Consider the following 60,948-nt stretch of genomic DNA (forward strand, 5'->3'; position numbering starts at 1 on the left):
CGAGCAGGCAACCGCAGCCGAGCCATCGCTCCCACGCTGCGCTCGGCTCCGGCGCCCCGGGAGCGCTGCAGCAAACTGGTGCAGCGTGGAAATCACGTTAGCAACAGCAATTCACACTGGCAAAGGCTTTGGTTTTAATATTTCCCCACCCCTCCTGCTCAAAATCCACGCAGCTTTCACCCCAGAACTGAACTCCTGTTCTGCTTCCTTGAGGAAATTCCACCTTGCTGCTAATTCCAAGCTGACCCAAGGGGTTTTTTTTAATTTTTCCCCACCCCTCCTGCTCAAAATCCACGCAGCTTTCACCCCAGAACTGAACTCCTGTTCTGCTTCCTTGAGGAAATTCCACCTTGCTGCTAATTCCAAGCTGACCCAAGGGGTTTTTTTTAATTTTCCCCCACCCCTCCTGCTCAAAATCCATGCAGTTTTATCCCAAAATTGAACTCCTGTTATGCTTTCCTTGAGGAAATTTCACCTTGCTGTTAATTCCAAGCTGACCCAAAGCTTTTTTTTCATATTTTTCCCCACCCCTCCTGCAAAAATCCACGCAGGTTTCACCCCAGAACTGAACTCCTGTTATGCTTCCTTGAGGAAATTCCACCTTGCTGTTAATTCCAAGCTGACCCAAGGCTTTTTTAAAAATTTTTCCTCACCCCTCCTGCTAAAAATCCACGCAGCTTTCACCCCAGAATCGAACTGGTGTTAGTTATTTCATGGGGCTGCTGCCCTTGAGGAAATTCCACCTTGCTGTTAATTCCAAGCTGACCCAAGGGGTTTTTTTTAAATTTTTCCCCACCCCTCCTGCTCAAAATCCACACAGTTTCATCCCAAAATTGAACTGCTGTTAGTTATTTCATGGGGCTGCTGCCCTTGAGGAAGTTCCACCTTGCCTTGCTGTTAATTCCAAGCTGACCCAAGGTTCTTTTTTCATATTTTTCCCCACCCCGCCTGCTCAAAATCCATGCAGTTTTATCCCAAAACTGAACTCCTGTTATGCTTCCTTGAGGAAATTCCACCTTGCTGTTAATTCCAAGCTGACCCAAGCCAAGCGTTGCTGCCCAGGTCACAGCTGGTCTGGAATCCAGCTGGAGATGCACAGAATATTCTGTAAAATATTCTGTAAAGCAATATTATTATTACAATTATTACTTATAATATATCATACATAATATATAAAATATACAATATTATATATAATCAATATATAATAATATATATTATTACATCATTATTATTGTTATTGTTATTATTATTATTACTACTACAATATTTTGTAAAACAGCACACAAAGAATGGCCAAAAATACTAGATACTAAAAAACAAACAGGATAAAAACCCCAAAGCACCTTTCCCAGAGATGAGCTAAACTGTTCTAAGGAGCGTTTACCAAAGTGAAGAGCTCAGGCTGCTCAAAGCCTGCATTTTCCAGCTGGAAGGATCCTGAGCCAGGGGCAGAGTTACAGACTGTACTGGAGAGCAATTTTGATCAAGTTCCTCCTGATGTTTCTGGCATTTGCAGCTCCAGGCGTGTCACGATTCTGTCTGTCACCCAGAGGACACATGGCACGTCCCCAGCTTGGAAAAGTCTTGTCTAAAAACCATTAAAAAGGGTGGAGAGGCCTCAGTGATCCCCTGGCTGTCACAGAACGGGAGCAGGGAGAATTCTGGAATTGTTCATGGATGGGTTTTAGTGCATAAAACTGAATATTCCTCTTTATGAAATATTCACTGCATTCATCTCCGGGGAATGATGGAGATCCCACAGTGGAACCTCCTGGAAATTTCAAAGAAATGGGGAATGTGGAGTTTTTCTGGAGGTTCTATCCAAAAGGAAGGCCAGAAAACAATCCTGGCCAAAGCCATGGGATCACAGGTGGATTTTGCCCCTTCAGTGGCCAGGACAGAGCTGATACCTGGGAAAGTCCAATGGGCATCAGGACACAAAGCTGTGTCTCATTGACCTTTACTACCAAAGCAGAAAAATACATTAAAAACCTCTTGTTTCTCCAGGATAAACCAGAACATAAAAAAACCATCACACAAAATGTAAAATCAAAAGCAGCACAGGTGAGCTGAGCCTTAATAAATGTGAGGAAAAGGTTTTTCCTTCTCCAGCTGCTGCAGTTCCTGAGCACTGACAGGGATGAGAAGTGGCTCAAGAAGCCCCTGCCCCAGGTTGTAAACAGCATTTCAACTTTTTAAATCCTCTCACAGCACAAAACCCCTCCTAAGCCCAGCTCCTTTTCCTCCAGGATGAGCACACCAATAATTACAAACACCCCACTCCACACCATCCTTTTGTGAAGGTTTTTTTTCCTCCTAAAAACCCGTGGAGGAAGGAAAAGGGATCACACAAAATTAAAAGCAGCACAGGTGAGCTGAGCATTACTAAACGTGAGGAAAAGGTTTTTCCTTCTCCAGCTGCTGCAGTTCCTGAGCACTGACAGGGATGAGAAGTGGCTCAAGAAGCCCCTGCCCCAGGTTGTAAACAGCATTTCAACTTTTTAAATCCTCTCACAGCACAAAAACCCCTCCCAAACCCAGCTCCTTTTCCTCCAGGATGAGCACACCAATAATTACAAACACCCCACCCCAAACCATCCTTTTGTGAAGGTTCTTTTCCCTCCTGAGACCCCATGGAGAAAAGGGATCCCACAAAATGTAAAATTAAAAGCAGCACAGGTGAGCTGAGCATTACTAAACGTGAGGAAAAGGTTTTTCCTTCTCCAGCTGCTGCAGCTCCTGAGCACCACCAGGGATGAGAAGTGGCTCAAGAAGCCCCTGCCCCACATGACTGAGGGTGAAATGTCCTCACAGTGTGTAAACAGTATTTCAACTCTTTAAATTTCCTCAAAAGGCCCCACTCTCCTCCTCTCACAGCTCTCCAGCAGCACAAAAACCCCTCCTAAACCCAGCTCCTTTTCCTCCAGGATGAGCACACCAATAATTACAAACACCCCACCCCAAACCATCCTTTTGTGAGGGTTTTTCCTTCCTTTTGTGAAGGTTTTTCCTTCCTTTTGTGAAGGTTTTTCCCCTCCTAAAAAACCCGTGGAGAAAGGAAAAGTGAAAAGGGAATGAAGCTGAGATCCTTTCCCTCCCAGCACCATGTGAGCAGGAGGAAAAAATAGTTGCTAGAGGCAGAGGGCAGCTCTGCTTTGTAATGAGGGAGCTAAAATAGAGCACTATTATTGTCTTGAGATCTTCTCCGACGCCTACGGGTGACCCTGGAGTTCAGCAGGAGCTGCCAGGCTTTGGCACAGAGCTCCCAAAAAACCTGAGCCTCCTCCCCTGCTGCTGCTCAGCTCTGCTGGAGGCCTGGCTCTGCACGAGTTTATCCAGAAAATTGGGATTTGGGATTTGTAATCCCCTCTGTGCGACGGCAGGGCCTGGAGGTTTGGATTTTCCTGGCAACGCGGCACCAAAAAATCCAAATATTCACCCTCTGGGAAGGAGTAAAGGCAGGATTAAGGGGTTTAGGCCTGGCCTAACCCCCTCCTTCAAGGTCTTCTAGCAGATTTCCTGTGCTTTGACTCAACAGCAAATAATCCCCAATAATCTTTCACCTCCATTTGTCGCAGCAGCCTCTGCTCAAGCATCTGCAGCATCTGATGATTTCTGCAGATGGGCTGAATAAAAAAAACAACAAAAAAAAAAAAATCCTTGTCAGGCCCCCAGACAGGAAGAAAAGCCCAGAGGAAAGGGAAGGATGTGCCAGGCACAGAGAAGAAGCATCCCCAGCACGGTGTCACAGGCAGGGGACAGCCCCAAAAAGGGCCCTGGAGACACAGAAAGGGCTCCCAGCCCCAAAATAAAAATTGGAATTAAGGCAGCAACAGATTTGGGGAAGCTCGTGGTGTAGGTGAGAAAATCAAGGTTTCAGTTCTAGGAAATTATTGGAAATTATAGGAAAATCCAGGGAAAAGTCCAGGGAAAATGTAGGAAAAAAATGCAGGGAAAAAAAAAAAACAGGGGGGAAAAAAAAGCAGGGAGAAAAAAAACAGGGAAAAAAAAACAGGGAAAAAAAAACAGGGAAAAAAAAAAACAGGGAAAAAAAAAAACAGGGAAAAAAAATCCAGGAGAAAAAAATCCAGGAAATTCCAGGAAAAAATCAGGAAATTGCAGGGAAAAATTCAAGAAATTCCAGGGAAAAATCCAGGAAATTCCAGGGAAAAAAATCAAGAAATTCCAGGGAAAAAATTCAGGAAATTCCAGGGGAAAAAAAATCAGGAAATTCCAGGGAAAAAAATCAGGAAATTGCAGGGAAAAAAATCAAGAAATTGCAGGGAAAAAATCAGGAAATTCCAGGGAAAAAAAAATCAGGAAATTCCAGGGAATAAAAATCAGGAAATTCCAGGGAAAAAAATCCCAGGAGAGCAGAGCTTGCTGTGATTGCCACTTCCCAAAGGTATTCCCAGGGATTTTTCTGGCACCTTGGGAAGGGCACGGTGTGTGAGCAGCAGGAATTCTGCAGCCAATGATTCTGTTGTGCAATTTTGCTGTGGACACAAGGCCCCGGTGCCTGTCCCAGGAAAACAAACAGAGGTGGGTGAAGGAGAATTTTGGAGGTCACAGGCCCAAGTCCACGGTGAAAAGCTCAAAACCTGAGCAGGATTTTGCCCTCTCTTTGTTCAATTAAAGAAATGAAGAATTGTTGATTAAATAATTGAATAAATAAATGGTTGCCCTATCCCTGACGTGGCTGATGAAGTGTCCAATTCAAATGGGTATCAAAATAAAAGCAAGCAACAGTTTTATCAGCAATATTCCATTCCTAACAAACCTTTCCTAAAAGCTTTTCCAGCTCCCAGGGCTGTGACTCACCTGAATTGGTACTTTGAGGGTTTTATCCATTTTAATTCATTTTAAAAAGAACCTATTGTCAAAAAAAAAACCAAAAATCCACAAATCTGCTGTCCAAACCTCCATTCCCTGATGTGGTGGGAAGCACAGCAGGAAATTGGGTCCTTTTCCAGAGCACACACAGGTGAAATGCCAGGTAAAAGCCTCTTAAATGTGTAAAATAAAGGAATTAAACAAAGAATTCTAACTAAACATCCGGAATTCTACACTCCCTTAAAAAATCCCAACCCCTGGCAGCTTTCCAAGTAGCAATCCAATCAAACCATCTCTAATAAATAACAAAAATCAAGGAAAAACAAGGAAAAAAACCACCCCAAACTCTATTAAATTCCTGTTTTCCCTTTGCTTCTGGCATTCCCTGCACAGTTGTTCCCAATCCAGGCAGGAAAATCAGATTATTGTGAAGGAGAAGCCGTGGTTATCAAGGCAGGAAGTTCCCTGGAAGGAAATGCTGAAGGATGTCCTCATGATAAGAGCTGCTCCAGAGTTTTCATTGCCTAATCCCACTCCAAGCCTCTCTTTTATTTTTTTTTTTAACTCAAAACAAATGTTGCAATCAATTTTGTCTCCCTGGCTCAAAATTTGGGCTGCTTGAGACGAAATTTAGGTGCTTTAGCAAAAATGTGAGGGGTTAGGAACCAACTGTTTCAGCTTTTAAGTGCTGAGAAAGAAATATTTCCTTTTTTTTTTTGTTTTTTTTTTTGTATTTTCCAGTTTTTCCTCAGTGTTTTCTGGCCTTTCTGAATTGGCCAAGATCAGGAACAAACCATGAAGGACAACAATGACATCAGGATTTCCATGGGACTCAGGGTGGCAGCAGATGAGCCCAAGCAGTTTTCTGGAGGTATTTGAATCCTGAGACAGAGACAAAAGGGCCCCTTTTTATTTCAAATTATCACACCTGATAAATTGATGATAAATTAATGGAAAACAGGGGGGAAAAGGGGATTTTAAAGCCCATTTTGTGACATTCCTGCAGCTGCTGCAATCCCTCTGCTCCTCCATCCCTGCCTGGGCATGACTGGCATCCCACCACTGATGATGAAATTATTAATTTCCCCGATTTTCCACACTTGGATCAGCATTATTCCTTCCCTAACTCTTTTATTTTTTTTAGGATCTAAGAGCCCAGGGAAGGTTTAGGACACGCAGAGGGGATGGGAAACTTCAAAACCAAAAAAGCCTTTGATGGGTTTGTGACCCTGCTGGGATTGTTCCCCAGCGAGCCATAAAAAAACCCTCAGATTTCCTGGAAGCTCCTAAGGAGATTGCACTCACTTCCTCCTCATCTGGGCCCCGTGTTTACCAACAGCAGATTCAATTAAATTGCCTTGCACAGGCACAATCCCTCTGCTGGAAGGAAAAACATCCCCAGTTCAGAGCAACAACAACACCCCCCCCCAAAAAAAAAAAATAAATCCCAATTTAAAATTCCTGCTGGATGGTGAAAAGGAAAAGTGATTGAAGCTGGAAAAGCTCCCCTGGAACAATGTTTATGGTACACTCAGCCCCGTTGTCATGGTGATGGAACAACTATTCCCTGCAAACAGGCACAGAGACCCTAAAAATAAACAGCCCAGCCGAAATCCCCGTGTCAGGCATGGGGAGAGAAATCCCAAATCCCAAGAAACCTTTCCTAAAAGCTTTCCCAGCTCCCGGGGCTGTGACTCACCTGAATTGTACTTTTAGGATTTTATCAATTTTAATTCATTTTTAGAAAGAGATTTTTTTTTTAGAAATTTTAGGAAGAAAATTTTTACTGCCAAAAAAAAAAAAAAAACCAACCCAAAAAATCCACAAACTTGCTGTCCAAAACACACACAGGTGAAATGCCAGGTAAAAGCCTCTTAAATGTGTGAAATAAAGGAATTAAATTCAAACTAGAGATGCAGAATTTTACACTTCCTTAGAGTGGAGCCTCCAAAGCAAACCCATGCCTCGCTCAGGAGCTGCTCCTTAAAAATCCAGACAGAATAGAAATTCAGCACTTAAAAATCAAGCACAGCTCTGGAGGTTGTCCAGCCCTGCTGGGGAATTTTTGGGGATGGAGAGGAAGGGAGGGAGCTGGAGGTGGAACACAGGTATGGGATGTGTGTGGATGAGAGAACACCAAATAAAAAGCAGGATTTGCAGGATTTGCATACTTTCTCCTCTGCCTCCCCTATTGATGTGGGCAGGAATCCACCCAGTTCAGACAGGGGAGTGAAAAAAAAAATAAAATAATAGTGGTGAGGAATTAAAAAATAAAAAAAACAGCAGCCATTGGAGCCAAATAAGCAAAGCCTGGATCCAAACAACAGCTGGACTCAGCCTGCACGGCCTGCACCCAAAAATCTCCTGCACCCAAAAATCCCCTGCGTCCCACCAAGGAACCCCAGGATCCAAACAAGCAATTCCTGCACCCAAAAATCTCCTGCACCCCACTAAGGAACCCCAGGATCCAAACAACCAATTTCTGGATCAAAAATCTCCTGCACCCAAGGGTTCCCTGCATTCCACCAAGGAACCCCTGGATCCAAACAAGCAATTCTTGGACCCAAAAATCTCCTGGATCTCACCAAGCAAGCCCTGGAGCCAAACAAACTCCAGGATTCCACTGAGCCATCCCTGCATCCAAAAGTCTCCTGCATCCCATCATCCAAATTCTGACTCTAAACAACCCCTGGACCCAAAAAAAACGATTCCTGGACCCAAAAATCTCCAGGATCCAAAAACCTCCTGGATCCCACCACCCAACCTCTGACTCAAAACAACCTCTAGACCCAAAAAAACAATTCGTGGACCCAAAAATTTCCAGGATCCCACCAACCAACCTCTGGATCCTAAAATCTCCTGGATCCCACCAACCAAACTCTGACTCAAAATAACCTCTAGACCCAAAAAGCCAATTCCTGGACCCAAAAATCTCCTGGATCTCAAAATCTCGAGGATTCTACCAACCAACCTCTGACTCCAAACAATCCCTGGACCCGAAGAAAACCCAATTCCTGCAGCCAAAAAACTCCTGGATCCCCCGAACCAACCTCTGGATCCTAAAATCTCCAGGATCTCATTACCCAACCTCTAACTCCCCTGGACCCCAAAAACCAATTCCTGCACCCAAAAATCTCCAGGATCCCACCAACCAAACTCTGACTGAAAACAACCCCTGGCCCCCAAAAATCCGATTCCTACACCCAAAAACCTCCCGGATGCCACCAAGCACCGCCAGGACGGAACGAAGCCGCTCCAGCCCGGATCCAAGCCCAGCCCCGGCTCCCCCCAGCCCAGCCCCGTCCCGGCCGCTCTCCGTGCCCGGTGCGGGTCCCGAGGGGCAGCGCCGGCGGCACCGCCCGCACCCCGCAGCCCGGTCCGCCGCTCCCCCCGAGCTCTCCGCCCCCGCTCACCGAGGAGGAGCCCCGCCGGTGCCCGGGTGCCGTCGGGTGCCGGTGCTGGGCGCGGCCCCCCCGCCGTCCCTCATGCCCGGCGCGGCCGCCGGGGCCGCATCCCGGGCGGGCGGGCGGAGCCGGGCGGGCAGCGCGGGGCGGCCGCCTTCCACACGGCCGGGGGCGCGCGCGCGGGACGGACCCTCCGCGGCCGCCGTAGCGCCGCTTCCGCCCACGGGCCCGCGGAGCTCGCGGGAGGCGGCCAATCGGAGCGCGGCAACGGGAGGGCGCGGGCCAATGGAAGGGCGCGCTGAGGGCGAGGGGCGGGGTTAGGGGCGGGGCCTGGGGCGCGGGCGGGACGCGCGGTCCCGGTGCCCGGACTGGGCCATGTGCGCGGGCCCGGCCCCGAACCGGCCTCGAACCGGGCCCGAATGGCCCCGAACCGGCCTCGAATCGGCTCCGAACCAGCCCCAAAGGGCCCCGAATGGCCCCGAACCGACCCCGAACCGGCCCCGAACCAGCCCCGAATGGCTCCGGAACCGGTCCCGAATGGCCCCGAAACGGCTCCAAACCAGCCCCGAATGGCCCCGAACCGGACTCGAATGGTCCCGACATTTTGTGACCATTTGGGTTCATCTTGTGACCATTTGGGTTCACGTTGGGTTCATTTTGTGACCATTTGGGTCCATCTTGGGCTCATGTTGTGACCATTTTGGGTTGTGCTGCCCAAGGTGGATCCATTGAGGCCTCTTAAATCCCTGTTTTATCCTTTAGCTCTGTCCAGTCTCTGTTCCAGCTCAGCCTTCCCAAGGCCTCAGGAGAGCTGTTGATGCTGGAGCTCATTTCAGCTGCTCCTGGAACGGTTTGGGGTCCCCAAAGACCCCCCAGTGCCACCCCAGCACCTTCCACCACCCCAGGCTGCTCCAGGGATCCAGGGGCAGCCACGGATTCTCTGGGAATTCCATCCCAGCCAGGAATTCCTTCTCAAAATCCCATCCTCTGCCACTGGGAAGCCATTCCCTGTGTCCTGGCACTCCAGGCCCTCGTCCAAAGCTCCTCTCCAACTCTCCTTTATCAGAACTTTCTGCACAAGAAAAGCAGGAAGGAGCTAAAAGCAAGGAAAGGCAGAGAATTTAGGATTTGATGAAGGACAGGGATTTCCCCCCAGAGCACATTGTCACAGGGAGAGAGGAAGTTTTCAGCCAGGCTAACCATTAGTTATTCATTTACAGAAGTTAATTTTCTTTTAAAACGCAGCAGAGTTAAAAGTTTTTTGTGTTTTTCCCAGCTCCACTTTCAAAAAAAACCCCAATCAAAATCCAACCCCCCCCAAACAAAAAAACGCAAACAAAAAAACCCCAAAAATAACAAAAAAAAATATAAAAAACAAACCCGAAGGGGACCAGGCAGGGAGGAGAGAGAAAGGAGGAAAAGAAACAAAAATTCCTCCAAAATCAGATTTCTCAGCTTTCAAAATAATTAAACCCCTCAGAAGTGAAAGCCTGGACATTTTCCCTTTTCTTTTTTTCCTGTGGAAAACATCAGGCAGTATTTCCACATTATCAGAGCTGCTTTTCCCTGGGGAATGCCCGAGCCAGGAACCCCCCCCAGGCTTTTCCCCGTGCCCACCCCTCTTTATCCTGGAGTCCCTTTTCCCCCAGCAAACCCCAGAACAAAGAGGGAAATGAAGCAAAACCCTCCCAGGCTCTTCCTGTCGAGTCACAGGTGGGAGCTTTGCCAGCATCTCCAGCTCAATCCCATTTTTTTGGGACAGCTCCAGCACCTGGCTGTGCTCAGCTCGCTCCCAAATCCAGCTGGTTCCTCCAGGAGCTCCCGTGGGGATGGAAAAATCTCCTTTGGGAAAAATCTCCACCAGTCCACATCCTCCCCTGGATTTGTCTCCACTCCCCACCAGCACCCCCTAAAATTTTGGCGCTCAGGGAAAAAATGCAGGACTGAACCCCCTAAAAAAAAAGCAGCACAGAGAGGGGCAGCGCCCAAAAATCAACCCCAAGCTGCTCCTAAAGCTGCATCACGGGGGTGGCTGCAGTGACAATCAACCTTTTTTTAATTTTAGGGGGATAAGAAATTTCCTACTTCGTGCAACTCCCATTTTGTTCTGCTCCCACTGCCGGGTGTTTGCAATTCAACGTGGGCTTGTTCCTATCTTAGACAGCATCAGCCAGGGGAAAAAATATAGGACAGACAAAAGGGATGGAATAAAAATCAAGCAGGGAACGAGGCAGGAAAAAAAAAGACAAAAAGCTCACGTGCAAAGAGATTTTAGGAAAGCGGCTCCCGTGTAAACAGCTCCCATTTTAACGGGGAAGAGGCAGCAGAAAAGGGAAAATAAACATATTTAATTGGGGATTTCTGGTGAATGTTAATCAGGTGGCAGCACTTGGAAAATGGATTTTGCAATTTCCGAGGCAAGGACAGAGTCGTGACGGGATACAGAGCCCCCAGTTCTAGGAAAACCCAGGACAGCCCAGGCAGGGGAAAGCAGAGAATTCCAAAACTCATCCCAACCCTCCCCACACGGCTCTTGGCTGGAGAGGGAGCCAGGAGGGAATGGGAAGCACAGGGAGAAGCCAGAACATTCTGCAGCAGCTGATCCCAGCCCGCCAGGGCCCCGCTCCAGCACGTGGAGCTGTGTCTTGGTTTGAACAGACAGGTCCTGCTCAGGAAGGCAGGAGCCTCCCCTGAAATGGAAAACGTAAAACCCTTCTCTCCTATTTGTTATAAATTTGAAATTAAAAGGCTCTCAGGCAAAGAGATGGGAGCAGGAATGACAGTTCTTTACTAGGGAAGAAAATAAAAATAAAATAAACAATGCAGTAAAACAAAAGAACCCTGCCAGAGTCAGAGCAGGCCCTGTCCCCTGTGTGTCAGGGGGTGGCACAGCCCCATCCCATGGGGGCTCAGCCCTCCTGCAGTGCCAGCTGTGGCTCTGCTGGAGCAGGGATCCTGCACAAGGGGGGAGTTTTCCTCTGCAGCTCCAGGGCTGCTGGAGATGGGCCTGGGCTCCCTCTGGCAATGCAGGGCAGCAGAAGCTGCTCCTCTGGCAATGCACTGGGCAAAGGCTGCTGTACTGTGCCAGCACCTCAGATTGTACCCAGGTAGGAATGCTTGGCTCCTCCCCTGGGCGGAGCATCTCCCCATGGGATGATGGGATTGGATCAGCCATGCAGGGACACTCACTGGCCATGGACAGAAGATAATTAATAATTAATGGCTCATTAACAGCAGATTTCCACCAGGAGCTGGCCCAGCTGGTGGCTGGAGGAGCTCTCAACTGTCCCTCTCTGATTGACCCTCTCAATTGTCCCTGTCTGATTTTCAGGTCCCATTCCCACAAAGGCCTTTCCCTGCTCCTCTAGGAAAACCCAAATTTTCCAAAACTCTCATTTTCTCCCCGCCTCTCAAGCGAAATTCTGCTGCTGAACCACTGTGAGCAGCAGAAACTCATCCAAGAACTGCATTTCCCCCCAGTAAAAACGAAACCTGGAAGGGAGGTTTAATCATTAATGAAAATCCAGTTCTGACTTTATAAGGGAAAAAAAAAAAAAGAAATAAAGATCCCTAATGCTGTGATCCACCTTAGGGCTGTATTTCCAAAGGGGGTTTAAAGCAGGATTTGCAGTGGCCCTTGGCTCATCCTGCAGGATGAGCAGCCAGCACGAGCTCCACGTGGGCAGCCCAGGGATGTCACTGCTGTCACTCGTGCTGCAGGGAGGGAGGGAGGGCTCTGCTGCTCCTGCTTTCCCCACAGCCCCAGCTGCAAATTTAGCAACAGCGCCTGAGCTCCTCTTTGTGCTCTCCCACGTCCTGCCCCGCTCCAGCTCCGGCTGCCTGCCTGGAGTTCTTCAAAAGCTCTGCTTAGCAACCTGGCAGCCCTGGCTGCAGCGCCGGGCAGCCGCTCCTGCCACCGCAAATCCGGCCACCCCAACTCCTGCCATCATCACCCCCTGCCATTCCTGCTCCTGCCACCCCAAATCCGGCCACCCCAAATCCTGCCATCACCCCCTGCCACCCCAACTCCTGCCATCCCCTCCTGCCATCCCAAATCCTGCCATCCCAACTCCTGCCATTCCTGCTTCTGCCATCACCCTTGCCATCCCCTCCTGCCATCCCAACTCCTGCCACTGCAAATCCTGCCACCCCAAATCCTGCCATCCCCTCCAGCCATCCCCTCCTGCCATCCCTGCTCCTGCCATCCCAAATGCTGCCATCCCGCCCCTGCCATCCCCTCCTGCCATTCCCACTCCTGCCATCCCAGTCCTGCCATTCCTGCTCCTGCCCTTCCCTTCCTGCCATCCTGCTCCTGCCATTCCCTCTCCTTTCCATTCCCACTCCTTCCCATTCCCCTCCTGCTATTCCCAGTTCTCCCATTCCCACTCCTGCCATTCCATTCTCCCTCCTTCCCATTCCCGCTCCTCCTATTCCCACTCCTTCCCATTCCCACTCCTTCCCATTCCCCTCCTGCCATTCCTCTCCTCCTATTCCCACTCTTCCCATTCCTGATCCTGCCATCCCGCCCCTGCCATTCCAGTCCTGCCATTCTCCTCCTGCCATTCTAACTCCTTCCCATTCCTGGTCCTTCCATCCCCACTCCTTCCCATGCCCACTCCTGCCATTGCTCTCCTCCCATTCCCACTCTTCCCATTCCTACTCCTGCCATTCCATTCCCACTCCCTCCCATTCCCCTCCTCCCATTCCCACTCTTCTCATTTCCCCTCCTGCCATCCCGGTCCTGCCATTCCCACTCTTCCCATTCCCCCTTCCTGCCTGCCACGGGGATCCCTGCAAATACCACAGAGAAGGGCCTTGGATTGAGGATGAACCCCAAACCTTCTCACCCCCGAAGCTGGGAGCTCTGCCAGCCCCGCAGTGCCTGCGGCGGGGAGCGGAGCGAGGCAGGACGGGGCAGGTCCGGGAGGAGCTGGGAGAGCGTCTGGAGCCAGGCAGAGCAGCAAAGGGGGCAGATAAAAGCACGAGACGGGCGTGAGTCAGGCTGGCACGGGGCCTGGGCACAGAGCAAACTGAGCCAGGCTGGGCACGGAGCCCCACGGCAAAGGGGGCATGGAGAGAACTGAGCCAGGCTGGGCACGGAGCCCCACGGCAAAGGGGGCACAGAGAGGACTGAGCCAGGCTGGGCACGGAGCCCCATGGCAAAGGGGGCATGGAGAGAACTGAGCCAGGCTGGGCATGGAGCCCCACGGCAAAGGGGGCACAGAGAACTGAGCCAGGCTGGGCACCTGGGCTGAGCCAGGCTGGCACACGGTGTGGGCACAGAGCCCCACAGCAAAGGGGGCACAGAGAGAACTGAGCCAGGCTGGGCACAAAGCCCCACGGCAAAGGGGGCACAGAGAACTGAGCCAGGCTGGCATACAGTGTGGGCACAGAGCCCCACAGCAAAGGGGGCACAGAGAACTGAGCCAGGCTGGGCACAAAGCCCCACGGCAAAGGGGGCACAGAGAGAACTGAGCCAGGCTGGCACCCAGGCCGGGCACAGAGCCTCATGGCAAAAGGGGCACGGAGCAACCTGAGGCAGGCAAAGCCTCTGGAACAACAGGCAGCCCCAAACAGGCTCAGGCAGAACTGGCTGCTGGTCCTGCAGCATCACCCCCAGCTGGGCTGTGCTCCTCCTGGCACCTGGCACAGCTGGCACAGCTGGCACAGCTGGGCACACCTCTCCAACCTCTGCTCTCCCAACCTGTCCAGCCTCTGCTGTCCCACCCTGCCCTCCACAGGGCATCGAGAAGAGCTGAGCTGATTTCGCGTTTTGGACACAACCCAACTCCCCTCCCCAGAGCAGCTCAAGGGCAGCACGTGGAGCTGTGCCCTGCCAGGGCATCGGGGCATCAGCAGGAGGGCACGAGCCCAGCCCGGCTCAGAGCCTGCAGGCACGAGAAACCAGCCTGAGACGGGCTGGCCCAGCCACGTGGAAAGGGCACCGGGCCCTGCCGCAGCTCCTGACGCTGAGCTGTGTTTGTGCAAGCGCCTCCTTCCCTCCCAGATGTTTGCAGAAGCTCGGGGAGTTGGCACCGCAGCCGGAGCTGGACTTTAATTAACCCCAAGGCAAACAGGAGGAGGACGTCAGCAGCCTGGAGCTGCCCTGCTCCCCTGGCAGGAACTCCCAGCTCCTCACCCGTCCGTGTGTCCCCTTGGAAATGTCCTTCTGGGGTGGCAAGGCCTTGGCTGGTGCTGCTTGCTGTTCTCCTGGTGGCTTTGAGGCTCCACAAAATCCATCTGCTGCCCCTCTCACCTTGTCAAGCACCCACGGTGGCCAGGGCCAGCCAGGTGGGAAACCATCAGCACAAAACAAAAAGCAGATTTAGGGACAAAACAACCAGGCTGGAAAGTGTCAATATCTGCTGCAGCCCCCACAGCTCAGACCCCCTTCTGTGGTGGTGCTCACAGGGGTCCCAGGACGAGGGAAGAGATGAGAATCTTGACTCCGTGTTTCAGAAGGCTGATTTATTATTTTATGATATATATTATATTAAAAGTAAATTATATATTAAAACTATACTAAAAGAATAGGAGAAAGGAGTTCATCAGAAGGCTTGAAAGGAAAGGAATGGAATGAAATGATAATAAAATCTTGTGACTGACCAGAGAGTCTGAGCCAGTTGGGCTGTGATTGGCCATTAATAAAAAACAACCCCATGAGACCAATCCCAGATGCACCTGTTGCATCCCACAGCAGCAGAGAACCATTGGTTACATTTTGTTCCTGAGGCCTCTCAGCTTCTCAGGAGAAAAGGTCCTAAGGAAAGGATTTTTCATAAAATGTGTTTGTGGCACCCATCCATCCCCGTTCCATCAGGGATGGAGGGACAGCACCCAGGGATGGGTCCCACTGCCAGAGCAAGGAGAGACGGGATTTGGGAAGGGATTCCTGGCTGTGAGGATGATGAGGGGCTGGGATGGAATCCCCCAAGAATCCCTGGCTGCCCCTGGATCCCTGGAAGTGTCCAAGGAGCACCCTGGGATAGTGAGAGGTGTCCCTGCCCATGGGACGAGCTCTAGGATCCCTCCCCACCCAAACCATTCTGGGATTCTGGAATTTTGAAACACCCAATTCTGGTTCACAGTGTGACCCCAACATTCCTACACACAGCCCAAATCCACACTGATTTCCATCATGTGTATTTCAAAGAGCAGGGCCAGAAACAACTTGGGAACATCATCACCCTTGAAAGGAGGCACAACAAAGTCTCCTGTCTGCTCAGGAGTCCTTTCCCCCTCCTCAGCAGCGGGTTCTGCTCTCTTTGCCCACCCTGGGCTGGCAGAGAGGAGCAGCAGGAATTAACTCCTGCTGTGTCTTGGTTTGAACAGACAGGTTCTGCTCAGGAAGGCAGGAGCCTCCCTAAAATGGGAAATGTAAACCTCCTTCCTCTGAATTGTTATAAATTTGAAATTAAGGGGGGCTCAGGCAAAGATGTGGGAGCACGAATAACAGTTCTTTATTAGGGAAGAAAATAAAAATAAAATAAACAATGCAGTAAAACAAAAGAACCCTGCCAGAGTCAGCCCATGCCCTGTCCCCTGTGTGTCAGGGGGTGGCACAGCCCCATCCCATGGGGGCTCAGCCCTCCTGCAGTGCCAGCTGTGGCTCTGCTGGAGCAGGGATCCTGCACAAGGGGGGAGTTTTCCTCTGCAGCTCCAGGGCTGCTGGAGATGGGCCTGGGCTCCCTCTGGCAATGCAGGGCAGCAGAAGCTGCTCCTCTGGGAATGCACTGGGCAAAGGCTGCTGGGCTGTCCCAAAGCTCAGATTGTACCCAGGTAGGAATGCTTGGCTCCTCCCCTGGGCGGAGCATCTCCCCATGGGATGATGGGATTGGATCAGCCCTGCAGGGACACTCAGTGGCCATGGACAGAAGATCATTAATAATGAATGGCTCATGAACAGCAGAGGATTGGTTGTGGAAGAGTTGAAGAGACCTGCCCAGTGAGCAGCAGATCCCTGCCGCCTGTGACAGGTGACAATGGGACACAAACGGTGCCTGGCAGTCAGGACGTGCCGGCCCTGCAGGGCTGGCCCCGGTGGATCCTCAGGTGCTTGCCCAGGTGGTCACTGCGGGCAAACTTCTTGTGGCAGGCCGAGCACTGGTAGGGCTTGAGCCCCGAGTGGGAGCGCTTGTGGCGGGAGAGCTCATCCGAGCGGGAGAACCTGCAGGAGGGGGAAGAGTGCGGATTCTATCACTGGCTCTCTGCAAATATGAAAAGGAATACTGGATGTGTTATGTTGGAAAGGGGTGCTGTATTAATTTGTAGTACTGTATTAATATTTTTAATTTTTTAGTTTTTAATTTCTTTATTTATATTTATTTTATTTATTATATATTTTATATTCATATTTTATATTTCTATGTAATTTATTTTTATATTAATAATTTATATATATTTATATATTGTTATCTATTTTATTTATTTCTATTTATTATTATATATCTATATATATTTTCTTTTTATATACTCATAATTTATTTATACATTCATATATATTTTCTTTGTTTATTTTTATATAAATTTCTTTGTAATTTATTTTTATACATTAATAATTCCTATATTTTTCATATATTTATTTTTAATTATTTATCTTTATATATTATATGCATAATTTATTTTTATACATTTATAATCTTGATATAATTTTATATATTTATTTATAGTCATTTATTTTGATATATTATATATTTATATATTTAGATACATCATTTATTTTTAGATATTTATAATCTTGATATAAGTTCATATATTTATTTATAGTCATTTATTTTGATATATTATATATTTATATATTTAGATACATCATTTATTTTTAGATATTTATAATCTTGATATAAGTTCATATATTTATTTATAGTCATTTATTTTGATATATTATATATTTATATATTTAGATGCATCATTTATTTTTAGATATTTATAATCTTGATGTAATTTCATATATTTATTTATAGTCATTTATTTTGATATATTATATATTTATATATATAATATAGATATAATTTATATACTTATATTTATATATAATATATATAATTTATATACATAATTTATTTTTAGATATTTATAATTTTTATATATTCAGATATTTATATTTTTATTTAATTTTAATATATTATATATTTATATATTTATATACATATTATATATAATTTCGATCTATTTATATATGTATTAATTTATTTGATCGATTTAATTTTTAAAATTTTAAATATTTTAATTTCCTGCTAAATATCGTTTTAGGCTGCCCTCTGTACCCCCGGGGCACGGGGGAGTGCCCCCTCCCTGCTGTTCAGGGTTCCCTCGGTGGCACTCGGAGGCACCAGAACCCCCCCGGAGCCCCTTGCTCACCTCCAGCCGCAGTCGGGCCAGGCACAGGTGTAGGGTTTCTCGCCCGTGTGCCGGCGGAAATGAGCCTTCAGGTGCGAGCTCTTGGAATAAACCTTCCCGCAGCCGGGGTGGGAGCAGCGGTGCGGGCGGAGCGGGGCAGGGGGACCCTGCTGGCCCCCGGGGGCAGCCTCTGGCCCCCGCACGTCCCCTGGCCCCGCCGGCAGAGGGGCGATCCTGACGTATTTCTGCTCCGGGATGGAGCCAGGGGGCTGCAGCTGAGGGAGGACGGGCAGGTTTGGGCTCTGCAGGCTGATCAGCAGCTGGGCCACACTGACACCCCCAGGGTGTGCTGGAGGGGGGATGCTGTCCATGGGGAGAGGATGGAGCTGCAGGACAACGGGGATGCTGCCAGCAGCCAGAGCCTGGTCACCAGTAACCACCACAGGGTCACCAGTAACCACCACAGGGTCACCAGCAGCCAGCACATGGTCACCAGGAGCTACCAAATGGTCACCAGCAGCCACCACCTGGTCACCAGTAACCATCACCTGGTCACCAGCAGCCACCACCTGGTCACCAGTAACCACCACAGGGTCACCAGCAGCCACTGCCTGGTCACCAGCAGCCACCACAGGGTCACCAGCTGTCCCCACAGCGTTTGGGCCATGTCCTGCTCCTCCCTCCTGTGCTCTGGGGATGGGCTGTGTCCCGGAGCCGAGCTCAGCTTTGCTCTCCCCGTTCCACCCTGCTGGGTGAGGCTCTCCTGCCTCACCCCTGGGGAGCTCTGCCTTCTCCCTGAGGAACTCCTCGATCTCCTCCAGCGTGGGGATGAAGTCCTGCGAGGGGCTGAAGTCCGGCAGCCTGAGCCTCGCCTCGCTGAGCTGGGCTTTGGGGGGCCCCTCTGGGTGTCCCCGTGTCCTGTCACCGCCGTGTCCTGGCAGAAGGGACGGTGGCATCCTGCACTGCAGGGCGCTGGCCAGGCTCTCGAGCGGGGAAGGGCTGGGCAGGGAGGGCAGCAGGTCCTGGCAGCTCACAGAGACCATTTGGTGCCTCCCCACACGCAGCTCTTGGCTCAGGAGCTGCTGGGAGAGCTCAGCTGGGCAAGTCTTGGTTCATCTGCAAGGGAACAGCACCGAGGTTATTTCTGAGAGGAACAGCAGGTTTGTCCTTCCAAACGAGCTGTGGGGCTGCTGGTGGATAAAAACCAGCGCTGAGAGATAAAAGAAACAACGGGAAGGATTCCACTGATTGGTGAATGGAAAAACATATTTGATTTTACAAATAAACTTTAGGTTTGCTGATAAACTAAATTAGACATTGAGAGATGAAAGAAGCAATGGGGAGGGAAAAACCCCTAAATTCTGTAAGAATTAAAAATGAAAAGGGAGGGTTGTACATTAGAGGGAAGTCTCTGGTATCAGGTATTTTGGGAAGTCTGAACCTCTCAAGTACCTCAGAAATGGGGAAAGAGAGAAGGGAAATGTGGCTGGGAAATTGGGATAAAAGGAGGCTGTGTCCTCCAAAAATTCAAGAGACCCCAGGGCAATGCCCCATGGCCTCTCCCTTTATTCTAATAAAGCCAAAAAAGGACTCCTCTGTCTCCTTTTTGGACACAAACCTCTGGTGTTTGTGGATTCATTTTCCTAACATTTCCAAAGGAGAAAACAAACACGCAAACCTCAACCTTTTAACAAAGCTGGGCTGTGCACCGAAAAGAAAACAGCAGAACCTGGCAGGGCCTTTGTTTTTGAAGAGTCTGACCGAGTTCCTCCAGCAAAGAGGCAGAGTCCCCCCAGGAGCAAACTTCTCTGGGGAGTTTCTGGAGGTGCAAACACACAAAGAAACCCTTCACCCCTCCCTGTGCCACCCACGCCAGAGGGCAGCTCTGCGCCAGGCCTGGCTCCTGATTAGCCAGGAGTTAATTGTGAGCTGTTAATTGAGAGGCTGCTGAGGCTTCTCCAGGCTGCAGGTGTGGGTAGGAGCACGCCCTGACACGGACGGGGCTGGCTCGGAGCTGCCCACCTGCACAGGTAACCCCGAGGCAGCTCCGAGCGCTGGGGATGCTCAGCCGTGCCCGCGGGCACCGCGGTGCCCAGACGTGCCCCAGCTCTGCCCAGGCAGCTCTGCCAGCCTCGGGCACGGCTCAGAGAGCGCCTCAGCCTGGCTGCAGCAAAGCAGGGCCTAAACAAAGGGAATTCTTTGATTCTCGCTCCAAACAGAGCCAGAATTGCTTGTTAAAGCCACTCTGGAGGGGTTCCCAGACTCCTCCTGATGGTGCCCTTGGCATGTCTGCTGCACTCACAATTTTTTCCTTTTCCTTTTCCCTTTCCCCTTTCCTTTCCTCCCCAGGGCCCCTGAGGACACAAACCCCACGTTTGCAAACATCTGAGACAGAGCTCAGCATGTCCAGGTGGGAGCTGTGTGCACTCAGGAGGTCCCTGGTGACTGTCACAGAGCCCCCAGGCCCCGCTGGGGCTCAGGGGCTGGAGGGAGGTACCCAAGGACCCCCAGAGCATCCACACACTGTCCCTGTCCCGCTCCGGAGCACCAAACCACCCAGGGCACAGGGATCTGTTCATATTTAATGCAGATTTGGAGTTTCCAGGGGAAAGAAAACCTTTGTCCAAATCCCTCAAAAGAACTTTTTCCATGAGGTTTCTGTGGAGCTGCAAACCAGTCGGGCCAGTCCTTGTTATCAGCGCTCCTCGGGGTCCTGAGAGCTGCCAGAGGGAATTCTGGAGCCCTCTGGGTGCCATAGAAATGCTCTTTTCCCTAGGAAATTCCCCCACGTGGTGCCAAACCTGCCAGGAACAAGAAGCTGGGGCACTCCCAGTGTGTCCAGCGCAGCTCTGCACCAAGTCACAGTGAGCAGGGACTGTCACTGTCACACGGAGCTAAGGAGGTGTTCAGGCCAGTCTCAGCCTCCAGGCTTCGCATTTTCATCACAGCCCAAATCTGTGCCCTGAACAACCTCTTCCAGGCAGCTCCACTGCAGTTTTAGGATCTTTTGTCTTTTCTTCTCCATCTCCTCTTTTTGCAGGGAAAGCCTCCCCACTCTGGCTACCAAAGGCTCCTGTTTACCTCTCCCAGAGTATCCCAAAACCTGATTTTCCAAGCAGTTCCTGCAGAGCAGTTTGGGGATCTCCATCCCTCCAGCATGCCCCCAGGACAGCTGAATTCAACTCAGGGAGCACAACCCTGTGCTGAGCTGACAGCGGGAATGGAGCATGGCCAGAGGGCAGGAAGGTGCAGAGATTGAGCTGCTGGTTCAGGACTGGGGAGGTCTGAGCAGGGCAGCCCTGGGCAGGTTCTTGGAGCGCTCTGCTCCTGGGTTTCCTGTCCCATTTGGGGCACTTCTCCTGACCCATCTCTAGGTTCTTTTCCTGTCCCATCCCAGCAGGGATGCCCAGGTTCTCCTGTCCCATCCCAGCAGGAATGCCCAGGTTCTCCTGTCCCATCTCTCCAGGAATGCCCAGGTTCTCCTGTCCCGTCCCTCCAGGGATGTCCAGGCTGTTCTCCTGAGGTTGTTCTCCTGACCCACCCCTCCAAGGTTGCCCCAGCTGGCAGAGCAGCGCTGTGGGGCAAGGTGGCACATTCCGTGCCCACAGGTACCTGGCACAGGTGTCACTGCCGTGTCAATCCACTTTGCAAAATGCCACCAGCGCTGTCACCCACCCCAAAGCCACCGCAAGGAAACGATCCCTGGCTGCAAGGGCAGCACCATTCCCGAGCCCCCCTTTGCGTTTGTGTCCCCGCAGTTTTTCCAAGCCCCAGAGCCCCGGGTTGTGCAGGGGAGCAGCACACGAGCAGCCCGGGCACACGGAGAGCGGCACTCGCCCAAGGTCAGGCACCGAGCAGCGGGAGCTGGGAACGCCAACAAACACCTGGAACCCCCGGGAGCCCCCGGCACCGAGCAGAACGGGGGCTCGCCGAGCCTTTGGGGACAAACCCCGCGGTCCCGGCCGGTGCCGATCCCTCGGTGTAAAGCGATCCCAAGGACGAGCGGGGCTCCGGCTCCACCGCAGCCCCCAGCCCCGGCGGGCACTGCGAGCCCGGGGCTGCCGGAACGGGACACTCCGAGCCCGGGGCTGCCGGAACGGGACAGTCCGAGCCCGGGGCTGCCGGAACGGGGCACTGCGAGCCCGGGGCTGCCGGAGCCGGGCACACCGAGCCCGGGGCTGCCGGAACGGGACACTCCGAGCCCGGGGCTGCCGGAGCCGGGCACACCGAGCTCGGGGCTGCCGGAACGGGACACTCCGAGCCCGGGGCTGCCGGAACGGGACACTCCGAGCCCGGGGCTGCCGGAGCCGGGCGCTCCGAGCCCGGGGCTGCCGGAGCCGGGCGCTCCGAGCCCGGGGCTGCCGGAGCCGGGCGCTCCGAGCCCGGGGCTGCCGGTCACACTGCCCTGTCCTGCCCGGTGTCCCGAGCAGCGCTGGCAGCGGCGCCCCCGCGTCCCCCGCGCCCCTTACCCCGCTCCGCCGCCCGCGGCTCCCGCGGCTCCGCCGGGGGCGGCTCCGGGACCGCCCCGCCCCGCCGAGGGCTCGGCCGCGGCCGCCGATGCCATTGGCACGGGAGCAGGGACCGGGAGGGGCACCGGGATGGCCCGGGAGGGGCATGGGAAGGCTCGGGAGGGGGACCAGGACGGCCCGGGAGGGGGCACGGGATGGGCACCGGGATGGGGCACGGGAGGGGCACCGGGATGGGGCACAAGATGGGCACCGGGAGGGTCCCATCCTGTCCCACAGGATGAGCCGGTCCCCGCTGGAGCAGCTCCCGCAGGGGATCCCCCCACCCCGCCATCCGCTCCCCGCGCTGCTCGGTGGCCCTGGGAGCGATCCAGGGAGCTCCAGCGCCCCGGGAAAAGGAGGAGAGACCCTGCAGGGAGAGGGAGCCGCTGGAATCCGGGGGGATCCAGGTGTGTGGGGGGGTTTGAACCCAGGGGGATCCAAAGTGGGGATTTTAAATCTAGGGGGATCCAGGTGTGAGGGGGAGGTTTGAACCCACGTGGATCCAGGTGTGTGGCAGGATTTAAATCCAGGTGGGTCCATGGTGGGGATTTTAGATCCACGTGGATCCAGGTGTGCAGATTTTGGGCAGGGCTGTAGCGCTCGGATGCTGCAAGGAGTGAGGCGTGTCCTTGTCGTGGCTTTGGGCTGAGCCCCACCGAGTTCCTCTGCTCCGGGAGATTTTGGGACTGAACAAAAACACCTGGGCCAGGGGGAGGCTTCAAATTTACAGAAACCAAAACAAAATGGGAAAAACAACCTGAAGGTGCACAGAAAGGGTGACCCGGGTGCTGCTGCGTGTGTCACTGACCCTGTGCCACAGCCTCGCAGTGCTCAACATTATTGCTGATAACACATCAGATAAGCACTGATAATAATTAATAATACTCATTTATGGCCTTGCAGGGCTTGGGAAGGTCTCAGAATCCTCAGGTACTCCCGGCTGCCAGGGTTCAGACACGGAGGGCTTTGATTTACACCGTGTCACAAAATTCCTGGGGACAGCAGCCGGGAGCGGCTCCTGCTCGGGGTTTGTGGCACAGCTGAGTGGGATCGGAGCTTTTTGGGGGAAAGAGGAGTGGCTGTGCAGCTCCACGGTGACACCCGGGGACACCAGTGCCACTCGGAGCCGCTCAGCGCGACCTGGAGCCCTCCTGGCCATGCCCATTATGCTGATTTCCCTGCCCATGTCCCCGCCCATAAAACATTAACCCCGCCCCCGCCTCGTGGCCACGCCCATGTCCCCACCCCATCATCTACCCCACCCTCAAACCGCCCCTTTGTGTCTGGCCACGCCCTAACCCGACCCATGACTCCTCCCCATTTAAAGCCCCGCTCTCGACCCCGCCCATTCACTGACCCCGCCCTCTGACCTTGCTCCCGCCTGTCCCCATCCCAAAAGTGGCACCCAGGCCACGCCCCGCGGCCACGCCCAGGCTCTCAAACCCTCCCCTCATTCATTGGCCACACCCCAGCCATGTCCATTATCCTCTGGCCACGCCCCCAGACCGCCAGTCATTCATTGGCTACGCCCACCACAGCCTGACATTCGTTGACCATGCCCACACATCAGATGTCATTCCCGTGGCCACGCCCATTCGCTGTCAGTCATTCCCCGGCCACGCCCATTCGCTGTCAGTCATTCCCCGGCCACGCCCATTCGCTGTCAGTCATTCCCCGGCCACGCCCATACGCTGTCAGTCATTTCCCCGGCCACGCCCATTCGCTGTCAGTCATTTCCCCGGCCACGCCCATTCGCTGTCAGTCATTTCCCCGGCCACGCCCACTCGCTGTCAGTCATTTCCCCGGTCACGCCCATTCACTGTCAGTCATTTCCCCGGCCACGCCCACGCGTCCTCCCGCGCGCTCGTGGCGCCCCCTCGTGGCCAGGTCACGCATTTTTCCCTTTTTCCACACCTTTTTATTCCCCCCCCCCCTTTTTTCCATAAAAATTTATAATAAAAGCCATAAAAGCCTTCCTCTCGCGCCGTATACAAAATATTCACTCTACCAAATAAATAAACCACAACGTCTCACGGGCAGGATGTGACCTCAAAAAGGAAAACCAGCATCCATCCATCCATCCCCCCAGTCCTTCCCTACCCTAGGGAATTTACACAAGTGATCCCTCCTCCACCTTCCAAGTTCACCTGTGAGGAAGAGAAAAGCTCCTGCTCGCCAGCTCTGAGCAGCTCGTACCCAAACCTGTGGCCAGACAGGACCAAATCCTGAAGAAATTCTGTGGTCACACAGGGAATATCAGGAACAGCAGTAAGGGATGCTCTTACCCAGACCAGAACATCCATTGCTGCTCTTACATGTGATCCTGACACAGAAAGTTTCTTAGAAGAAGCCAAAAAAAGCCAATTTTGTGAAGATCTCCTCATCCTCCTGCTCCCTCACCCTGATTTCCCATTATTAGCCCCGGCTCTGCCCCTCTCTTTATCTCTGCTTTATCACCTGGGGGTTTGAAATGAAGAATTTGAGCCCTTTCCCCCAAACCCCTTCACCTGAAATGAAGAATTTGAGGCCTTTGCCACCAAACCCTTTCACCTGAAATGAAGAATTTGAGCCATTTGCCACCAAACCACTTCACCTGAAATGAAGAATTTGAGCCCTTTACCCCAAACCCCTTCACCTGAAATGAAGAATTTGAGTCCTTTGCCACCAAACCCTTTCACCAGAAATGAAGAATTTGAGTCCTTTCCCACCAAACCACCTGAAATGAAGAATTTGAGCCCTTTCCCATCACCTGAAATGAAGAATTTGAGCCCTTTCTCACCACCTGAAGCTCAGTGTGGAAGCACTTTAGGCACTTAAATCATCAAAAGCATTTGAGCATCAGGGCAGCCTCTGTGCAGGGAAATTTCCTCACATTCACATGAGGAATATTCCAAATAAAGGGGTTTTCAGCCTTGGCTCAGAGGGGCAATTTATTCCAGGACCCCCCCAGCTCTGGCAATAGGATTTTGTCCCAAATCCTTCCTGCTGCAGCCTGCAGTGGACAGAGCTCAGGGTAGGGAGTCCAGACCCCAAAAGTGTTTCTGGAAGTGGTTAAGGCAGAGCCAAGTCTGTCCCAGAAGAGCTGCGAGTCAGCGCTGTGGGAAAGGGCGGCTGGCAGCCTTTAATTGAGACAAAAATGAAACCCACAAACGCTGACCCCTGACGGGAAAGGGACGATCCCAAAGCTTTGAGGGCCCGGCTCAGACAGCAGGGGAGTCACCCAGCCAAGGAACAGGCTGACAAAACTCGGCCAAAATAGCAACACTGCACCCTCCAGCCCAACCTCACAAGCGCCTCTGGCTGCCCACACACCTCCACAAAACAAAAAATAATCCCAGACAGCTCGTTTGGGGCAGGCAGAGCTGGAGTTTGTGAGCTCCCAGCACCAATCCAGCCTTCCCTCCCGACTTGGGGTCATTCCTGACTTGGGTCAGCTCCTCCTGGAGGGGCAGGAAGCTGCCAGCAGCAGATTTGTCCCAGCTGGGCCACTGGGGACAGGGAATGGCTCTGGCCAGGGGGAATCGGGCTCTGCTGCCAGCAGAAGGGACTTGGGGATGGGAGCCAGAACAGCCTGGGCAGCCCTGCAGGGATGGGACAGGAAAAGAACCTCAGGAGAACAAGCTGGGCATCCCTGGGGAGGTGGGACAGGAAAAGAACCTCAGGAGAACAAGCTGGGCATCCCTGGGGAGGTGGGACAGGAAAAGAACCTGGAGATGGGTGAGGAAAACAGCCTGGACATCCCTGGAGAGATGGGACAGGAAAAGAACCACAGGAGAAAAACCTGGGCATCCCTGGGGAGGTGGGACAGGAGAACCTGGACATCCCCAGAGGGATGGGAGCCAGACGTCCCTGGAGAAATGGGTCAGGTAAAGAACCTGGAGATGGGTCAGGAAATCAACCTGGCCAGCCCTGGAGAGATGGGAGCCAGAACAAGCTGGACAGCCTCAGGAGAACAGCCTGGACATCCTGGGGAGATGGGACAGGAGAAGAACCTGGAGATGGGTCAGGAGAACAGCCTGGACATCCCTGGAGAGATGGGACAGGAAAAGAACCTCAGGAGAAAAACCTGGGCATCCCTGGGGAGATGGGACAGGAAAAGAACCTGGAGATCAGGAAAAACAGCCTGGACATCCCTGGAGGGATGGGTCATGAAAAGAACCTAGAAATCCCTGGAAGGATGGGAGCCAGAACAAACTGGGCAACCCTGGAGGGATGGGTAGGGAGAACAGCCTGGGCATCCCTGGAGAGATGTGACAGGAGAACCTGGGCATTCCTGGAGAAATGGGAGCCAGACCATCCCTGGACAGCCCTGGAGGGACAGGAAAAGAACCTGGGCATCCCTGGAGGGATGGGTCAGGAGAACAGCCTGGGCATCCTTGGAGGGACCTTTGGGCCCTGGTCAGGGCAGCAGAGGAGCTTTGCCTCCCTCTGGCAAGAGCTTTGCTCTGCCTCTGTGGGATTAGGGATTCCTGACTTGGAATAAAAGACATTTTATACAGCCCAAGGAGCCACGGGCAGTGAGCAGCTCCAGGTGTGAGTTTGACTCATCAGGAGAGCTCCTCCTGCCCTGCCTCACTGGGCCAGGGCTGAGAACCCCTCTGGGGACTGATTTCCTTGGTGTGTGGCAGCTCCTTTCAGGGGCCACACGTGGAAGAGGCACAAGAGCCTGGATCCATGAGGGGAGAGAGCAAATGCAGGCACTGAGGTGAGACTGAGAACTGTGTGAAGAAAGGTAAAAACAATCATTAAAAAAAAAAAAAAAGTTCTCTCTGTCTGATGCAAGCCAGTACACAGGTAAAGGTTATGTCACCTTTTGGAACTGGTCCTAATGGGATGTTCCTTGTTTTTCCCAAAACAAGGCACAGGAACTTTTCTCCTGGATGGTTTTTCATGGAGGTGGGGAGGGCAGGAATGTCTGGGTACACATGGGCTCCTCCTCAGCCAAACCTTGGCCTCCACACTGCTTTTTTTACCCCCCAGGAAATCTCCTCCCAGTGCCCCAATTGCTGAAACATTGCTCAAGAAATGGGGTAAAACTACAACAAACAGGGGGTGGAGAGGGAAGGAAAAGGAAAGAGAGGAAATGGGAGGAAAAAGAAAGAGGAGAGGAGAGGAGAGGAGAGGAGAGGAGAGGAGAGGAGAGGAGAGGAGAGGAGAGGAGAGGAGAGGAGAGGAGAGGAGAGGAGAGGAGAGGAGAGGAGAGGAGAGGAGAGGAGAGGAGAGGAGAGGAGAGGAGAGGAGAGGAGAGGAGAGGAGAGGAGAGGAGAGGAGAGGAGAGGAGAGGAGAGGAGAGGAGAGGAGAGGAGAGGAGAGGAGAGGAAAGGAAAGGAAAGGAAAGGAAAGGAAAGGAAAGGAAAGGAAAGGAAAGGAAAGGAAAGGAAAGGAAAGGAAAGGAAAGGAAAGGAAAGGAAAGGAAAGGAAAGGAAAGGAAAGGAAAGGAAAGGAAAGGAAAGGAAAGGAAAGGAAAGGAAAGGAAAGGAAAGGAAAGGAAAGGAGGAAAGAGAAAAGGAAAAAGCCAGTGGTTGATCCCCTCCCTGTGCTGCTCCTGCTCAGGAACAAGACCCGTTATCACCAGAGGAAAACCCCAGTTCCCCTTCCCCCTGCAGGACCCCTTTGGTGCTGCTATGCCGTGCTTCCCTCTGCTAAAGGCACCTTTGGAAAGCACTTCAGGCCCTGAGCACAACGCCCCAAAGCCTCTTATTTACACCTGAGATGAACCCCAGAGCTGGCAGCACCAGCGTGGGGACAGCCGGTGCCACACGAGCGGCCCTGTGGGCATACACAGTGTCCTGTCACCCTGGGACACGCACACAGGGCTGTTTGTGCCACCCACGTGGCTGTCCTGCTGTCACACGGGGTGCCTGGCCATGTCACCCTTGTCAAAGACAACTTTGGTAGCGAAGTAGATGGCGACCAGGCCGAGGGCAGCAGCTGACACCATGTAGGCAGTGACAGACTGGGTGAGCTGCACGATGGAGCCCATGAAGAGCGAGGGCACCACCTGGGACAGCAGGAAGGCGCTGTCCAGGATGGCCAGGTCCAGGCAGATCCCTCGGCCAGGAGCCCCCAGCTCCGGCTCCCCCACCATGATCCGCAGGGAGACGTCGCAGGAGGAGCTGACACACAGAGCAGAGCTGGGCACGGCCTGAGGGGAGGCTGGGGATGAGGAGGAGGACGGGGAGGAAGAGGAGAAGAGGCTCCCAGCGTGGCCATTCTGGTAAGACAGCTTCTGGCTGGAGAGCAGCCCCTTGGAGAAGGAGGGTTTCTTGTCCAGCAGAGCGGAGTCCTCCTCCTCTTTCCTCTTGTATTTATGGAGAAAAACCTGTGGGAGGCAGAGAGGTGAGTGAGGAAGGAGTTTGGACTCTGGGAGATGAGTGAGGAAGGAGCTGGGACTCACAGGTGAGTGAGGAAGGAGCTGGGAGTGTGAGAGATCAGTGAGGAAGGAGCTGGGACTCTGGGAAGAGAGTGAGGAAAGAGTTTGGACTCAGAGGTCAGTGAGGAAGGAGTTGGGAGTGTGAGAGGCGAGTGAGAGAGGAGTTTGGACTCTGGGAGCTGAGTGAGGAAGGATTTGGGACTCAGAGGTGAGTGAGGAAGAGCTGGGACTCTGGGAGGTGAGTGAGGAAGATTTGGGACTCAGAGGTCAGTGAGGAAGGAGCTAAGAGTCTGGGAGGTGAGGGAGGAAGGAGCTGGGACTCTGGGAGCTGAGTGAGGAAGGAGCTGGGACTCAAAGCTGAGTGAGGAAGGAGCTGGGAGTCTGGGAGATGAGTGAAAAAGGAGTTGGGACTCTTGGGACTCTGGGAGGTGAGTAAGGAAGGAGTTTGGACCCTCAGAGGTGAGCGAGGAAGGATTTGGGACTCTGAGAGTGAGAAAGGAGCTGTGAGTCTGAGAGCTGAGTGAGGAAGAGCTGTGAGTCTGAGAGCTGAGTGAGGAAGAGCTGGGTGTCTGGGAGGTGAGTGAGGAAGAGCTGGGTGTCTGGGAGGTGAGTGAGGAAGAGCTGGGTGTCTGGGAGGTGAGTGAGGAAGGAGCTGGCACGCCAAGGGAACCTTGTTTTTGTGCAGGAGAGCAAAGCCAGAGCTCTGTGTGTGCTCAGGGCAGTGCCAGCCCGAGCCTGGCCCACGTGAGAAGGGCTCTGGGAGCCCCGGGCTGGCTCTGCCCCACTGGCACAGGACCCAGAGCAGCCCTGACTCACAGGCCTGGGCTGTGCTCAGCCTCTGGGGCTCAGCAGCCAGCCCGGGGACATTCTGTGCTTTTGTCACCTCCTCACTGGGTGCCACTGGATGTTTTTGGAGTTGGTGCTGAGATCAGCTGGGGCAGGGCAGGAGTGAAGGGCCGGGGATATCAGACACCCCGGAGAGTGCAAACAGGAATAAAACAGGAATAAAACAGGAATAAAACAGGAATAAACCAGGAATGTTTGGGGTTTGTGGGGTGGGTGACTGGGAACCCAAACCCAGAGCCCAGCACGAGCAGCCACTTCTCATCTGGGATGCTTCAAAGTGCCACCAGCTGGGACACAGCAGCCCTGGGAACTCAGGGAAGGGCTCTTTTCTCAGCTCTGCACCAAACCTCAACCAAGCTGCTCCATCTGCCTGCCCAGACCCTCCTCACTCCAGCCAGGAAAAGAAAAGGGGCCAGAGGGAACCGAAATCTTTCCCTTCTCACCCTTTTTTCGCTCGCTCTGCTCAAGCTGTGAGGTCTCTGCAGAGTTCCCACAGAGAATCTGCTCACACCAAGGGCAGGAGGGACCAGAGCCAGCTGTGCCCTCCCTGCCTTTCCCTGCCAAGCCTTTGGGAGTGTGGCCTTCCCCCTGCCAGCCCGTGGAGTTTGGGTTTCATTCCATTGATAAAACATCCACGGGAGATCCCAGCCAAGCTGCAGCTCCTGCCAAGCTGAGCATTCCCTCACCCCCTCCATTCTGACAGCACTCCTGGTGCCAGCTGGGATTAAGCTCCAAGAAGAAGAAACCTCGTGAAACTTGTGACACACAACTCCTTCCACAGCACAGCCAACCATGCCTTGGATGAACAGAGCCTGCTCTCAAACCACAAATTAATTCTACATTTGACAGCACAAGAGGAACTCCCATTAATAATCCAGTGTGCAGCTCAGGAACCTCCTAGGACTTCTCCACAAGGATAACATCTGTGGGACAGGGTTTGTGTGTCACAAGTTTCACGAGGTTTCTTCTTCTTGGAGCTTAGGGAATAGGAAGAGCTTGGGTTTTCATTTTACTGATCCTGGTGCTGTGGATGAAAACTGGAAAGCTGTGAGGGCTGAAAATCCTTGGGTTTTGTAGCCTCTCAGGCTGGCAGAGCTGCAGGATTCACAGAGGGGACAACTAAACCAGACCAATTCCCCTAAAACACAGGAAAAACCAGAAAATCTGCAGGGCCAGGCAGCCCTGGAGCAGATCCTCACCTGTTTGTCGTGGTGGTAGAGGGATGCCAGCGTGTAGGGCAGGATCTGGAGGGCAGAGAAGGTGAATCCAGTCAGGGCAGCAGAGATGGTGACCACGGTGACGCTGTGGGACAGGCACATGACACAGGCTGCCCCGGGGAAGAACACCACGCTGGCCAGGTACACCGCCCGCGTGCCAAAGCGCTTCACCAGCCTGTCCATGATTGTCGAGAAGAAGATGGAGGTGGTGCACTGCAGGAAGAGCCCCAGGCTGCCCATCCGGACACCTGAGGGGACAGGGGATGGACACTGCCCTGGCTGCCCCCGATTCACACAGCCAGGCTTGCTGCCCTCTGTCCCAAACCCCCAAAACAGCCTTCTCTTGTCCCAAACCCCAAAAACAGCCTTCTCTCGGTCCCAAACCCCCAAAACAGCCTTCTCTCGGTCCCAAACCCCCAAAACAGCCTTCTCTTGGTCCCAAACCCCAAAAACAGCCTTCTCTCGGTCCCAAACCCCAAAAACAGTCTTCTCTTGTCCCAAACCCCCAAAACAGTCTTCTCTCAGACCCAAACCCCCAAAACAGCCTTCTCTTGGTCCCAAACCCCAAAAACAGTCTTCTCTTGTCCCAAACCCCCAAAACAGTCTTCTCTCAGACCCAAACCCCCAAAACAGCCTTCTCTTGTCCCAAACCCCCAAAACAGCCTTCTCTCGGTCCCAAACCCCAAAAACATCCTTCTTTTGGTCCCAAATCCCAAAAACATCCTTCTTTTGGTCCCAAACCCCAAAAAATCCTTCTTTCAGTCTCAAATCCCAAAAACATCCTTTCCTCTGTCTCAAACCCCAAAAACGTCCTTCTCTTGGACCCAAATCTCAAAATATTCTTTCTTCTCTATCAGTCCTTAACCCCAAAACACCCTTCCCTCTCCATCAGCCCTTAACCCCAAAAACATTGTTCCCTGTCAGTCCCAAAGCCCAAAACATCCTTCCCTCTGTCCCAAATCCCAAAAACATCCTTCTCTTGGTCCCAAATCCCAAAATATTCTTCCTTCTCTATCACTCCTTAACCCCAAAACTATCCTTCACTATCAATCCCAAACTCCAGAGACATCCCTCCCTCTGTCCCAAACCTCAAAACATCCTTTCCTCTCCATCAGTCCCAAACCCCAGAAACATCCTTCCCTGTCAGTCCCAAACTCCAATTCTGTCAGTCTTTAACTCCAAAAACATCCCTCCCTCTCCATCAGTCCCAAAGTCCAGAAACCTCAAAACCTCCTTCATTCTCCCCAGAACATCCCTCCCTCTGTCCCAAACCCCAAAGGGTGCCTCTGTCCCAAACTCCCAAGGAGACAGCGAGGCCCAGAGAGCTCAGCCAGCCTGGGCTGGCTCAGGGGACAGAGCAGCATCACCCAGGACATGCCAGGATTGCAGCAGCCACCCCCAGAGCCCCCTCCTTCCCTCCTGGGCACCCCTGGTGTGAAAAATGCATGTATTTTATGATTGGCTTTTCACAAATATTCAAATGAATATTATATGTGTTGTGTTAGAAAGTAATGCTGTATTGATTCTCTGAAGTAGTGTGGTAAATATTGTTTTAGGTTATAAAAAATGTTAAAATAGAAACTGTGCTGTGTAAGATACATTTTTAAAAGAAAGGACTCGCAGTGAGACAGGAGCCACGGGACACCTGAATCTTTCAGAGAAAGAGAATTTATTGCTCCATTATCAGGAGAAACGAACTTCTTCCTGCCTCAAGGTGCTGTTAGGATTCAGAGGAAGAAGCTGACACTGCCCAGACAGAATCCTGTGTTTGAATGGAATTTATGCATCATGGATGAGGTGTATGAATATGCAACAGGCTGTTGCTTTTAAGGGTTAATCCTCTTTTAAGGTGGGGCCTTTTTCGGGCTCGTGCTGCCCAGAAAAAGGTACCTGGACATCTGTAACTCTTTGTATTTATTGTCTCATATTGTCCTAATTCAATTTATCCAAATTGTTATTACTCTAATTGCATCGCTATTTTTTTTCTAACCATTTTATTACTATTAAACTTTTAAAAGTTTAAAAACAAGTGACTGGCGTTTTTCACACCTGGGACCCCAAATGCCACCCCTGCCTTTGGCACCCCTGTTTGTCCCTTCGTCCCGCTCTGGCCCCAGGAGCTGTCACCTGCAGCTGACCCAGGATCCGCTGTTATCTGATGCCAGGGGCAGCAGCGGAACAAAGGCGAGGAGGGATTGTGCCGGAGCCAAGGTAAAGTACAGAACGTGCCCCAAACTGATGCATCCGGTGGCAATCCGGACCTTACCCCCTTGACAAAGATCGCTCAGATTTCAGGGAATTAAAGCCATTAACCCTTTGGAGCAGGGATCATTACTCAACACGTGTTTCTATGACAGCCAGCACAATGGAGGGCTGAGCTGCTGGCAGCTAAACAGTGCAAGTGTTAAGTAATAATTAAGCTGCCTCGAAGTTAAACAGACACCCAGCACAAAGGGGCAGTGTGCTGCAGGGCCCTGCGAGTGCAAAACTGCAGGAAGGTGCCTCCAGAATAAAATATTTGGATTAAGGAGACCAAAGGAGTGGTTAGGAAGGGATTGAAGGCTCTGGCACAACGCAGCAGGAAAAAATGGGACAGCAGGTGACACCTGGGGACAGGTGAGGGCTGCTGGAGCAGCGTCCCAGCCTGGGAGGTGGCAGCTGCAGGATTGTGAGCAGCTCCAAGGCACAGGGGAGCTGCTGGAGGGCGGCTGGAGGTGGGAATCTCCCAGCAGAATGGAGGGAAGGAGCAGCAAATCCACCCCAGTGCTACAGAGCACCCCTGAAGTAAAGACATTAAAGAATGAAAACACCCTGCTCTGCAAAGATGGGAGCACCCAGAACACCCTGCTCTGCAAGGATGGGAGCACCCAGAACACCCAAAACACCCTGCTCTGCAAGGATGGGAGCACCCAGAACACCCAAAACACCCTGCTCTGCAAGGATGGGAGCACCCAGAACACCCTGCTCTGCAAGGATAGGAGCACCCAGAACACCCTGCTCTGCAAGGATAGGAGCACCCAAACACCCTGCTCTGCAAGGATGGGAGCACCCAAAACACCCAAAACTCCCTGCTCTGCAAGGATGGGAGCACCCAGAACACCCAAAACACCCTGCTCTGCAAGGATGGGAGTGCCCTAACACCCTGCTCTGCAAGGATAGGAGCACCCAGAACACCCTGCTCTGCAAGGATGGGAGCGCCCTAACACCCTGCTCTGCAAGGATGGGAGCACCCAAACTCCCTGCTCTGCAAGGATGGGAGCACCCAAAACACCCTGCTCTGCAAGGATAGGAGCACCCAGAACACCCTGATCTGCAAGGATGGGAGCACCCAAAACACCCTGCTCTGCAAGGATGGGAGCACCCAGAACACCCTGCTCTGCAAGGATGGGAGCGCCCTAACACCCTGCTCTGCAAGGATGGGAGCACCCAAACTCCCTGCTCTGCAAGGATGGGAGCGCCCTCACCCCTCGCTGGGAAGGGAGGGCAGAGCTGCAGAGCTGTAGCCACGGTATTTTCTGAAAAATCCCTTTTGCTAGGATTTTTTCTCCTGAGAAGCTGAGAGGCCTCAGAAATGAAATGTAACCAATGGTTATCTGCTGATGTGGAATGCAACAGGTGCATCTGGGATTGGTCTCATGGGGTTGTTTTTAATTAATGGCCAATCACAGCCCAGCTGGCTCAGACTCTCTGGTCAGTCACAAGATTTTATTATCATTCCTTTCCTTTCCTTGCAAGCCTTCTGATTAAATCCTTTCTTCTATTCTTTTAGTATATATATACATACTATATTTTTATATCAATTTAAATATATATTAATATATATGTTATAAATATACATTAATATATATTATTATATTATTATATATTATATAAAATATAATATATAATCTATATTAATATTAATATATATTATATAATATATTACTATTAATAATATATTAATATTATAATATATTAATATATTATATGTTATTATTATATATATTTAAATTTAAATATATATTAATATATATTTTTAGTATATATGTAATATATATATGCTAAAAATATATATGATACATTCTTTAGTTTTAACAGATCATTTTCCTTTCATATAATATATATATCATAAAATAATAAATCAGCCTTCTGAAAGATGGGAGCCAAGATCCTCATCTCTTCCCTCATCCTGTGAGCACCAGCACAGAGGGCAGTGCCAGGAGCTCTCCATCCAGCAGGGCCTGCAGACAGAGCCAGCTCCGTCCTGCCAGACCCAACAGCCCAGCCCCAGGCCAGGGCTGCCCTGCCAGATCCGTGCTGGGAAGAACCAGGAGGTGTTTCCCAACCTTGTGCCACGCTCTGGGAGCCATGGGAAAATGTTCTTTCCTGCCCTATCTGCAGAAAGCCAAGTTTGCTGTAGGTTTTTGTTTTTTTTTTTTTAATTACCAACAGAGCTGAGCCCATCCCCAGCTCCCAGGAAACTTTTTTACCCCAGGGAATGTGGCAGCAGCTCTCTGGCCACAGAGAGAGGCACAACTTTCCCAGGCATTGGCCTGGGGAGGGCTGTGAGATCAGAGAAAAGAATGAGAAACAATTCTTATCTTCTTTTGCTACACCTGTTATTGTGAACAGGTAAAATGTGCTATGGAGATTTGTTTACCAAAGGGTGGTTTCTTAATTAGCCAGTGGTGATGGTGTTTGGATTGGAGGACCAATTATATCCAGCTGTGTCTATAAAAGGAATGGGTTTCTTAATAAAAATGGAATCATATAATATGAATAATAAAGTAATGGATCAGCCTTCTGTGAATCATAAGAGTCAATGCTGATTATTGCCTGGCTGGGGGCCTGTGGTAATCACATATCCTCTGAACAGAGAGAGACACAGCTCTCCCAGGAAAATCCTGGGAAGCTGTGGGAAACTTAGAGGAAAGAATTAAAACTGAAATTATTATCTCTCTTTCTGTAACTGTTGTTTATAGGTATGGCTCTCCAGAGTGTGCTGTTCACAGCTCACCAATGGTGTGAGAGGTTTTCACTTTGACACCAATCAGGTCTCAGCTTGGCAAGTCAGGCTATAAAAGTTGTACCTTTTCCTAATGAACTGTTGTCCTGGATTGCCAAGGGAATTGGATTCTATTTGCCATCTGTAATGGCAGCTGTCTTCTGTTCAGTGGGCAGTTTTCCTTATCTCTTCCACACCCACTCCTCCATCCGGGAAGGATAATAATACTATATTATAAAAATAATTATCTGCTGATATTATAATAATAATAATCTGCTGATAACAGGCCATTGAACATCACTGTATGGCTGATAAGAACTACAGCATCCCATTGGGAGATGTGAGTCCAGGGGGAGGAGCCAAGCATTCCTACCTGGATAGAATCTGGAGATTCTGGAACACCAGCACAGCTTCTGCACTGGATTGCCCAGAGGAAGAGCAGCTGCCTCTTGCCCTGGATCTTCAGAGGCAGAGACTGCACCTTTCTCCAGGATCCCTGCTCCAGCAGAACCAGCCCTGGCACTGCAGGAGGGCTGAGCCACAATTCCAATGGTTCTGCTGCCCGCAGCCTGACCCACAGGGTGTCAGGCTGGGTTCTGACTCTGGCAGTGCTGGTTTGTGATGGTGTTCACAGGGGTCCCAGGATGAGGGAAGAGACGAGCCTCTGACTCCGTGTTTCAGAAGGCTTGATTTATTATTTTATGATATATATTACATTAAAACTATACTAAAAGAATAGAAGAAAAGGTTCTCATCAGAAGGCTGGCTAAGAATAGCATAGAATGGAATGAATAACAAAAGCTTCTATCTCAGACAGAGTCCGATCCAGCTGACTGTGATTGGCCATTAATTAGAAACAACTCCATGAGACCAATCCCAGATGCACCTGTTGCATTCCACAGCAGCAGATAACCATTGTCTACATTTTGTTCCTGAGGCCTCTCAGCTTCTCAGGAGGAAAAATCCTAAGGAAAGGATTTTTCAGAAAAGTTGTCTGCGACATTGGTTTAGTTTACTGCGTTATTTTACCTTTTTATTTTCTCACCCCAATAAAGAACCTCTTTCTCCTGAGAAAGTTTGGCCTCGTTCAGATTCATAACACCCCCACACTCCTCACCTTCATCGTAGTGCCGCCGGGCCTCCGTGCCTGGCTTGGCCCTGGGCACGCCGTGGTACAGCCCCTCGCCAACAAAATCCGTGTAGAACAGCATGAAGGTCATCAGGGCCATCCAGCTGCACAGCTCGGCCACGAAGAGCCTCCGGATGACCCTGGGGATGCGGCAGTAGAGGCCATGCAGCCGCGGCAGCAGCAGGCACAGCTTCCTCCCCGCCTGCAGCACCCGCCTGCCCTGCAGCAGGCACGGCCCTCGCGCCACCCGCCAGCAGCAGCAGCACCACAGGGACGGCTTTGGTGGCTTTGGGGACACGTCCTTGAGTGCTGGCCCGTCCAGGAGATCCCCCTGCATGGCCGCCTCCTCTGTCACAAACAGCGTGGCCAGCACACAGCCGAGGAAGATGAGGGCCAGCAGGGTGAAGAGGCAGCTCTGCTGGCTGCCCAGGTAGGGCGCCAGGAAGGCCCAGTCGATGGCGGGCAGCAGGTACCCAATACAGCCCCCCAGGCTGACCATGAAGGCGTACATGGAGAAGGCCTGGCGGCAGTTGTCCGGCTCCTGGAAGAGGTCAGAGAGCAGGGCCTCCAGAGGGGTGAAGCACACCTGGCCACAGAAATCCAGCAGGCCGATGCCCACGATGAGGAAGGCGATCTCCAGGGGCCGGGGGTTGAGGGCACACAGGCTGGCCAGGCTGCTGGCGTGGGGGATGACAAAAAGGCTGAGCAGCACGCCCAGGCACAGCGCCCAGATGAAAGGTCTCCTGCGGCCGTAGCTGCTGTGCCAGTGGTCACTGGCCGAGCCGATGAGAGGCACAAAAACCAGCCCAAGCACGGGGCCTATCCCTGGGAAAGAGACACGGGGTGTTACAGGGACACAGCTGCTCTGTGTGCTCTCCTAAAATGGGTGATTTGTCAGTTTGGGAGGTGGCAGTGGGTCACAGCCCCTCTCCCTGCCCTCACTCACCCCCACCCTCCAGACTGCAAGGTTCAACAAAAAAAAACCAATGCAGAAACATCCTTCCCTGTAGCCATGATATTTTCTGAAAAATCCTTTCCTTAGGATTTTTCCTCCCGAGAAGCTGAGAGGCCTCAGGAACAAAATGTAAGCAATGGTTATCTGCTGCTGTGGAATGCAACAGGTGCATTCTGTGATTGTCCATTAATTAGAAACAACTGCATGGGACCAATCACAGATGCACCTGTTGCATCCCACAGCAGCAGATACCCATTGTCTACATTTTGTTCCTGAGGCCTCTCAGCTTCTCAGGAGGAAAAATCCTAAGGAAAGGATTTTTCAGAAAATATCATGGCTACACTTCCCTCTGTCCCAAACCTCAAAACATCCTTTCCTCTCCACCAGCCCTTAACCCCCAAACCATCCCTCCCTCAGAGAGGCGACAAAATCTCCCTCAGAGAATTGACAAAAGCTGCCTACCCAAAACCATGGTCATGAACTTCTCCTCCATACCCAAACCATCCCTCCCCCAGAGAGGTGACAAAAGCTGCCTACCCAAAACCATGGTCATGAACTTCTCCTCCACGCCCACCTCCAGCAGCAGTGGTGGCACGTAGGTGATGCCAGCGGCCAGGCACACCTCCAGCCCGAAGGTCAGCGAGTTGACCAGCAGCAGCTGGGTCCTGCGGCTCTGCAAGGACATGCTGTCCCCTCAGTGGCACAGGGCTGTGTCCTGCCAGCTGCAGAGCTCCCAGGGATGCCCCCCAGGCAAGGACTGGAGCTTCCCGACTCGGGCTGCCGGGGAGATGCTGCTTCCCATTTTATCAACGGCCAAGGAACCGTCTGCTCCTCTTCCTCTTCTTGTGAGGCGCGGAGAGCCCAGGCAGGGATCCCACTGCAGGCTGCTCCTCCTGCTCACAGGCTGGGGACTGTGGGGAGAGCATTAAACACAGCAGGGAATGAGTTAAAACCAGGGGCCACAGGGATGTGTCACTGCTGAAAGGGACAGCGCCCATCCCAGCAGGGTGGGGAGGGATGGGAAGAGGGGCAGGTGAGAGGATGAAAGCTCCATCCCTGGTTTATCTCCAAAGGAGGATGGAAAACTCCATCCCAGGTTTATCTGCAAGGGTTTGTGGGGTAAAACCAGGGGCCACAGGGATGTGTCACCACTGAAAGGGACAGTGCCCATCCCAGCAGGGTGGGGAGGGGTCAGGAGAGGTGTAAGGATGAAAACTCCATCCCTGGCAGGTTTATTTCCAAGGGTTTGTGGGGTAAAACCACAATGTGTCACCTCTGAAAGGGAGAGTCCTCATCCCAGCAGGGTGGGGAGGGAATGGGAGAGGTGGAAGGATGAAAACTCCATCCCTGACAGGTTTATTTCCAAGGGTTTGTGGGGATGTGTCATCACTGAAAGGGACAGTCTCCATCCCAACAGGCCTGGGAGGGCCCAGGAGAGGAGGAAGGATGAAAACTCCATCCCTAACAGGTTTATTTCTAAGGGTTTGTGGGGTAAAACCACAATGTGTCACTGCTGAAAGGGACAGTCCCCATCCCAGCAGGCCTGGGAGGGGTTGGAAGAGGTGGAAGGATGAAAACTCCATCCCTGGAAGATGGAAAGCTCCATCCCAGGTTTATCTCCAGGGGTTTGTGGGGTAAAACCAGGAGTTACAGGGATGTGTCACCACTGAAAGGGACAGTGCCCATCCCAGCAGCGTGGGGAGGGAATGGGAGAGGTGGAAGGATGAAAACTCCATCCCTGACAGGTTTGTCCCCAAGGGTTTGTGACAGGTGAGACAGGGTTTGGAAAAACCCAATCCTGCCCTGGGGGATTGATGACCTCTCTGTCCTGCCAGGGCACCTGGTGCAGATGGCAGAGACAGAGGATTTGGGGTCTCCTCTCACAGGGAAATCACTCAAGAGCCCCTCCAATGATCAGAGAGTGCCTGCAGCCACATGGAGTTACCCCCAGAGGCCACCACAGCCCTGCCTGGTGACCAGAACACCCCTGTGCAGGTTCCAGGCTCTGGGGGAAGCAATTTCACCCCAACCCCATCCCTGCCTGGTGACCAGAACACCCCTGTGCAGGTTCCAGGCTCTGGGGGAAGCAATTTCACCCCAATCCCATCCCTGCCTGGTGACCAGAACACCCCTGTGCAGGTTCCAGGTTCTGGGACAGGTGATTTCACCCCAATCCCATCCCTGCCTGGTGACCAGAACACCTCTGTGCAGGTTCCAGGCTCTGGGACAGGTGATTTCACCCCAATCCCATCCCTGCCTGGTGACCAGGACACCCCTGTGCAGGTTCCAGGCTCTGGGGGAGGTGATTTCACCCAAACCCCATCTCAGAATGGGGCACAGAGAACACTCAGTGCCTCCGTGGAGTTTCACAAACAAACCTGACCCACTTTAGCCTCATCTAACAGCAAATGGCAATTATCTTACTCATTAGACTGAGTCATTTATTTGCCCTGTAACTGCTCCCTTCTCTCCAGAGGGGAGAGGCCACGGGATGGGGACAGGGGCTGAGCAGATGCCTCTCAAACCCCCCAGGCTCGCCAGCAGCCAGCCCAGCAAAATTTGCTAAAAACCCCTCGGGGAGGTGAGATCAGTGCTCCCTGAGCCCTCCAAAAGCACACAGGTGTGTGCAGGCAGTACAGCAGGGAGAGTTCTGTCACTTTTCTTTTCTCTCTCCCCCTGTGTCGAGGGGGTGGCTGGGGGAGGCTGGCAGGGTGGGGGTGAGGCTCAGCCATCACTCCATCACTCTCTCTCTCTGTGGAGAAATGCCAATCCTGAGCTCAGGCTGCCAGTGCCACTCAATAAATACCAATTATTCCCCTTTGGGGACGGTCACTCCCCTCAGCTGTCACAGAGATCCCTCCTTTCAACATTTAAACGCCTTGCCCGAGGTCAAACAGCAAACAGAGGGGGGGAAAAATCAGAGGGGGAAAGGTTTTGTTTTAATCACCAGAGGCAGCTTCAAAGGCAGCCTGGGCCAGGCTGAGCATCCCTCCAGCCCACCTTGCTCAGATGTGGCTCCACACAGGATGTGTCAGGGGTGCTCAGCTGGAGCCCAGCCCCAGCATGAGGAATTTCAGCTCCAGCAGCTCCCAGAGTCACAAGGAAAAATTGACTGAGGCACTCAGCCCTAAAGGGGGATGTGATGTTCACTGCCTGCTGTGCTCTGGGGTGTGGGGAGCTCAGAGAGGGGGAGTTACCCCAAAAGAAACCCCAAACATCAAGTGAAAGATGCCTCACACAGATTAAAAGTTGATTTTTTGCCGTTTGCTGCTGTGACAGAGCTCTGGGGAGGCAGCAGGGATCTCTCCACCTGCCTGGGAATTCCAGTGTGGAGGCAGAGCTGGATTCCTTATCTGCAGGTAGGAACAGACCTCTCCTCCCCCTCCACACCCTCCCAGGGCTTCGAGGAGAAAACAAATCCCTGAAGCAACAACCGTGAACAGCCAGGGATGGGAAATCCCAACTGCAACAGAGCTGCAGATAAAACCGCAGCAGATGATGAACTTCACCCCAACACCCATTCATTCCTCTGTAATTTTTTTAAATTTTCCACAGAAGAGAGACAGGGAAATGTGCTGGGTGGGGAAATCACCTGAACTGCAGATTTGGGAGGACAAGGGCTGGGAAAAGGAGATTTGGGAGGCTCAGGGAGCCAGGACTCACCTGCAGGTGGCTGATTTGGGAGGACAGGGGCTGGAAAAGGGGGTTTGGGGGGCTCAGGGAGCCAGGACTCACCTGCAGGTGGCTGATTTGGGAGGACAGAGGCTGGAAAAGGGGGTTTGGGAGGCTCAGGGAGGCAGGACTCACCTGCAGGTGCTCCCTGCAGCCCAGCCCAGGCTCTCAGCAGAAGCTGCTGCAGCGTTTGCAGGGCAGCAGAGGTGGAACCCAGCACGGGTTTGGTTTCAGGGCCCTCCCTCTGTGCTGATAACAGCAGTGTTATTGTCACCGTGCCACCCCTGTGCCCCAGCCCCTTGCTGAGGCTGAGCAAACACTGCTGGCAACCCCTCAAAGGTGCTGCCCTGAGGAAACCCCAGCTCTGGGCTCACACCTGAATTTTGCCATTAAAAAAAAAACCGCCCTGAAATTCACATTTATCACCCTCCTTTGCAGATCTGCTGGTGCTCCAGCAGAGATTTAGGACGTGGGGTTGGTATTTTGTTTTTAAAGGCAACGAGATGTCCCTGCAGTGGCAGCCCCAGCAGCAGCAAGACCAAACACCCTCTCCTCAAACCCCTAACCCAATCTTTCCCAGGGGGATTCATGGACTTTGCAGCTCTGGCATGGAAGGAGTCAGGAAAATCCATCCCCAGCTGGGAGAACAGCAGCATGGGCAGCACCTGCCCATCCCACAGGGATTTTGGGGACCTTTCCCAGCCCCATGGGGACAGCTGGTGCAGGTGGCACTGGCACTTCTCACCCTCCAGCCTCATTTCCCCAAATTCCCACAACAGGAACAGGGTTTGTCCTTTCCCCCTCAAGGAGCACCTTGACAAGGACAACAGCAATCCCCAAAAAGGGATTTTTAGAGGTTTCCTGCACTTGGGAGCAGAAGGGAGCCACATGTGGGCCTGTCCCACAGCTGCTCCCAGAGCTGGCGTGCCATGGGACAGACATCAGCTGCTGCTGCTCCTCTTCCCTCCCCAGGGAGAGCCAAACATCTCAAACCCATGGCTTCCTTCTAAAAACTCAAACCATCTCAAAACCATGGCTCTCTTTTAAAAAAATCCAAAATCTCCAAAGCCACAGCTCTCTGGTTTGCTTTTAAAAAACCCAAAGCATCTCAAACCCATGGCTTTCTTCTAAAAAACCCAAAAATCTCCAAAGCCATGGCTCTCTTCTAAAAAACCCAAACATCTCAAACCCATGGCTTTCTTCTAAAAAACCCAAACATCTCAAAGCCATGGCTCTCTTCTAAAAAACCCAAACATCTCAAACCCATGTCTTTCTTTAAAAAACCCAAACATCTCAAAGCCATGGCTCTCTTCTAAAAAACCCAAACATCTCAAACCCATGGATTTCTTCTAAAAAACCCAAACATCTCAAACCCATGGCTTTCTTCTAAAAAACCCAAAAATTTCCAAACCCATGGCTCTCTTTTAAAAAACCCAAAAATCTCCAAACCCATGGCTCTCTTTTAAAAAACCCAAACCATCTCCACACCATGGCTTTCTTTAAAAAACCCAAACATCTCAAACCCATGGCTCTCTTTTAAAAAAACCCAAAATCTCCAAACCCACGGCTCTCTTTCAAAAAACCCAAAATCTCCAGACCCATGGCTCTCTTTTTAAAAACCCAAACCATCTCCAACCCATGGCTCTCTTTTAAAAAACCCAAACATCTCAAGCTCACAGTTTTCTTTTAAAAAACCCAAACCACCTCCAAAGCCATGACTCTCTTTTAAAAAACCCAAACCATTTCAAACCTATGGCTTTCTTTAAAAAAAACCCAAACCATCTCCAGAGCCATGGCTCTCTGGTTCTCTTTTAAAAACCCAAACCATCTCCAAGCCATGGCTTTCTTTTAAAAACCCAAACCATCTCCAAAGCCATGGCTCTCTGGTTTGCTTTTAAAAAACCCAAACCACGGCTCTCTTTTAAAAAAACCAAAACCATCTCCAGACCCACAGCTCTCTTTCAAAAAACCCAAACATCCCCAAACCATGGCTTTATTTTAAAGAACCCAAACCATCTCAAACCCATGGCTCTCTGGTTTGCTTTTAAAGCTTCCAAACCAAATTTTCCCTGCCCTTTCCCTGCAGAGAAGCAGCAGATCAGCTCCCAGAGGCTGCCTCACCTGGCAGCCAGGTAGGAGGGCGGGTCCAGGGCAGGAGCAAAGCTTGGCTGGACAAGGGCAGAGGAGAAGGTGAAGCCAGGGAAGATTTTAGGAAAAAAAACCAACCCCAAACCCCTGGAGAAGGAGGATTTGCTGGGCATTGATGGACACACACAAAGGAACCTCTCTTCCTCCTAAATCTTCCCAACACAGGGAAATCACATCTCAGCAGAGCTTAGAGTGAAGAGTGAGGGCTGGTTATTTTAAAAATAAAATTAATAAAATGTGGTTGTACTTACCTGGCAGAGAAAATCTCATTTCTTCCTGGAAGAATCCATGTCCTGCTACTCCATAATCTCTGCTACTGGTACAGAGGGACCAAGGGATGACGGTGAACGTGGCTTTATAGGCTTTGATTTGCAGTGGTTTGTGCAGCTCAACAGACAGCAGTGACCAGACACAGAGAATTTGGCTCAGGGTGAGGATGCTGAGGCACTGGAACAGCTTTCCCAGAGAAAACGTGGCTGTCCCATCCCTGCAAGTGTCCAAGCCCAGCTTGCAGCAGCCAGAGATAGTGGAGGGTGTCCCTGCACGTGGAACAAAATGAGATTTAAGATCCCTCCCAACCCCCAAACCATTTGATAATTTTATTATTGCTGAAGATTGCAATGCAAGATGTTTTCAGTTGCCATCTGTAGGGCAGATTACCTTTGTCAAGTGGGCAGTTTGCCTTATCTCTCTCTGAGTGACCACAATCACTCCTCCCTCGGGAGGGGACCTGTGCTGATAACAGCTACTGAATGTCCCTGCATGGCTGATAAGAGCTACAGCATCCCACTGGGAGATGTGAGCCCAGGGGGAGGAGCCAAGCATTCCTACCCGGATATAATCTGGAGATTCTGGAACACCAGCACAGCTTCTGCACTGGATTGCCAGAGGAACAGCAGCTGCCTCTGCCCCTGGATCTTCAGAGGCAGAGACTGCACCCTTCTCCAGGATCCCTGCTCCAGCAGAACCAGCCCTGGCACTGCAGGAGGGCTGAGCCACAATTCCAATGGTTCTGCTGCCAACAGCCTGACCCACAGGGTGTCAGGCTGGGTTCTGACTCTGGCACTGTTGGTTTGGTTTACTGCATTGTTTATTTTATCCTTTTATTTTCCCTTTCCCTATTAAAGAACTGTTATTTCCTGCTCCCATATTTTTGCCTGAGAGCCCCTTAATCTAAAATTTACAGCAATTTGGAGGGGTGGGGAGGGTTTACATTCTCCATTTCAGGGGAGGCTCCTGCCTTCCTTAGCAGACTCCTGTCTTTCCAAACCAAGACAATTATTAATTATTTCTGCCCTGTCAGGGCTGCTTTACTCCCTTAGGAAGGGAAATCCCTTGGCTGAGGTGGGGCTGCTCCAGCCCAGGTGATTCACTCCTCACCTTCCCTGCCCAGGTTTGGCACCCAGAGACAGGGACAGGCAAAGAGCTCCCACTCACAACCCCAACATTACATTTCCAACCTTCTGAGGGGCTCTTTGTGAATTCCCTGAAGCCCTTTGGAAGAAAGGGTGGCAGAGAGCTGCAGGGGGAGAGAGCTCAGGAGCAGCCAGGGCCTTTCACAGCTATCAGTGTCCATTCAGTGCTGCTGAATGGGAAATGCACCATGGAGAATAGCTCTGGCAGGCTCCTGGCACGGAATGGAACCCTCACCTGACCTCTCCTGACCCCCTCCCAAATCTCCTTGACCCCATTCACAGCTCGGGGAGGGGATGGATCCGGACTCTGGGAATTAACCCCGCGTTTCCTTTGAGCCCTGGGGCTCCATTCTTGACGAAAGAGCAGCAGCAGCCTGGAAATCCCCTCCAGAGCAGGGTTTGGGATCCCTCCCTCATCTCCCAGGGCAGGGCCCAGCAGCCAGGATCCCTCAGGCCACGGGAGTCACCAAGGGCCATTCCTGGTGGCAGCTCCAGCTTCCCCAGGGACACCCTGGATTTGGGGGATGGTTCTCTCTGCACTGCACCCCCCTGCAAGGGGATCCTGCTGCTTCCAGGGCTAAAATCCCGAGTCCTTTAGGGCACAGAGGGATCCCTGGCACAAGCACACAGCTGAGGGCGCCTCCATTTGGGAATGCACGGCCCATGAGGAATGCTGGCAGGCTGGAGGAAGCTCTGTCCTGCCCTTCACCCTCACACGTCACACTCCAGAGATGTCCTAACCCCATCCCAGAGCCTCTGTCCCACAGCCTGCACCCTCCTGTGGCACAGCAACTGCTCCTGCCAGGATCCTTCCTCCCAGCAAAGAGCAGCCAGCTCCAGCCAGGCCTCCTCCTCCTCCTCCTCCCATTCCAAACAGAGCTCCCTGTGCCTAAGGGGGTCACTGGCTCAGCAGAGGCCAGGCTGGCACTGCTGGAGCTCTCTGGGGCACAGACACGAGCCCAGGGCCATGCCAGGGCTGTGCCAGGGCCAGCAGCTCCCTGCTCCTGGCTGGGCTTCAGCCTCAGGCTGCCCGGGGCATCCATGCAGGGGCAGGGGATGGGCACAGCCAGAGATGGGAACAGCTGGAACTGAGCTCAACTGGAGTTGGGCACAACTGGAGCTGGGCACAGCTGGAACTGAGCTCAACTGGAGCTGGGCACAGCTGGAACTGAGCTCAACTGGAGCTGGGCACAGCTGGAGATGGGCACAGCTAGAACTGAGCTCAGCTGGAGCTGGGCACAGCTGGAACTGAGCTCAACTGGAGCTGGGCACAGCTGGAACTGAGCTCAACTGGAGCTGGGCACAGCTGGAGCTGGGCACCCTGAGTCCTGCAGCCAGCAGGGTCCAAGGCTGCTGGGATGCCCCTCAGCCTCAGCCTCACTTCACCCCCATCCTCCCCCTCACCTCATCAGGAGCTCCCCAAAGCTGAGTTCAGGTCAGGGCTGGGGGGCTGAAAAGCCCCAGTAAAGCCCAGCTCAGCTGCTGAGGGATCTCCAGCCTGGGCTGGGATCTGTGCTGGTGCTCAGCAGGGTCTGGCAGCGTTGTACCCACTCAGGACTGGCATCTCCTCACCAAACTTCATCAAGCAAAACCTCCCAGACTCCTCAGCACTCCCAACACCCCCAGAATCAGCAGAATTTCAGCCCCGAGAGGCTCAGCCCTCGTGGTCACGCTCCCCTGAGCCGGTGTCAGGGCTGCTGCAGCATTTCCAGCCCTCAGACAAGCTTGGCTGGCTGCACAGCAGAGCCCCAGCTTTGTTTTGCTGCTGCATGACCCAAGCTCTTGCTTTTATTCATGAGAGGAGCCCCCGTTCCGGAGCAGGAGGGGAAATGAGATGATCTGCTTCTGCTTTTCACTCATTTCTGCCGCTTAAAGACTGTCCCCATCACCCCTGGCACTTGATCCAAATCAACCTCTCCCCCCAGGGTCTTTCTTCTCTGCTTATTATTTTTTTTTTCCTTTTTTTTTTCAAGCAGAAGAATCAAAATGTAAATTCAACTGGAAAGGGGGAAAAAATCAGCCCCCTCCAGGTGCCCCCTTCTCCTCAGTGTGGGGACGGGCACAGATTATATCCAGCACCACATGACCAGGGCCTGTATTTATGTGTCAGAGTGTAAAACCCACCCTGCTGAGCTGCCTTTTCTCTGCCTGGGGCTGGGGGCTTCTGCTCTGCGTCTCCTCCAGCAGCCCCACAAAGGGGATTAAGGAGAGCCCCTCAGCCCTGCAGAGTAATCCATCAAATTATCCCTTGTTGGCGTTGCTGTCCTCTTCAGGGGAAAGAAGAAAAAAAAAAAAAAAAGAAGAAGAAGAAAAAAGCCCTCCAAAAGCTTTTAAAAGCACTGAAATTACACTTGAGCCTGAAACACTCCACCCAGCTGCTGGAGCCCCCAGCACAATGGGCTGGTTGTGAAGGGGATCCCGGCAAGTGAGGAGCAAGGAAAAAGAGATGGACACTTAAAAAGGGCAGCGGCCTCCCCAGGGCTGCAACCCCAACAGGTGCCTCAGACCCCCCATTCCCCTGAGCCTGCAGCTAAAGATTCAAATTTTTCATCTAAATATTTCAAACTGGGAGCTGCTCTGAGATCTCCTTGTCCCCCCAGCCACCTGCAGCAGATCCAGCCCTGCAAGGCTGGCTGGGCACCCACTGAGAGGGAATTTGGGGATTCAGGCCCTGCAAGGCTGGCAGGGCACCCCAGTAACCACTGAGAGGGAATTTGGGGCCTCAGATCCCTCCATTCCCCTGAGCCTGCAGCTAAATACGAAATTTTTCATCTAAATATTCTAAACTGGGAGATGCTCTGAGCTCTCCTTGTCCCCTCACCCATCTGCAGCAGATCCAGCCCAGCAAGGCTGGCTGGGCACCCACTGAGAGGGAATTTGGGGCCTCAGACCCCCCCATTACCCAGAGCCTGCAGCTAAATATTCAATTTTTCATCTAAATATGAAGAAATATTTAGATGAAAAATTGAAAAAAATATTTAAACTGGGAGCTGCTCTGAGATTTCCTTGTCCCCTCACCCATCTGCAGCAGATCCGGCCCTGCAAGGCTGGCTGGGCACCCACTGAGAGGGAATTTGGGGTGCTGGGATGGGTTTGGTGAGCCCTGACGGCCCCAGGGATGCGGCCTCAGAAGAGGTGAGTCCCCAACAAACTGGGGCTGGGATCACAAACTGGGATCACAAACTGGGATCACCCCAACAAACTGGGGCTGGGATCACAAACTGGGATCACAAACTGGGATCACCCCAACAAACTGGAGCTGGGATCACAAAGAGGGATCACAAACTGGGATCACAAACTGGGATCACCCCAACAAACTGGAGCTGGGATCACAAAGAGGGATCACAAACTGGGATCACAAACTGGGATCACCCCAACAAACTGGGGCTGGGATCACAAACTGGGATCACAAACTGGGATCACCCCAACAAACTGGAGCTGGGATCACAAAGAGGGATCACAAACTGGGATCACAAACTGGGATCACCCCAACAAACTGGGGCTGGGATCACAAACTGGGATCACAAACTGGGATCACCCCAACAAACTGGGGCTGGGATCACAAACTGGGATCACAAACTGGGATCACCCCAACAAACTGGGGCTGGGATCACAAACTGGGATCATAAACTGGGATCACAAACTGGGATCACCCCAACAAACTGGAGTTGGGATCACAAACTGGGATCACCCCAATAAACTGGGGCTGGGATCACAAACTGGGATCACAAACTGAGATCACCCCAACAAACTGGGGCTGGGATCACAAAGAGGGATCACAAACAGAGATCACAAACTGGGATCACCCCAACAAATTGGAGCTGGGATCACAAACTGGGATCACAAACTGGGATCACCCCAACAAACTGGAGCTGGGATCACAAACTGGGATCACAAACTGGGATCACCCCAACAAACTGGAGCTGGGCAAAGAGAAGAGCAGAGCTGGTGGCACCCAGAGCACCCACGTGGCCCCAGGGGCCAGCTCAGCACTGAACACCCCGACACAAAACCCCTGAGTTAAAAAACCACCAGTGCTGAGTGAGACAGAAGCGTTTCCCCATCTGCCACGGGGAGCAGGCAGAAGCCTCAGTGCTCTGCTCTTGTGAGCCCTCCTGTCTGCTCACATGGCTGGGAAAATGGGAAGCGAAACTGGAACTTGTTGTTTGCAGCTGGAGCAGAAATGCTGGGTGAGGGGACAGCTGACCCCTCTGCAGGCCAGCTCTGCCCCAGCACTTCTGGCTTTATGTGGAAAATGACAGTCACAGGGCCAGCCAGAGGAGTCTCAGCAGTGGCTCTGGGGTGGGAAGGACAGTTCTGGTGTCTCAGCAAAACCCAGGGGCCAGAACAAAGCCAAGGCTGGACACGAGGCTGCAAATCCAACCCCTGGGCTGTGGAGCAGCTCAGGAACAAATGGGGGAGTTTCAGGAGGGATGAGGGGTGTCCCTGACCCCAAACTGTGCCCACACAGGGGTCAGACAAATTTCATCCCAGCAGGAGCCACCAGCACCCAAAACTGAACTCCAACATCCCATCCTGCTTTGGCCAGGAGCTTTTTCCTCAGGAAAAAAAGGGAATAACCCAAACTCCACACATGCTCCAGGCACACACTTCCAGGAGCCACCAGCACCAAAATCTGAGCTCCAGCCATCCCATCCTGCTTTTGCCAGGAGCTTTTTCCTCAGGAGAAAAAAGGAATAACCCAAACTTCACACATCCTCCAGGCACACACTGCCAGGAGCCACCAGCACCAAAAACTGAATTCCAGCCATCCCTGCACCTGAACTCTCTCCATCCTGCTTTTGCCAGCACCCAAAACTGAACTCCAACCATCCCTGCTTTTGCCAGGAGCCCGTTCCTCAGGAGAAAAGAACAACCCAAACTCCACACATGCTCCAGGCACACATTTCCAGGAGCCACTAGCACCCAAAGCTGAGCTGCAGCCATCCCTGCACCTGAACTCCAACCATCCTATCCTGCTTTTGCCAGGAGGTTTTCCTCAGGAGAAAAAAGGAACAACCCAAACTCCACACATCTTCCAGAACCCCTCTGGCTGCAAATTTTGGGAGCCTGACCTCGTGCTCCTCCTCAAAGGAGACACTTGGAGCCCTGGACACACACCCAGGGCCCTTCAGCAGTCACAGGCTGCTCAGGCCATCTCCCCACAGCAATTTTGTGCCCCACGGTCCCAGTTATTTGTGTCCCTGCTAAAAGATCCCTCAGGCAGCCCTCTGACCTCCCCTGGCAGGTTGGGGGGTTTCTCCCTCTCTGTTTTCTGTCTGTAAAATGAGGTCATGGCTTTGAAGCAGACAAAAGAGCCTTTGCAGGGTGAGGAACAGCCCCAGGACAGCTGGGAGAGCTGAGCCCCAGCACTCACAGCCCAGAGCTCTGAACACCCCCCTGGTGCCCCTGGCATGGGAATGGGCAGAGGGAATGAAGCAAAACTCTCTAAATATTTTAAACTGGGAGCTGCTGTGAGATTTCCTTGTCCCCCCACCCATTTTCACCCTCCCATTCACCCCTCTGGCCACGGAGAGGAGTTTTTGTGCCAATGTCACATCAGAGGGGAAGGTGTGCAGGCAATAATGGGAATTTTCTGGGGTGTTTTAAGGGCAAAATCCACATCTCAGGGCTGTAAAAAAAAAACAAAACAGTTTCACGTGCCTGGCTCTGCCTCCTGCCTGCAGCACATCATCAACCCCTGGGGGTTAATGAGGGGCCTCAGATCACTGGGAGACTTTTCCTTATCGCGACAGAGCAGCCACCAGGCCTGGGCCTGAAAACGGCAGATTCCACAATTTTATTTTTGCCTGATAATTGCAAAGATAAGGAGCAATCAGATTTTTATTTCCTGAGGCAGATAAGTTTCACTGGAAGGTCTTGATGGAGAACTTAAGGAGCTTTTGGCTTTCCCCCTTCTCACTATCAGTTTAATGTGCTGTGGACTCACAGCATGCAGGGGTTTAACATTCACCAAAACAAATAGAGCAGTGAGGAATATCTGGAAGGGAAATTTTCCACTTTAAAAAGAAAGGAAAAAAAAAACCAAAAAAACAAAAAAAACCCCAAAACCAAAAAACCCAAGGAGGTTCAAAGCTGCCATTTGTCCAGGAGGTGGATGGAGTGAGGCATTTTTACCACCCCCTCATTCCCCACCCAGACAGAAACCTCACTTTCTATTTTGAGCCCTGGAAAGAACATCAGCCCTGAATAAATTATTAGCTCTTTTACTAATGAGGCATGGGGTTCAAGTTCAAAGCTGCCTGGATTTTGCAGAGCCCTCTGAGGGGTTCTGTGGCACAGGGCACAAGGGGGACAGGCAGGAAGGAGCTTTGAGAGCTGAAATTTCTCCCTGTTTGCTGTTAAAAACAGGAATGGAAGTTTGTGCAGCAAACACTGAGCAGGGGCAGGGTTTTCTCTCCATGCCAGGCTGCCTCTTGCCATTGTTTGCTGGGGTAAAGTTCAGAGAGCCACAAATGAGGCCCAGAGATCTCTGATATTCCTGCAGAGTGCCCTGGGCACACAGCCAGGGCACCTGGGGCTGGCACCCAGCCCTTTCCTGGGCCACGCTGGCTGTGCCACCACAGGGACAGCCCAAAGGCTCATCTGTGGGAAATGGGTTTGGGGAGAGCCCTTAGGGCCTGACAGAAGGCACACCCAGGGTGAATCTGTGTGCAAACTTTGGGGAATGGCATCTACAGTGTGGTGTGGCTAAGGCTGGCAGGAAAAGAAATGCTTATAGGGTTTTGTGATTTGGAAATAGTTAATTTCTGATTGTGATGCCGTGAATTATACCGTATTCTATATAGAATAAAATTATATATTATATAATTAGATTTATATTATATTTTCTATATTATATTATATTATCTATTATATTTTCTATACTATATTATATTTTATTACCTATATCTATTTTATTCTATTAATTCTATTCTATTAATTCTATTCTTTCTATTCTATTACATATAAAATAATTATATATAATTATATATAATATACTATATCATTATATATCATATTATATATTATAGTCTATTATACTTTATAGTATATATTATATTTTATATTATATTTTATTATCGATTTTATTTTATTATATACTACATTACATTATATTACATTACATTACATTATATTATATTACATTACATGTAACATCTGTATTGTCTCATCCTTCTCACAAGACTGAAAATGGAAGAAAACTTTTTAAAACACCTCTCAGTTACCCCATCTCTGAGTCAGGAAAGGGTTTAACCCAACACTCATCCTCTGCTCTCAGCCTGGGATGGATGGGAGGCTCTGGGGGCAGCACAAGCCCAGCCTGGCTTGGAGAACCACAGGTGAAGGAGTCCCTGTGGGATCACCTTCCCAACAGCACATCCTCCAGCCTGAGTGAAGGCATCTCAGCCACTGAGGCTGCAGGAACTTCCCCTGAAACAATATCCATGGGCTAGAAAGATTTAATAGCTGGGAAGCGTCCATCTGTCCTTCCTTCCCTCCCTGCAGCCATCCCCTGTGTCATTCCTGAGCTCTGCTTTGGATTTGCACACTCAGGGCCTCCCCAGCTCTGTCCTAGACCTGGCTCAATCAGTCCCCATCCAAAGCCACCCCTGCAGGCCCAGCTCAGCCAGTCCCCATCCAAAGCCAGCCCTGCAGGCCCAGCTCAGCCAGTCCCCATCCAAAGCCACCCCAGCTCAGCCAGTCCCCATCCAAAGCCAGCCCTGCAGGCCCAGCTCAGCCAGTCCCCATCCAAAGCCACCCCAGCTCAATCAGTCCCCATCCAAAGCCAGCCCTGCAGGCCCAGCTCAGCCAGTCCCCATCCAAAGCCACCCCAGCTCAATCAGTCCCCATCCAAAGCCAGCCCTGCAGGCCCAGCTCAGCCAGTCCCCATGGAAAGCCAGCCCTGCAGGCCCAGCTCAGCCAGTCCCCATGGAAAGCCAGCCCTGCAGGCCCATTAGCTGCTCACTCGGCCTTGGCCAGGGCACAGCAGCCTTTTGTTCCAGCTGCTCCCGCCGGCCGCCCCTGGTGCACGAATCGTTTGTCACCGATGTTCCCAACAGGAATTGTTTGTGTCCAACACTCCAAAATGTACAGGAATTGTTTGTCACCAACACTCCCAAACACACAGGATTGTTTGTCATCCATATTCCCATCAGGAATCATTTGTCACCAACATTCTCAACAGGAATCATTTGTCACCTACACTCCCAAACACACAGGAATAATTTGTCACCAATCTTCCCAACATGAATGGTTCGCCACCAACATTCCCAAAGGCACAGGAATCATTTGTCACCAATATTCCAAACAGGAATTGTTTGTCACCCACATTCCTAACAGGAAATTTTTGTCACCAACACTCCCAAACGCACAGGAATTGTTTGTCACCAACATTCCTAAAGGCACAGAAATCATTTGTCACCAACCCTCCATCAGGAATTGTCACCCATATTCCCAAAGGCACCTCTGGATCCCAGCAGTGGCCACACAAAGCCCTCCCTGTCCCCTTTGCCCGTACCTGGCACCCCAGCCCGCTGCCACTGTCCCCTCCCTGTCCCTTTGTGCTCCAGCTCGGGGTTTATGGGCCCTGCTGACCCCCAGGGAAGAGCTCACCCCGTGACCACAACAATCCTTTATTGTCTGTGCACAGCTCCAAGGCAGAGCTCGGGAATTGTGCCAGAATCCAGAGTGAGGTAGGCAGTGATCACAGGGAGAGCTCCAACAGGACACCCTGTGTCAGCCCAGCTCCTGGAGGTGACCAAAAACCACTCTGGGTATCAACTCCCCACACTGAAGTGACCCCACAGCCCTGGGAGAGGGGAAGGAACAGGAAAACATCCTGGAGCAGGGGCAGATCCAGCCCAACATTCCCCAGAAAAGGCACAAAATCACCATCAGGGATAAAATCACTCACCAGGTCCAGTTAAAGTGGAGGGGTTTGGTCAGACCCACTTCAAATCCCACCCAAAAGCCAGGTCTGCTCATTAATCCCAAATTAAGAGCAGGGAATTGGGATGCAAATCAGCAGCAGAGCTGAGGTCTGAGCCTCACCTCAGCCTCTCCATGCAGCAAGTCAGATCCCAGCAGGATTCACTCCTCGTGTTTGGGAAGCAAAGTGTGATCCAGGGATTTTCCTGCATGCCCCATTTCACCCAAAGTCTCAAGGCATAAATCTAAAGCAGGATTTCAGTGCTGCCCACAACTCTGTGCACATTATTCCTGGGGCTGGCTCCAGCCTGCCCTGTGAGAACATTAATGTCTTCTGAGTGCTGACAACCTGCACGGATTTGAGTCACTGCACTCATTATATTTCTGTTTTTCCTGAAGTCCCAGCTCCTGCAGACAAACCACCACAGAGAACTTCAGCTCCCAACAAAACAAAGGTGGGAAAAAAAAAACCAAAACACCAAAACAGCTCCTTTGATTGAAGGGAAAAAACTTTCACACCTCACAAACCAACCCCAGCACCCGACATTGTTTTATTTTCAAATAAACCTCAAACTTTGCCAGAGGCCATCCTTGAACTTCCTGAGTGTTCCAGCCCTGGCCAGGATGAGAATTCACCTGCAAGCCACCAAAAGCTGGCTTTGAAATCCCCAGAATTCGCCTGCAAGCCACCAAAAGCTGGCTTTGAAATCCCCAGAATTCGCCTGCAAGCCACCAAAAGCTGGCTCTGAAATCCCCAGAATTCGCCTGCAAGCCACCAAAAGCTGGCTCTGAAATCCCCAGATCAACAAGCCACGAGGTTCCTGGGTGAAGGACAGGGCCAGAACTCGGGATGTGCACTGAGGGCATTTTCTTTTAGCTCATGTGCAGCAGCAGAGAGGAGGAAAAAATGGTTCAGAGCAGCAAATCAGGCACCTGCTCCTTGCTGTGTGTGTTCCACCCCCAGACAAAGGAGCCTTTGGGACCACATTCCTCCTTATTTTGCCAGACAATATTCACGGGGGTCTGTTTCTCCTCTTCCGCAGGCTGGCAAAATGTTAAGCAAATATTTGGGAAGGGCCAGAGGAGCTGACATTTTAGGATATGAAAACAAGGAGGAAGGGCACAAACTGGGGGGGGGGGGGGGGACCTCCAAGGAACACCAGGCAGACAAACAGGAATGGAATGGTGGCCTCAGAGTCCCACTCTCAGCTTTGTTTTCTCAGCAAGCAGCCCCACAGCTCAGAGGGTTGGGCACATCAGCAACTTCTGCAGCTCCATGAGGCAGGGCCAGCCCCTTCCAGCAGCGAGGAGCAGCAGCAACACAAGGAACAGGACAGGTCTCCCACCATCAGCCTGAGATAACCAAACACTGGGGCACAGAACTGCTAAATAATCCTGTATTTTTATTATTTTTCCCGTTTTCCTCTTCTTTTCTTCTTGACTACCTTGCAGGGATGGTTTTAAAACTTCCCCCTGCTTCTGAAAGGCCAAGATTCCTCCCTGAGGGGTCTCCATGCCCTTCCTCAGCCGAGCTGGGGGTCCCTGCTCTCACAGGGACAGCCTGGATGTCTGACATGGGACAACCAGAAACCAAGAAATCAGCACTGGGAAGAGCTGAGAGCTGCTCACGAGCCTCTCGTGACTCCCTTGCTGCACACTCAGCTTGAATCATGGGTTACACGGGGCTGAGGGGGCACCAGACTTGCCAGGGTGGCTCTTTGAGCTGGGTTTTTAGCAGTTTGGGGTGAGTTTTTAGCAGTTTGGGCTGGGTTTTTAGCTGCTTGGGATGGGGTTTTAGCTGCTTGGGATGGGGTTTTAGCTGCTTGGGATGGGGTTTTAGCTGCTTGGGATGGGGTTTTAGCTGCTTGGGATGGGGTTTTTAGCTCTTTGGGATGGGTTTTTAGCTCTTTGGGATGGGTTTTTAGCCACCAGGAGCTGTGCTAGGCTGGCTGCCCACTCCAGGAGCCACAGGGCACCATCACGACATGGAATTATTTCCAAAAAGAGGAAATCCAGCCCACTTTGGGTTCTGTACCCACTTTGGGTTCTGTACCCATCCCTTCTGCTCTCCCTGCTCCTGACAAGGTTTTACACCTGCAATTCTGCTGACCCCAAGCACCACCTCCCATCCCTCTGCTCCTTTCCCTCCTGGCTCCCTCAGAGCCTCAAATCCATCAAAAACCTCCCCAAATTTCCCCCAGCCAAGCCAAGCTTTGCTCTGATGTTGCCTCAGCCGTGATGAGGAGACAGCAACTCCTTAAAGAGCACCTAAAGCAGCCCCTCCTGGGGGACAAACACAAACTCAGAGCTCTGATTTTAAGGCTTCCCACACTCTGGAAGGCTCAGCCACCCCCTCTGTGACAAAAACACTGCAAAAATCTGAAGGGAGTAAATCACAGGAGGAAAACAGACCCTGAGCACAGCACTAAAGTGATTTTTTTAATTATTTTTAGGAGTCTGAACTCCCAATGCCATCAAGAGAGGCACAAGAGCCCAACCATCACCCTGAGCTCTGTTCTGAGGCTTTGGCTGAAGAGAAAAGAGATGAAACTCAGGGAGGAAAAGCCAAAATCACCCCTCCTCCCCTCCCCAGCACTGCCACTTGAGTGCTCCAGCGAAATAAACAGTTTGGGGAAAAGGTTACCAAGAGTTTATGCTAAACATCATTTCCTAGGGACTCTGGCAAAGATAAAGTAGACCCAGGGCTGTGTTTTTTAACTCAGGGATCAGCCCAGTGATTCCAGCCTCTCCCAGCACAGACATGGGCAAAAATCTGCTGATAAAAATGGGATTTTGCTCCTTTTTGCTGCTGGTGGAGTTTGTTTGGAGCATGTGGAGGTGCCCACCAGTGCTCACAGGGGATGGCGCTGGTTCTGCACCTCCCAGCAGCCTCCTGATGCTCACTGGGACCTGCAGAAGGGGACACAGCACCCACAGAAATCACCACAAACTCCCTGTTTGTAGGGGAATATCCCCAAAGCAGCCACAGCAAGGAGAATTCCCTCCCTAAATCCCAAAATCTGGGGATTTATATCCCCTGCAAAGCTCTCATTTAATTTGCTGTTAATTCTGGAGATTCTTGTTATCCGTACCAAATTTCTAATCCTTTTTTTTCTTTTCACTCCCAAATCCTATCAGTCAAGCGCTCTGTGGCAATAAAATCCAGAGTTTTACTCTTCTGTGGCAATAAAATCCCGAGTTTTAGGCACAGCCTGGAATCCCAGGGTTGGCAATCTGGCTCCAGCGCCACTCCCCACGAGGGGAAGCGGCTCTGGATGATGCCAGAAAGTTCAGGCAGCAGCAAATATTTAAAAACAACCAAAAAAAAAAAAAAAAAAAAAAAGAAAGAAAGAAAATTGCAGGTGGGGTGAATAATAGAAAAGGTTTCAAGGCTGGTACATGTTTTTCAGGAGTGTCTGCATGACTTCAGTGCCCAGGTCATTTGGGTACTTTTGAAGTTCTTACTCATGTTCTATTTCTATAAATTTGGAGATATTCTCATGTTACACGTGTGAAGGCTGCTCTCCTGAATCACACCTAGAACCAGAACAGGGCAAAAATGGCATTTTGAGCCTGGCCACTTTCTCTGTGCTGCTCGTGAGTCTAACAGCTCCAGGTGGGCACCAGGAAAGCTCTTTCCCTTCCACTTTTACGTTTATTTGTAACATAAAAATGGAAATCGAGCATCTTGCCAGGTCTGGCCATCACCAGCATAAAATGAATACATTTCTTTTCGTGCTTCTCCCTTCCTCCTGAAGCTGTCATCCGTGGGAAGACAAATGAGCCGTGGAGTTTATATTTATCATAAACAACTCCAGCGTTTTACCACCAAAACCTCGAGCCCGCCAAAGTCTGGAATCCCTGGAATTATCCCCATTGTGGCATTTAGGGACAGCTTGAGGCAGCAGAGCTGGAGGGGAGGCACCAAACCCAAACACAACCGGCGGTAATGAAAATGAGTTTTTCCTTACAGGGGGGTAATGAAAATGAGTTTTTCCTTACAGGGGGGTAATGAAAATGAGTTTTTCCTTACAGGGGGTAAAGAAAACTCCCTCTGCTCGCGTTCTAAGGATTCACTCACCTGTCCCCGCAAGTCTTCAGGATTCCTGGGAGTCCATCCCGCTGCCCAAACTCTGCCCGCTCAGGAACATTCAAACCTTGCGGTGTCCCTGCAGGAATGAGGAGTTTGGGAAGAGCTCGGGGAGGGCGGGACACCCTCCCCAGTCCCTCCTGCTCCGCTTTTTTTTGTTTTTGTTTTCCCGCAGCAGCTCCAGCGCAGGAGCATCAGCCCCGGAGCGCCTTCCTCCTCCTCCTCTTCCTCCTCTTCCTCCCGCGGGCAGCGCCGCCGTCCCGGCCGGAGCCGGCGGGCAGCGCTCGGTGCTGCAGGAGCGGAGGGAGCCCCGAGAGCCTCGGGATGTGCCCGGAACCCCCGGGGAAGGCAGCGGGAGCCGCATCCCGGCACCGGCAGCGGCATCGCGGGGCAGCCACAGCCGCATCCCCGCCCGCGCATCCCCCCGGCCCGGCCCCGTGCCCAGCACTCATCATGCCGTGCCCAGCACTCCCCATGCCGTGCCCAGCCCCGTGCCCAGCCCCGTGCCCGGCCGTACCTCGGCGGCAGCCGGGGCTCAGCGCGGCGCCCGCGCCTCCGCCGCCGTTTAAAGCGCAGGTTGGGCGGGCAGCGAGCATGCGCTGCTGCGGGCGGGGCTCCCCCCGCCACGGCACCCCCGCCCCGGGGCCGCACCGGACGAGCATCCCGCAACCCGCCGGGAGAACGGCCCCGGTTCCCAAAGCCCCGCGGGGAGAACAGCCCCGGTTCCCAAAGCCCCGGTGCCCGCAGCCCCGGTGGGAGAACAGCCCCATCCCCGCAGTCCCGGTGCCCGCAGCCCCAAGGGGGACAACGGCCCCATCTCCGCAGCCCCGGTGCCCGCAGTTCCGATCCCGCAGCCCCGCGGAGACAACGGCCCCTGTCCCGCAGTCCCCGCTGGAAGAACAGTCCCGATCCCGCAGCCCCGATCCTGCAGCTCCGAGGGGACAACAGCCCCATTCTCGCAGTCCCGGTCCCGCACCCTTCGCCGGGATAACAGCCCCGTTCCCGCAGTCTCGATCCCGCAGCTCCCGCAGGGACAAGAGCCCAATCCCGGCAGTCGCATTCCCGCACCCTTGGCTGGGAGAACAGCCCCATTCCCGCAGCCCCATTCCCGCAGTCCCGATCCCGCAGCCCAATCCCCGCAGTCCTGATCCCGCACCCTTCCCTTGGGATAGCAGCCCCGTTCCCTCAGTCCCTATCCCGCAGCCCCATTCCCGCAGTCCCGATCCCGCACCCTTCCCTTGGGATAGCAGCCCCGTTCCCTCAGTCCCGATCCCTCAGCCCCATTCCCTCAGTCCCTATCCCGCAGCCCCATTCCCGCAGTCCCGATCCCCGCAGCCCCACGGGGACAACAGTCCCGTTCCTGTATCCCCGCAGGGACAAAACCCCAATCCCCGCAGTCCCGTTCCCGTACGCTTGGCTGGGATAACAGCCCCGTTCCCGCAGTCCCGATACCGCATCCCTGAGGCCAAACCCTTCCGGTAGAGCAGCCCCGTTCCCTCAGCCCGATTCCCTCAGTCCCATTGCCTCAGCCCCATTCCCTCAGCCCCATTCCCTCAGCCTGATTCCCTCAGCCCCGTTCCCTCAGCCCCATTCCCTCAGCTCCATCCCCTCAGCCCCATCCCCTCAGCCCCATCCCCTCAGCCCCATCCCCTCAGCTCCATCCCCTCAGCCCCATTCCCTCAGCCCCATCCCCTCAGCTCCGTTCCCTCAGCCCCGTTCCCTCAGCCCCGTCCCCTCAGCCCCATCCCCTCAGCTCCATTCCCTCAGCCCCATCCCCTCAGCTCCATTCCCTCAGCCCCATTCCCTCAGCCCGATTCCCTCAGCCCCGTTCCCTCAGCCTCGTTCCCTCAGCCCCATCCCCTCAGCTCCATTCCCTCAGCTCCCTTCCCTCAGCCCCGTCCCCTCAGCTCCATTCCCTCAGCCCCGTTCCCTCAGCCCCATTCCCTCAGCCCCGTTCCCTCAGCCCCGTTCCCTCAGCCCCATTCCCTCAGCCCCATCCCCTCAGCCCCATCCCCTCAGCCCCATTCCCTCAGCTCCATCCCCTCAGCTCCGTTCCTTCAGCTCCCTTCCCTCAGCCCCGTTCCCTCAGCTCCGTTCCCTCAGCCCCGTTCCCCCATTCCCGAGCCCTCCCCGCTGCCACCAGCCTCATCCCACAGCACCATCCACCCCAAATATCCCACCTTTCTTTCAAAAAATCCCCTTTTTCTCTTTCCCCCTTCCTGCCGGAGCGTTACCCACAGCAGGAGCAGTTTCTGGGTTTGTTTGGGTTTTCTGAGCTGCTGGTTCCCTGCAATGGCCTGGAGTGGATGCAAACAGGGCCCCTGCTATGGGAAGTTTGTGACCTGGCCCTGGACATTATTCATGGTGGATGAGTGCTCAAACCCACATGGCGTGCGAGGGAGAGGGACACAAAATATATACATTTATACAGAGAGAGATCTAAGCATTGTATCAGCACCTAACTCAAAAAACAGGGGCTAAAGAGAGCCCTGAATTGAAGAAAAATCAACGTTCTATTCATCCACACAGCCTTGGAGATGAGAACAGAGCAGCCTCCCCTGAACATCTGCAGCAACAAATATCTTATTTTGTGTGTGTGTGTGTGCGTGAACAAAACGAGAGGAAAAATGAGACAAGAATGCAGTTGAGAAAACCAGCTGCTCCTAAATGAATGTTTGCAAATGCTGGGGCGAGTTCTTCAGCTGAGGACTTCAAAAAGTCATCAAAACCCTCGTTCTATTTAAAGCCTTGGCCCTTTGCTTTGTGATGAATTCACTCAGCTCCATGAGCTGCCGAAGCATTACAAAGATCCGTTATTTTTAATCTTCACAGGGTCCCTCCTTTGGAGCAACTTTGTAGCTCTCAAGGTCAAAAATCCCATTTCCACGTCACATTTCAGCTTGGGTCAGCAGGATGGTGGGGGTTTTTTTGGGTTTTTTCACTGGAAACAGCTGTTCCCTCCCCAAGTTTGCTGGAAGGACTCGCCCTGCACAGAGGAAAGCAGAGGAGCACCTGCATTTGTTGTCACTTGAGCTGATGAGAACTCGCTCACCAGGGTGGCTGATGAGGAGAAACCACACTGCTGTTTCCTGGGGGGAAAAAGG

The 60,948-nt window shown here is 52.3% G+C and overlaps 3 protein-coding genes and 1 long non-coding RNA gene across 4 annotated transcripts in view; all 4 read right to left on the reverse strand.

The window, feature by feature from the left end:
- ELK4 (ETS transcription factor ELK4) overlaps window positions 1-8,272 on the reverse strand; it is a 20,172-nt gene extending 11,900 nt beyond the window's left edge. The window contains exon 1 of the mRNA XM_066565450.1: window positions 8,250-8,272. The gene's annotated coding sequence lies outside the window, so the exon portion shown is untranslated. The remainder of the gene's footprint in view (window positions 1-8,249) is intronic.
- Window positions 8,273-15,678: 7,406 nt separating this feature from the next.
- On the reverse strand, window positions 15,679-19,166 carry LOC136566350 (Krueppel-like factor 15). The gene is made up of 2 exons (XM_066565454.1): window positions 17,598-19,166; window positions 15,679-16,407 (listed from the first exon to the last, which is right to left on the reverse strand). Exons 1-2 carry the CDS (start codon window positions 18,617-18,619, stop codon window positions 16,248-16,250), a joined length of 1,182 nt encoding a protein of 393 aa, XP_066421551.1. The 5' UTR covers window positions 18,620-19,166; the 3' UTR covers window positions 15,679-16,247.
- Window positions 19,167-24,010: 4,844 nt separating this feature from the next.
- Window positions 24,011-26,528, reverse strand: LOC136566375 (uncharacterized). The gene is made up of 2 exons (XR_010785014.1): window positions 26,137-26,528; window positions 24,011-25,791 (listed from the first exon to the last, which is right to left on the reverse strand). It is a non-coding gene; the product is annotated as an uncharacterized lncRNA (long non-coding RNA).
- An 815-nt stretch (window positions 26,529-27,343) lies between these two features.
- Window positions 27,344-58,400, reverse strand: SLC45A3 (solute carrier family 45 member 3). Its single transcript, XM_066565436.1, has 7 exons — window positions 58,362-58,400; window positions 57,836-57,923; window positions 43,660-43,947; window positions 38,126-38,499; window positions 36,622-37,458; window positions 30,503-30,768; window positions 27,344-28,406 (listed from the first exon to the last, which is right to left on the reverse strand). Exons 4-7 carry the CDS (start codon window positions 38,271-38,273, stop codon window positions 27,933-27,935), a joined length of 1,725 nt encoding a protein of 574 aa, XP_066421533.1. The 5' UTR covers window positions 38,274-38,499; window positions 43,660-43,947; window positions 57,836-57,923; window positions 58,362-58,400; the 3' UTR covers window positions 27,344-27,932.
- Between the last annotated feature and the right edge of the window lie 2,548 nt (window positions 58,401-60,948).

The sequence above is a fragment of the Molothrus aeneus genome, chromosome 24 (assembly GCF_037042795.1).
Source record: "Molothrus aeneus isolate 106 chromosome 24, BPBGC_Maene_1.0, whole genome shotgun sequence".
In the NCBI taxonomy this organism is placed as follows: domain Eukaryota; kingdom Metazoa; phylum Chordata; class Aves; order Passeriformes; family Icteridae; genus Molothrus; species Molothrus aeneus.

Coding starts and splice junctions, on each gene's coding strand:
- LOC136566350 (XM_066565454.1), bottom strand. CDS start 18,619: ATGGTCTCTGTGAGCTGCCAGGACCTGCTGCCCTCCCTGCCCAGCCCT. Junction 16,408..17,597: donor TGGCCCGACTGCGGCTGGAG/GTGAGCAAGGGG, acceptor CCCCTCCTGCAG/GTTCTCCCGCTCGGATGAGC.
- SLC45A3 (XM_066565436.1), bottom strand. CDS start 38,273: ATGTCCTTGCAGAGCCGCAGGACCCAGCTGCTGCTGGTCAACTCGCTG. Junction 30,769..36,621: donor CCGGCGGCACTACGATGAAG/GTGAGGAGTGTG, acceptor CTGTCCCCTCAG/GTGTCCGGATGGGCAGCCTG. Junction 28,407..30,502: donor TCTACCACCACGACAAACAG/GTGAGGATCTGC, acceptor TGCCTCCCACAG/GTTTTTCTCCATAAATACAA.